At 41.8% G+C, this 72,089-nt stretch overlaps 1 protein-coding gene across 1 annotated transcript; it reads left to right on the top strand.

Annotated features, from left to right (window-relative positions):
• Positions 1 to 34,350: 34,350 nt before the first annotated feature.
• riok1 (RIO kinase 1 (yeast)) lies at positions 34,351 to 67,918 on the top strand. The gene is made up of 17 exons (XM_041190496.1): positions 34,351 to 34,471; positions 38,764 to 38,944; positions 39,582 to 39,669; positions 40,281 to 40,350; positions 43,024 to 43,066; positions 43,913 to 44,005; positions 45,793 to 45,905; positions 47,300 to 47,380; positions 50,168 to 50,254; positions 53,279 to 53,416; positions 55,979 to 56,082; positions 57,003 to 57,109; positions 60,228 to 60,293; positions 61,796 to 61,915; positions 63,628 to 63,681; positions 64,178 to 64,324; positions 65,280 to 67,918. The coding sequence occupies exons 1-17, from the start codon at positions 34,362 to 34,364 to the stop codon at positions 65,391 to 65,393; spliced, it is 1,716 nt and encodes a 571-aa protein (XP_041046430.1). The 5' UTR covers positions 34,351 to 34,361; the 3' UTR covers positions 65,394 to 67,918.
• The last annotated feature ends 4,171 nt before the right edge of the window (positions 67,919 to 72,089 follow it).

The following is a 72,089-nucleotide window of genomic DNA, read 5'->3' as shown; positions in this document are numbered from 1 at the left end:
ATCTTAGTCCTTTCTGCGCTAATATAAAAACCAGGGTTCCTCTCATTTCTCTTTATAACTCTCATCTCTGATGTGATCTTAGTTAATTTCTTCTGTACCTCCAACTAGGCCATCAGACCCTACTTAAAGTAAAGCACCGAGAATAGGACACAATATTCTAACTGCGGGCTAACCAGCTAATCATTGGAAAATATGTGGCACTATCTTTTTGCCTTTAAACCCAACATCTCTATTCCTGAAACCTAGGATCCCGCACACTTTTATTCATTAAATTCAACATGTTGTCTCCCCCTTATACAGATGTATATCTGAACCACTAAGTCTACATTCTCCTGAACTACTTCTAAAGTTTTACAATTTTATGTAATTGCCCAGTCTTTGACATTATGAAGGGCTTCAATAGGGTAGATTTCCAAGGGTAGTGAAAATGGGCAGAACTTAATGCTCTCCCCCGAGGAGAATTTTGAGGCGGGGGGCACAATCAGGCTAGGGGGTGCGAGGTGGGGTCCCTGCCACCTTCCTGGCTTTGCCTCGATTAAGTTCAGGGCTGGAAGATTTGTAGATGGCCTTCTTGCCTCACTGCCAATGGAGATTGCAGGCAGCTGGCCTCTGTTTAACCAGCAGCTCCCCGGGGTGGGGGTGGGATTATCCGCCCTGGGGTACTTGATCCTGGGGAAGGCTGCTGCTGCTTGCCACTTAAGTGCCTGATTGGCTCTTAGTACAGTGGGCCTTCCCCAACAGAGGCAACGTGGAGCTGTCTCCAGTTAGTGGGCAAGACCCCCGTCATCTGGATTAAATTTCGCCTAATGTTTTCACCTGTAGGAGAGTTCAAAGCTAAGGGCCATCTATATAAGATAGTCATTAATAAATCCAATAAAGAATTCAGGAGAAATTTCTTTACTCAGAGGGTGGTGAGAATGTGGAAATTGCTACAAGGATCGGCTGAGGAGAATATCATAGTCACCTTTTAAGGGGAAGCTAGATAAGTCAACGAGGGAGAAAGAAATTGAAAGAGTTGGTGATAAATTGAGGTAAAATTAGGTGAAATAGGCTCATGTGGAGCATAAACACTAGCATAGGCCAGTTGGGCTGAATGGCCTGTTTCTGTGATGCAAATCCTACCGGTACATAATTCTATATGATGTAGAAGGGATTTTATGTATATTGTATTTTGTTCTGGGAACAAAATATACACCGAGAAAACGAATGGTGAACTGAATATTCATACTTTTTTGTTCATTGTTGCCACAATTACTTTGAAGTAAAATAAGGAAAAACAATTTTAATGAACCTCTTACTTCATTTTTAGGCATGTGACACCATATCTGAAGCAACTTGGTTCGAAGTCCCTCTGTCAATAATTGGTTTGCCTGCATTAAAGCTTTAACATGATCAAGCTGTTTTGCCACAGTATCATGTTGCTGCTGAATCTGTGAATTTTCAGTGACCGTTGTATTAAGCTCCTGTAGTCCTTTATTCGGCTCATCTTCTTTGGGATTATTTGCCTTCTAAAAAATAAATCATATTTTAAAATGATCAGTACTGCTGTCAGATTACAGAGGATTGCTTAATTGAGGACTGAAAGTTACAAGGCACAAGAGATTGAGCTCTGTAGTGTCAATTTTTGGGCCCGTTGATTGTCCTTAAGAGTCCCAAAATGGCATCTATGGCACGCGCACACACTTGTGATGAGAGAAGAGCACCGGACACTAAGCTGGTATAGGTATTAGTTCATGATGTCAATTAGCATACAATGCTGATTTGATATCAGCCTTGCAGCTCAAAGGTTCAACTGCCCTCCCTTAAGCTTGCATGGCTAAACACGTTTTGAGCTGCAGGGAGGACTGCCCCATCACCAACCACCCCCTCCCCAACAGCACCATTTAAAGGCCTCATCAACTTCTTACAGGTTACAGGTTAATTATTGGTTGATTTCTTCTGTCTGTTGCTACAACATTACACATTTTTGGGTGTTTTCTATAGTTGTTTTAAGTTTTAAAGTAAAAGGGAGTTGGTGTGGCAGGGAGTGAAGAACGTTCTTGTTGATATCAAGGCTTCCGCACAAACCAGGTACGCCCAGACATGGGTGCACTAATAGGTCTTCCTCTTGGAATAGAGAATATCAGGGAGAATGAGCAGAGGTCATGCAGAGTGCGACAAGCTGCTGAAAGAGGAAGGAGAAGGAAAAGGAGGTGGTAGAAAAGGAGAGGGCGGAAGAGGAAGGTAGGCAGCAACCTAAGAACCCCTTTCTGGCCAGGCAGTATGTGAAAAACTAATTCAAGTGAGATACCAATAACCACAACCCCAATTCCTCATTCACCAACAGTCTCATGCATTTTACCTTCTCTTAGTCACTGACCTTTACAGCATCCACTTGGCCACAACAGAAAAATAATAGCCACCTGTAAATAACCATTCCAAACCAAATTTATAAATGAAATCATTTCATATTGCATACAACTGTTAACTAATCACACTTATACACTCCCTTCGTCTCTGTTTACCTTGCCTGTCCTGGTACACTATTATTCAGTGGCTGAAGCATGGCTGGTGGGAGGCTGCTGACTTTCAGATGGCCTTAGAATACAACCTTGTGTAGCTCTTAGCCGAGAGGGTCTGGTTTCAGACTGGACCCTCTCGGCATGGCAGGCAGCAATCTGGGTGGCTGGATGATAGGCAACAGCAAGGGAATTGGCAGGGATGGGAGGATGAATGCCATCACCTCAAGAGAGAACAGCTGGTTCATGTTCCATGAAGTTAGTGACACTGCCACAGGGCAGCACCTCAGCAATCCTAGTAGTCTGCTAGAGGACAGATTGCTAAATTGACAGATTGTTGTGACACCCTGAAAAACCCTCTGCACACTGCAAACCACAGCCACAATGAGGGCAGCATGGGTTTGCACGGCAGCAAGCTGATAGCAGTGTGAACTTCCACTACAACACTCAGATACTGGGCGGCTGCTGCTTGCGTTGCAATGAAACCTGCAACATCAACCATCAATAAATACATCATAGTTGGGTCCAAAAGTGTGCGAATGGAATTGACCCCCACTTATATGCTGGAAAAGATTGGCACCAAGCTACAGGCAAGCCCTGTGCCATGTTGAAACTGGACACCTCTATGTTCCTTGACATTCTCTGCAACAGAACTCATGTGCTCCCTCCAGTGTCTCATTAAGTACAAATCCTGCCTCTACTCTCTCCCCTAAAGTAAGCACATGAGCTGATGGTTGTGAGTGTGAAATCAAGTAATGGTGCTGTGTCTTCATCATCACTCTCTTCTTGGTCTTCTACCATTGTCTGGCCAAGTTGTACTTGGATATCTTAAAGGACAAAGTCACAAAGAGAGGGTTGTTGTTGGGGATGGGGGGTGGGGTGTTGGCTCTAAGAGGTGCTAGCTTACACCATCAGCAAATTGTAAATCAGAAGAGATTGTGGGATGAGTTAGAAATGGGATGTGAGGAGAATTAGAAATGAGGAACCATCATCTTTAATGGTTTCAGCCCTGCTGCTGGCCACAACCTCAGAAAGGCCACTTCCGCTAATGGCCAGTACCATGTCCATGGGGTTTAACGCATGCAGCCATGCCTCTCCCCCTCTGATTATGTCCTGCTGCCTTCAGTTGTGCGTCATCTACTCCTGTAACAGACAAGGGTGTCAGTGAGTATGGTGGAATCTGCTTGGGGATGTGGCTGTCATGGTTGAATGGTAGTGTGTGCAAGTTGTGAGATGCAGTAGTGGGGTTTGCAACTGTGCTAAGTGGGTGAGGCTGAGACAAAGTAAATAAATGTTAGGTATGAGTCCTGATTACTAGAGGTTGTTGGTAGGTGATTATTGAGGGTGGGATACAATGAGCATCATGTGAGGCTTGTGGTGCAGTTGGGGGGATACAAAATTTGAAGATGCATTCACTAACCTTGACCACTTGTGAGGTCATTAAACGTCTTGTAGCACTCCATCCAGGTTCTGGGCGCCAGACTCCTGGAATTGACCTCCCACTGTGGGTCTGAAAGGACTTTTGGTCTCCTGCAGGCACAGGACATCTTTCTTTGTTTACAAGCAAGACTTCAAGTCCATGCCCTCTCCCATGGTCAGTGAATGTAGTACCATTCTGAATGATCTCAGCATCTGCAGCAACCACAATGCACCTTCCCTTTAGGGGGTGAAGGCTAGCTTTTAGTAATGCTAGCAAATAATCGATTTAGGACGCTCCAATGCAGCCAATTTAGTTATTGTTGACTGAATGCAGAAATCGTATACAGTAAATGAACAGGCAGCACAACGATATCATGCTGCCTGCATTGCATTAAACATATGCAAATTAATAGCACCTCACAATTCCCGCATAGCTATACAATTTAGCTTTAATCCCCGGCACCTGGGAATGTAGCAGGTCCACACAGACTTTTCTTATCTCTATCAGCTGTAAGCTTCCTGCGTGAAGATACAGACCAGTTCCCACTGGGCAAAAGACAAAAGCACAAAACTGTATGTAATTCAGCACTAAATTGGCAATGAGGTGGTAATCTTACTCATTATTTTTTTAATTAGTTTTACTAATTGGGATTGGTCAATTTTGATAAAACCCAATGGTGAGGAGCTATGGGACTCGAGGTGATTCTACTTAATGAAAGCTTAGGAACTGATGCATTGACTTTTCTGAAAAGTGCATTCAGAATGAGTAAAAATATCAGCATATCAGCACTGATTGGGTTTCTCAGTTCTCTGTGTATGACTGCACTCGAAGGATTTTGATTTCTCTGTAGGACAGCTGCCAACAGTAACTCCTCCACCCAACCCCACCTTCAGTTTTACTCAAGTAATTATTGGTTGATTATTCATAGATTTAATGGTAAACACCACAGAGATGGGATTGCAACCTACTTTTGTTTCACTCATTGCAGTGAGTAATAACAGATCTTGGTAGTGATAACATGGGGTAGCAGTAGTTTGAACAATGAGTCACGAGTAATGAAATAGCTGATTAAACAAAAATGATCTGAATACAAACGGTTATGTCCAGTAGCCTGCAGTTGTCAAAGATAATGTACTCTAACAAGCTGATTCAGCCCCACTCATCTTAATTAGCATTGTAATGTACAGCAGTTTTGGCTCCAAATATTTATAGATAATTCCTGTTGACTTTATCTGCACATTTTTAAAACTGAAAAACCCATAGAATGGCTGCAATTAGAAAGCTTTCTTTAAAAAGGGGACGTTGCCAGCTTGACATAAAGGAATCCTCCAGGAGGGAGAAAAAAAGTACGTTGTTACACTCATGACCGTGTCTTCTAATTGATGGAACAATACAACATGTACAATTTGGTAAAGAGCCCTCTATCCAGCTCTACTTGTCCCACCACCCCCACCCCCCCCCTTAAACCAGCTTATATTTCACCTCTTCTATTTTTCCTTAGTTCTGTTGAAGAGACATACAGACTTGAAACGTTAACTGTGTTCCTCTCCGCAGATGCTGTCAGACCTGCTGAGTTTTTCCAGGTATTTTTATTTTTGCTTTGGTAAAGAGCCTAACTGAGTAACAGTGATGATTAATATAGACAGCATTAATATAGACAGCAGGAGTTTCCGATTCTGACCTCAGGGTATCCCAGAGCAGCTCATTGCTAATGAAGTACGCACAAAACAATAGTGGAAGTCTAAATGTTATGATAAAACAAATTCCCGTGTCTCCAACAGATACATTTTTCTTTCTGGGATAACTTTAACAGAAAAGAAGGTAGTTCTTTCACTATTAACCAAAAGCTACAGCTTTTCCTCCGATGCCAAAGAAATTAAACTGAATCTCCCCTCATCTCATTAGTTGTTTTGGGTGGGATCTTCAGAAAAAAATGCAGAACTTTCCTCACAGTCACCTAAGAAACAAAATTTAACAGGTCTGTGATAAGTAAAGTGGAGGGTGAGCTGAATGATGAAGTTTTTCCACATTACTGCTGGAACTGAACACAGCAGCACACTTTCAAATCATTACAGCAATGACTCATCATCTGGCTCCACTAGCAACACAATCTAAGCATTCTCAGAGGCTCGGGTGGATATTAAACCCCCTCACTGGGTGCAGGAGATGGGATGAAATTTAACTTGTCAGCCCTAGGTTGCTCGGCTTCTACCCAGCAGCAATTACAGGCTATATGGCCTACTTTTTTTCCTAAAAGGATGAAAGATCTCACCCATGCCGCCAGGATAAGTCAACCTTCTCATCAATCTCACCCACTCACAAGCCCATCACACATTCACTGGCATCTCACTCACTGCCAGCTCAGGGGATATCACCACTCACTCTCTTGCACTCACATCTCCATCTGGCTTCATCTCCTCTAGAGACTGCCTCCTCATCCTGTCCATGGCCTCACTCAGCACACATGCATGCCTGGCATCCTTCTCATTTGGCCTGGCAATGTGCCTTGCTCACACTCTCTCCATCTGCCTTTATGCAGGACAAGATGGTACACAATCACCGGGAGAGGTCCCAGACTGAGGTGGAGTGCTAAGCATCAAGATTCTCACTCCATTCGAGAGTTGCGCATTGGAGCTGGCTGCAGATTGTCGTGGGTAGGTGTCACGGAGTTCTGTCATGTGCACACTCAGCACCTTTGAGGTGGCTCGCGCCATCTCTTCAGCGTCTGTGACCAGTGACGGTGTGTTCCTGAAGAGGACAGATGTTGAAGGTTGACAAAGGATCAGTTGCATTTAAAATTTCACGGCTGTGTCTCCATGATACGACCCTGATCACACAGTGCAAGTGAGCTGCCCTCAGCCAGACAGCAGTCAGACATTCACAGAAGCTATGTGAAGATCTATGGAGTGTCTTCACTGCAGGTCATCATCATTCTCCTGGAATCTGACGAGTATAAGGGCCTCCGCTGCATCTCTATGACATAAGCCTGAACACTGAGGGTATGTGTGCTGCTGTCAGCCACACAGAAGTCAACTGTTCACAGATGCAAGGTGAGGATGTCAGGACTGTCCTCACTGCATCTCAGCCAGGTCCTCCCCCATTGCAGCACCAGGTTCTGTAGTGCACAGCCAGCTACGATGATGTGCAACTCCCTCGGGGGACTGTATTGCAGTGTTCTACCGGACCTGTTGAGGCACTGGAACCTCATTTTCAACATGCCTACTGTTTGCTCCACCAAAGAATGGGTTGTGACATGAGCCTTGTTATACCATTGTTCTGCTGTAGTCTGAGGCCACCGCACGGCCGTCATCAGACACGTCCTCTGTGGGAAGCCCTTATCCTCGAGGAGCCAACCCTGCAGCCTCTGTGGACCCTGCAGGATGTCAGGGATCTGAGATTTGCTGCGATGTAGGAGTCATGGACGGTCCATGGGAATTGTTCGCAGACCTGTAGGATGTGTTTGTGGTGTTTGCAGACCAGCTGAATATTCAGAGAGTGGAAGTCCTTGCAGTTGATGTAGTTGACTGCTCGTGCTATGGAGATCTAAGCACCACGAGAGTGCAATCGATGGCGCCTTGCACCAGCGGGAAACCTGAGATCTGCGCAAATCCCAGCTCTCTCGTTTCCTGGCTTTCCTGATCCCGGTCAAAATGCACAAAGTTCTGTGCCTTCACAAAAATGGCATCCTAGACTTGTGCATGGAGGTTTGTGAGATCCCACATAGGTCACCTATGGAGCTCTGGAAGGAACTACTGGTGTAAAAATTGAGCCACGGTCTCTTCCATGGCCACTGACAATGGATGTCCTCCATGTCTGTGTGGCAACAAATCCTGTAGCAGGTGGCATATATAACTGACCAGTTCCCTAGACATGCGTATTCTTCGGTGACACTGGTTTTCAGTCACCTGCAGGAATGACAAGTGCTGTCTACGGACCCTGGCTCTAGCAATGCGCTATAAGCAATGGTTCGCTGTGGATCCTCAGCTGCGTGCACAGCAGACCCTGCCACCCCTTCATCTTGAGGGAGGTGCTCCTCCCTTTGCCGAGCTTGGTGCCTCCACCACAGTCTTCTTCTTCTTCTCTGCTCCCTGTAAGCCATGAGACATACCACTAAATCACCAGGCTCCATGATCCCAATGTTTTCCTCTTGCAGAATCAACGAGAGAGAATCGTGGGTTAGCATATGTGTCCTAAGAACCTCTCTTGGTTATGTCTGAAGGCCCGTTCACACATGCAGAAGAGTGCTGGCCACCACTAGGATGGCCACCACTCGGATGGCCAGTGTGTAGTGCACTCATTGGCTGTCCAAAACTCCACAAACCTCTGCTCCAGCCACTGGACTTCATGCTGTGCTCTCAGCTCAGGTGCAGGCATTCTCCTAACCCACACTGCAAGGCTGCGTTGTTAGCTTGAACCATGAGGGATACTGGTCCACGCCTTAATAAAGACAATGCAAGGGGCTGTGAGCACCTCCACCAGTGACTGTGCCATGGCCAACTTTCGCATGGGGTTACTACAACTTGCCCAGTCGGCCAATTGTTCTGCTGGCCCTAAAACTCACATTAATTTTCATTCTGCACCCGAGGGATGAAAAGTTCTGGAGCATTTGGTAGCACATTCATACTTTCGCATTGCTTGAGTGGGCAGAAAAGCTGCAGAGGCCCGACTCCAAGCATCTCAATGGAGCTGCAGCTCAACGGTCTCAGCTGCAGAAGAATGCTCACCTTTGACAAGCTTATCCAAGTGTGTGGCCGCTTCCCTCATTCTCCCTCCCCGCCCGGCATGTGCTTGTGTACTTCCTTCCGTCTGTGCTGCCTTGCCGCCGCCGGCCCCACCCCCAGCCTCACCCGCATTAGAGCCCTTACCCTTGCCTCGGCACTGCACTGAAAAAGCGACATGTCTGTGCTTCCCCCCCACTCCCAAATGCATGGTGCCTCTTCCTTGATGTCCTTCCAGCAATGCTCGCGAGCGCTGCATAAGGTTGTGTGCACTCACCTCCGAGTTCCCCTTGAAGTTCAGCTGCCCGGGTGCTCGCCTTTTAAAGGCAGTCGTGAAGCACACCGTTCTGAAGTCACACCAACGTGGGCGGTAAATTTGATATGGCGGGATTGTTTCCGGCGAGCAGGGCTTATAATGAGATGCTAAAGTATAGAAGTTAGGTTCACGATGTGCGGCAGCGGGAAACGTGGCCCGCCGTTGACGGGTAGAGCAGTCAGTCATGAAACTGATTTTTGCCCTTCTCGTCATATTGTCTGCTCACGCTGGTCATGACCCCCGGCGCCAACGGGACTGGGTGATTCTGCTCTGAGTCCCTATTTTCCAACTTTCAAGCAAACTGAGGGGCTAACTGCAATGTAGAAATTGTCACCTGATGGCACACAGCAAGGCTATTTTTATTAGAGCATTTGCAGGGGGGGTTGATGGGGAATGAGAAGCTTGCCTGATAGCAAAGCTCCAGAGAAACTTGACAAGATGTAGCAGAATAACCAAAAAAGGCTGTGTGAAGTTCACAATTTTTCAGGACTTCTCCCAATTTCTGCACTGAACCAAGCCCCAAGTGTCGGTATATTTTGTTGTAATGGGATTCGTTGCCTCCTAGAGACGGTACTTCTGCACTTCTCAGAGCTTCTCATATTCTGATTAGGCTTAGCCACTAGCTGCCACAAAGTTCCTGGTCAGTCGTTGTGGTATCTTCAAATTATGGGAGCGAAATTGAGATTTATCAGTGAAGCAGACCAATGTATGATGATCGCAAAGCTATAGTTAGCTCTGATGATTGAGATGGTTGGATCAACGGGATTTGAGTGCCAAGGGAGATGAAGGTGCACTTTAATATTGCAGGTCTTTCATCATTGGTTGGTTATTTGAAGGAGTCATGTAGATTTTGCAACCTTGTTTTTAGTGATCTACTGGCATTCTATTATATGGAATTTACAAGTATCATTTTTGGAATAAGTCAAATCTAAGTAATACTTTCAACTGACCTCTTCTCCAACAGCATCATCAGTCTGCTTATCTGAGCTAAAAACCTCATCCTTCATTATGGATTCTTCACTATCACTATCTAAGAAAAAAGCAAAAATAGACAGGCATGTTACATACTACACTTCGCTTGTCTTGTAAAAGGCACAGAATTCCATTAGGAAGCCTGGCCACCTTAAAATCCCATCATGACTAATTCTTCACAACAGAAGGCAAATATCTTACTCTAATAAGATAACTTTACTTCTGGTCAGACTTAACGGCTGACAATTAAAATTGTGCGGGGTGCCATTTTTTGCAGTCAATTTGTGAAACACAATTTTATTTGTGACAGATAAATGGGGGCGGAAATTTGTTCGTGTTTTTCTAGTTAATTAACAGGGACCCATGACTATTTTGAAACAATGGAATTTATCCTACGCCTTCGAAGAATGTGTGCAGGCCATGTGGGTAGTGACATGCAACACTGCCTTCCCCCAAGGGAATCGAGGTCGATGTCGGTCTACGTGGTGCCGAGTTTCTTCCCCCTCCACCCACCTCCATCTTACCTTTAAAAATATTCCTTCCACGCTTTTCAAGACACTAATAAACAATATTAGGTTGTGGGAGCTTATTCAGCCAGCTGTGCATTACAGTATGGAAAGCCTAATCTACTAAGCATTATGTGGAGGTGCTGATTGATGCAACAGAGCAAGGCAACATATTACAGACTGGAACCAGAGTTTCCAACTAGCAACCTACTCTCACCAGCACAGAAGGTGCATGCAAGAAATTGTGAAAAAAGGGGTGGCAATTCGTTCTGCTGGATACCTGCCCAAAAAAATATAATTTCTTATCTGTTGAGAATCTGCTTGCTAATGCTGAAAATGAAAGCTCTTAAAGGTGTTGTTACTCCTTTTGTCCCATTATTTTTGTTAGTTTTCAGTGACTTTGTAGGCATATTTTTTGGAATGATTTATCAGTGTGTTTTTCTTCCACGGGTATTCTGTTGTTTTTTTTAGCCATCAAATTAGAAAGGCAATGTGATGGAGACAGGAAAAACAATTGGATGTTGCCTGAAATTGTTCATTGCAATAGAAGCATATGCAAGAATTTAAAACAGGGCTTATGAAAAGCGGCTCAAATAACACATAAGTGCACACAGCTTGGGAAGTTGTTGAAAAAACTATTCATTCATTTCACAGTTGAACCTCAGTACCTTGTGAGATTGTCTACCTCAATCACTGAATCCCCCACTATCAACATCCTGGGGGTTACCATTGACCAGAAATTGAACTACACTAGCCACATAAATACTGTGGCTACAACAGCAGGTCAGAGGCTAGGAATCCTGAGGCAAGTAATTCACCTCCTGATGCCCCAAAGCCTGTCCACCATCTACAAGGCACAAGTCAGGAGTGTGATGGAATACTCCTCACTTGTCTGGATGAATACAGTTCCAACAACACACAAGAAGCTCGACAACATCTAGGACAACACAGCCCGCTTGATTGGTACCATATCCACAAACATTCACTCCCTGCACCACCAACGCACAGTGGCAGCAGTGTGCACAATCAATAAGATGCACTGCAGGAACTCACCAAGCCTCTTCAGGCAGCACCTTCCAAACCTACAACTGCTACCACCTAGAAGGACAAGAGTAGCAAATACATGGGAACACCGCCAGCTGGAAGTTCCCCTCCAAGCCATTCAGCATCTTGACTTCGAAATATACCGCCGTTCCTTTACTGTTGCTGGTCAAAATCCTGTAACTCCCTCCCTAACAGCTCTGTGGGTGTACCTACACCACATGGACTGCAACAGTTCAAGAAGACAGCTCACTACCACCTTCTCAGGGGCAATTAGGGATGGGCAATAAATGCTGGCCTAGCCAGCATTGCTCACATCCCATAACTGAATTTTAAAAGATCCCAAAATCTAGATAACTAACAGTGACCCATGACATGTATTTATTCTGCAATTTATCCTATGCCTTTGAAGGATCTTTCTCCCGACAGTGGTAGAGCCATAACATCAGATCTCATTCTCAGTTTAAAAATTAAGCGAATTTATTGAACAATGAACAAGTCAATAACCTGATGGTGATAAAATACAATCATATATTTATGGAAAAGTAAAAAGAGGAGAGGCACAATTTAGTGTAGATTCCAAAAGGTTTGGGTATAGTACACGAAATAATAATAGCTTAATAAACAGATCCACCCACCATAACTTTTTCACCAGTTGCTATGGCTGCTATGGTTTCATAGCTGACATCTGGTGCTGAATTTTCCAGGAGAGAAGGACTTCTGCCCGCTGCTTCAACCCCACTGTAACCCCGACACATTTAGAACCATAGAAAATGGATCTTTGTTGGGGGATAATTGAGCATATAGGGAAATTGCTGTGGCACCTTGCTACTGTTTAAGTGAGATCTCCATTATCCAATCAATCGCTTTAGAAAAATGGACCCAAACATCTTCTTTCACTGTCCACCATGCCCAAGTCCCTCTCCTCCTGGGCTGAGCCCCATCACATGCTCCAGCAATACTGGACACATGGGTACCTCTTCAACACCTTTTGTCTCAAGGAAGCAAACAGTAAGAAATGTGTCATACAACGTACTTCCACTATTTGTTTCTCACTGTAATATGCCCAGCTATGTCCGAGTGCACAGATGCACAAGAGAAATCCCAGGAGTGCTGCTTTACTGCAGTGACGAAATATGGACCTTTATGTTTTGTAAGGTACCTATTAAGTCAAATGTAGATAAAAATCATTCATTTTTGTCACAATCACTAATGGTCAGAGGGAAAGAAGATTCCCACACTGCTTTGATCCTATTTCTGTAAAAGAATTAACTTAGCTCAAAGAACCATATAATTGACCATATTAATTATTTGTTCACTGTATTCCTAATGACTGGAAGAATGAGCATTTTTCCACTTTGTAAGCTACAAATCAGTTATCAGCAGTGATCATGACCAACATGACTAAATTCGTCACAATTAAAAAACATGGCAAATGCTGGAAATTTAAATTAAAAATAAAAATAGTGAAAATACACATCAGTATTTGTAAAGAGTAAATGGTAAGTTAGTAGTTTTGGTGGTACATATGACAAAATCAATCTTTTCCCTTTTTAGATGTTGATAGACCTGCTGGGGTATTTTCAGCATTTTGGGCTGATTTAGAATTCTACATCCATTGATTATGAGGTAAAAAGATTAACATTTACGTTAGAGATGTTAGTTTCCATAAGATCCAATAAGTAGCAATCTGACGAAGCTGCATCATAAACTGTGGTATCTGCAAACTTCCCTCACCAAACAGCCACTAATATCTGATTGACTTCAGTGTTTGCTTGTATCAATTAGACAGAGTGGGCTGAGAAGGGCAGACTACTTAAACACAATGCCACTTTCATTGTAAAATAAGGGATTGGGTGTTGCATGATTCATTCATCCAATCGTTATGAAACAACATGCCTTGATCAATGCCAGAGGAGATTCACCGGTAACTAAATATTTCTTTAAAAATACCCAATCCTTCTCTCAGATGTTTTGGGCATACTAATTTCTGGTTTGATCTTCATCCTCCAAATTTTCTTCCATTTTTCTCTCTTTACCCCAACTATCCTGAAGACAGTGACTCATTTCATCAGATGACAGCAGTGACCTTCCTCCCAGTACTTTGGTCAAGTTGCCAATATTCATTTGTGAGTTTGGAAAGTGGATGTTGTTAAGCAATTCGGCAATAATCGCCATCACAACTCAGTCTAATACTGTGCTTTATGTGCATGCATGCACTTTCCTTAGGAATCACTTGTAACCTGATGAAGAATGGAAAGCCCCAGGCAATCTTTTCCTTCCTTAGCTGACATGCTAGGACCAGTATTCTCTCATCTCCACCAGATGGAGACTAGTTAATACTCTAGGGATCAAACCTAGGGACCTGTCAAGTCTACGTGGCTCAGTTCCACTATGGTGTGCATTCGCATAATTTTTTTTTCTTTATTCTTTCATGGGATGTGGGCATTGCTGGCCACATTTGTTGCCCATCCCTAACTGCCCTTGAACTGAGTGCCTTATTGTGCTATTTCAGAGGGCAATTAAGAGTCAACAACATGGCTGCAGATCTGGAATCCTTACCCAGACCCAATAAGGATGGCAGATTTCCTCCCCTAAAGGACGTTAGTGAACCAGATTCAGTAATAAAAACAGAATTACCTGGAAAAACTCAGCAGATCTGGCAGCATCGGCGGAGAAGAAAAGAGTTGACGTTTCGAGTCCTCATGACCCTTCGACAGAACTTGCGTTCGAGTCCAAGAAAGAGTTGAAATATAAGCTGGTTTAAGGTGTGTGTGTTGGGGGCGGAGAGATAGAGAGACAAAGAGGTGGAGGGGGGGTGGTGGGGGTGTGTGGTTGTAGGGACAAACAAGCAGTGATAGAAGCAGATCATCAAAAGATGTCAACGACAATAGTACAATAGAACACATAGGTGTTAAAATTAAAGTTGGTGATATTATCTAAACGAATGTGCTAATTAGGAATGGATGGTAGGGCACTCAAGGTATAGCTCTAGTGGGTTTTTTTTTAATATATAATGGAAATAGGTGGGAAAAGGAAAATCTTTATAATTTATTGGATATATTAATTTTGCTTCCAATCTCCACCCCTCCATCATTTTCACGTGGTCCATCTCTGACACTTCCCTTCCCTTCCTTGACCTCTCTGTCTCAATCTCTGGTGGTAGACTGTCCACCAATATCCATTACAAACCCACCGACTCCCACAGCTATCTCGACTACAGCTCCTCACACCCTGCTTCCTGTAAGGACTCCATCCCATTCTCTCAATTCCTTCGCCTCCGTCGCATCTGTTCCGATGATGCTACATTCAAGAACAGTTCCTCTGACATGTCCTCCTTCTTCCTTAACCGAGGTTTTCCACCCACGGTCGTTGACAGGGCCCTCAACCGTGTCTGGCCCATCTCCCGCACATCCGCCCTCACGCCTTCTCCTCCCTCCCAGAAACATGATAGGGTCCCCCTTGTCCTCACTTATCACCCCACCAGCCTCTGCATTCAAAGGATCATCCTCCGCCATTTCCGCCAACTCCAGCATGATGCCACCACCAAACACATCTTCCCTTCACCCCCCTTATCGGCATTCCGTAGGGATCGCTCCCTCCGGGACACCCTGGTCCACTCCTCCATCACCCCCTACTCCTCAACCTCCTCCTATGGCACCACCCCATGCCCACGCAAAAAATGCAATACCTGCCCCTTCACTTCCTCTCTCCTCACCGTCCAAGGACCCAAACACTCCTTTCAAGTGAAGCAGCATTTCACTTGCATTTCCCCCAACTTAGTCTACTGCATCCGTTGCTCCCAATGTGGTCTCCTCTACATTGGAGAGACCAAACGTAAACTGGGCGACCGCTTTGCAGAACACCTGCGGTCTGTCCGCAAGAATGACCCAAACCTCCCTGTCGTTTGCCATTTCAACACTCCACCCTGCTCTCTTGCCCACATTTCTGTCCTTGGCTTGCTGCATTGTTCCAGTGAAGCCCAACGCAAACTGGAGGAACAACACCTCATCTTCCGACTAGGGACTTTACAGCCTTCTGGACTGAATATTGAATTCAACAACTTTAGGTCGTAAGCTCCCTCCCCCATCCCCACCCCCTTTCTGTTTCCCCCTTCCCTTTTTTTTCCAATAAATTATAAAGATTTTCCTTTTCCCACCTATTTCCATTATATATTAAAAAAAACCCACTAGAGCTATATCTTGAGTGCCCTACCATCCATTCCTAATTAGCACATTCGTTTAGATAATATCACCAACTTTAATTTTAACACCTATGTGTTCTATTGTACTATTGTCGTTGACATCTTTTGATGATCTGCTTCTATCACTGCTTGTTTGTCCCTACAACCACACACCCCCACCCCCCCCCTCCACCTCTTTGTCTCTCTATCTCTCCGCCCCCAACACACACACCTTAAACCAGCTTATATTTCAACTCTTTCTTGGACTCGAACGCAAGTTCTGTCGAAGGGTCATGAGGACTCGAAACGTCAACTCTTTTCTTCTCCGCCGATGCTGCCAGACCTGCTGAGTTTTTCCAGGTAATTCTGTTTTTGTTTTGGATTTCCAGCATCCGCAGTTTTTTTGTTTTTAGATTCAGTAATAGTTGTCATGGTCACCATTACTGAGACTAGTTTTCAATTCCAAATTCATTAATTGAATTTGAATTCTATCAGCTGCTTGGGAGAATTTGAACCCGTGTCCCCAGAGGGATTAGACTGGGTCTCTGAATTACTAGATAAAAACAAAAAAACTGCGGATGCTGAAAATCCAAAACAAAAACAGAATTACCTGGAAAAACTCAGCAGGTCTGGCAGCATCGGCGGAGAAGAAAAGAGTTGACGTTTCGAGTCCTCATGACCCTTCGACAGAACTTGCGTTCGAGTCCAAGAAAGAGTTGAAATATAAGCTGGTTTAAGGTGTGTGTGTGTGGGGGGGCGGAGAGATAGAGAGACAAAGAGGTGGAGCGGGGGGGCGGGGGTGTGGTTGTAGGGACAAACAAGCAGTGATAGAAGCAGCTCATCAAAAGATGTCAACGACAATAGTACAATAGAACACATAGGTGTTAAAATTAAAGTTGGTGATATTATCTAAACGAATGTGCTAATTAAGAATGGATGGTAGGGCACTCAAGGTATAGCTCTAGTGGGGTTTTTTTTTATTTATATAATGGAAATAGGTGGGAAAAGGAAAATCTTTATAATTTATTGGGAAAAAAAAAGGGAAGGGGGAAACAGAAAGGGGGTGGGGATGGGGGAGGGAGCTTACGACCTAAAGTTGTTGAATTCAATATTCAGTCCGGAAGGCTGTAAAGTCCCTAGTCGGAAGATGAGGTGTTGTTCCTCCAGTTTGCGTTGGGCTTCACTGGAACAATGCAGCAAGCCAAGGACAGACATGTGGGCAAGAGAGCAGGGTGGAGTGTTGAAATGGCAAGCGACAGGGAGGTTTGGGTCATTCTTGCGGACAGACCGCAGGTGTTCTGCAAAGCGGTCGCCCAGTTTACGTTTGGTCTCTCCAATGTAGAGGAGACCACATTGGGAGCAACGAATGCAGTAGACTAAGTTGGGGGAAATGCAAGTGAAATGCTGCTTCACTTGAAAGGAGTGTTTGGGTCCTTGGACGGTGAGGAGAGAGGAAGTGAAGGGGCAGGTGTTGCATCTTTTGCGTGGGCATGGGGTGGTGCCATAGGAGGGGGTTGAGGAGTAGGGGGTGATGGAGGAGTGGACCAGGGTGTCCCGGAGGGAGCGATCCCTACGGAATGCCGATAAGGGGGGTGAAGGGAAGATGTGTTTGGTGGTGGCATCATGCTGGAGTTGGCAGAAATGGCGGAGGATGATCCTTTGAATGCGGAGGCTGGTGGGGTGATAAGTGAGGACAAGGGGGACCCTATCATGTTTCTGGGAGGGAGGAGAAGGCGTGAGGGCGGATGCGCGGGAGATGGGCCGGACACGGTTGAGGGCCCTGTCAACGACCGTGGGTGGAAAACCTCGGTTAAGGAAGAAGGAGGACATGTCAGAGGAACTGTTTTTGAATGTAGCATCATCGGAACAGATGCGACGGAGGCGAAGGAACTGAGAGAATGGGATGGAGTCCTTACAGGAAGCGGGGTGTGAGGAGCTGTAGTCGAGATAGCTGTGGGAGTCGGTGGGTTTGTAATGGATATTGGTGGACAGTCTATCACCAGAGATTGAGACAGAGAGGTCAAGGAAGGGAAGGGAAGTGTCAGAGATGGACCACGTGAAAATGATGGAGGGGTGGAGATTGGAAGCAAAAGTAATAAATTTTTCCAAGTCCTGACGAGAGCATGAAGCGGCACCGAAGTAATCATCGATGTACCGGAGAAAGAGTTGTGGAAGGGGGCCGGAGTAGGACTGCAACAAGGAATGTTCCACATACCCCATAAAGAGACAGGCATAGCTGGGGCCCATGCAGGTACCCATAGCCACACCCTTTATTTGGAGGAAGTGAGAGGAGTTGAAGGAGAAGTTGTTCAGTGTGAGAACAAGTTCAGCCAGACGGAGGAGAGTAGTGGTGGATGGGGATTGTTCGGGCCTCTGTTCAAGGAAGAAGCTAAGGGCCCTCAGACCATCCTGGTGGGGGATGGAGGTGTAGAGGGATTGGACGTCCATGGTGAAGAGGAAGCGGTTGGGGCCAGGGAACTGGAAATCGTTGATGTGACGTAAGGTGTCAGAGGAATCACGGATGTAGGTGGGAAGGGACTGGACAAGGGGAGAGAGAAGGGAGTCAAGATAACGAGAAATGAGTTCTGTGGGGCAGGAACAAGCTGAGACGATCGGTCTACCGGGGCAGTTCTGTTTGTGGAAGTTCTGTCGAAGGGTCATGAGGACTCGAAACGTCAACTCTTTTCTTCTCCGCCGATGCTGCCAGACCTGCTGAGTTTTTCCAGGTAATTCTGTTTTTGTTTCTCTGAATTACTAGTTCAGTAACATTACCACTAAGCCACCATCACCACATGAAACTTACCACAGGAAAATGTCTCAGAAAAAGACGACAAATCCAGATTTCGTGAAAATTCTTCCAAAGCATCCAAGCAAAGAAGACTGCTACTACAATCTGCTTTCCTCATTTCCCCTGGGTAGTCATTACTGTTCATTTCATCCTGGTTTAAAATGCAAACAGAAACAGAGAAGTGGTACATGCACCAGATCTGCAAATAATATCTTCAAACATAAAGGCACCAATTCATGCACAAAACTTCCTGCACGCTCCACCACAGGCGCTGCAGAGTCAGGTTCTGGTTCTACAGTTGGAAGAAACATTTCACATGAAAACATCTGTCAGAAAACTTGGTCTCACAATTGCCACTATTTTGACCATGAAGCATAACCATGATGTTGATTGTTTCGCTAAATATACAGATGAATCATGTTGTTACCAAGCCAGTATATTTAACTGATAAATGAATATTTATTGTATGTTAATTAAACAGAAATTTACAAGGGTTTTTTCGTTCTACCTGTACCGTAGCATTCACTTTTGTCAATTAAATATAATAGTTAACTTTTGTTTATTTAGCAAGTAACTCAGCTACAAACCAAGAAAGTTCCTTGTTGAATCCCCAGCCTAATCTAAGCTGATTTTAGGTGTTATTGTTGACTGGGTTAGGAGTGCAAAGATCAGCAAGGGTTCCCAATCCTGATTGTTTGGGGAGTTCACTGAGCACAGCTTTGGTTTTACCTGCAGACAAACAGTTTACTGATTGACACTCAGCATTATGGAAATTAAGGAAGGCTCAGCTAAAGATTCAGTGGGTGACTGGCAATATTCAATCATGTCCCAGTAAGAGTTAATGACCCAGGAATTCCGGCATGCTGGTTTTTGGGCCAGCAAGAGGCACAATGTGCATTCCCTTTGCATGAAGGGTGAGGCCCAAGGTTCCCAAGATGTTGCACCTTGGCCTCATTATATTGGGACTAGCAAAGAGCAGCGCAAAATCATGCCACTACTAGGGGAGGCAGCGGTGATGATTGTGGAGGTGGGGAGGGGTGAGGGGGCAGGGTCGATCAGTTTCTTTAATTTGGGATCTGGAGGATCAGGCAAGTTTCAGGCGAAGGATGTATTTTTTTTGTCTGTAGGGCAACAGTGCATTTTTGGCTGTAAATGTGCACATGCATTCAGCTCCCCAAAATGGGGCCTTAATAAGGTGTAATCTGAAAGAAGTGGGGCTGGATTTTTCACTTGCCGGTGGGGGCAGGACCTCATGCGGGTGTGACTTTAAAATAATAAAAACAAAAAAACTGCGGATGCTGGAAATCCAAAACAAAAACAGAATTACCTGGAAAAACTCAGCAGGTCTGGCAGCATTGGCGGAGAAGAAAAGAGTTGACATTTCAAGTCCTCATGATCCTTCAACCCATCTGTTGAAGGGTCATGAGGACTTGAAACGGCAACTCTTTTCTTCTCCGCCGATGCTGCCAGACCTGCTGAGTTTTTCCAGGTAATTCTGTTTTTGTCTTGTGACTTTAAAATGATGGTTCCAGAGGTTGTCTTTGGATCCTGGTGCATCCAGGACAGTCTGCAATTTTCAAAGTGAGGGTGGGACAGGGTGAACAAGGACCCCACTCACCTGAAATTAACAGCTCATTAAGCTTCTTTAGGGACCTATTGATAGGTCAGGCAGGTTGGAACTCGCATTTTCAATGGGGATTTAGGCAAACCTGAACAGTCACAGCTGTCAGGTTCACTGCGGGGAAAAGGGAAAGTATTTTTTAATGATGTTTAAAATTATCGGACCCTCAGGTATCTTCTGCGCATTTCTTCAGATTTGCTGATTCATGCTCCAGCTCATGCCTTTATGCTGCTGGCACTCTGAGGAAGTAGCTGCTCTCTTCGGCAGACCCCATCATGGCTGCGTTTGTCTTTGCTGCTGGTGCCCAGGCAGGCAGCTCCTGCTTCCTGGAGATGCTCGGTGTCTCTAATTGGACGCCAAGCTCACCTCCTGCCCAATTAGGGCATTTACAGTTAAGGCATGGGGTCAGGAACCGGAATTCATTCGAAAGTCAGGTTCCCAACCCACTGTGAAAATCCGGTCAGTGGTATAAGTGGCCCAGATTTTCGTTCCCGGGTTGGGTTCGCCGAGTCCGGTGATTTCCCAGCTCAGCGAACCCAATCTTTAAAAATTTCTACCCACAGGTTGGATTTTCAGTCGGGGGCTGGTGAGCTGAAACAGAAGATGAGATGGCGACCCTGGAACAAATGCGCAGGCTGCTGGGTGCAGAGGCGGGCTGGGTGCAAATTCTGCCTCTATGGCCTGGCACTGTGTTTAAATAAATAAAAAACAAAGAATATTGCTCCACCCATCACACCCCACCCACTCCCTATGCCCCATCCATGCCAACCCATGTCCCCGCCCACCCCCATAACCACCATGCCAACTTAGTGCCCCTCTACCCACCAATCCATGCCAACTTTGTGTCCTTACCCCCTTTATGCCAACTTACCTAGTATCCTTGGACAGTTCCTTGACAGATTTAACATTTCCTGGATAGATTTGACAGGTTTGACGGGTTTCACACTTCCTTGACAGCTTTGACACTTCCTGGATGGATTTGACAGGTTTCACACTTCCTGGATGGCTTGCCGCTTGCTGGATAGCTCTGACAGCTTTTACAGGTTTGACACTTCCTGGACAGCTTTGACACTTATTGGATAGCTTTGACAGGTTAGCCACTTGCTGGATAGCTTTGACAACTTTGACCCTTCCTGGATAGCTTTGACACTTCCTGGATAGCTTTGACAGCTTTGACAGGTTGTCAGCTGGACAGTTCCTTGACAGCTGGAGAGCTCTTTGACAGCTTGACAGTTCCAATGAGTTTGTGCATTAAAAAGTGCATAATCATGTTCACGTTTAACAATCCCAAAATGTGCCTTACCTCTCCCAAAAAGTGCCTTAACTCTGCAAAAGGGTTCCTTACATCTCTCAAAGGTGTCCCAGGACTCTATCCAAAGGAGTACCTTACCTCTCCAAAGTGATACCCTAGCTATCCAAACACATTCACCAAGTTCAGACCTCCTTTTACCTATTCTATTCTGCACACGGATTCCACAATCCTATTCTTCCAAAATCCCACTTCAGTGGAGGCAGCTGGTGATTTAAATGGCTAGCCATCTCCACGATTTTGTGCAGGTGCAAACCCCAGCCCAACTCCGATCCCACCCCCGTGAAGAGGAGAAATATCAGGTTTGGGGATGGGACTTAGAACTTACAGCCATTTCTGGGATTTTTGTCACAAGGGAGAGCTTCTTTGTCATGGCAAAAATCTGGGCTAATGTATCTCACTATAGGAACTGTGAAATAGAATCCACACTCTATTTGCAAAACTTGCCATAATTTTTATACATTCACATTCATGAATCCAGTCTGGTCCATAGAATATGAGCAATATATTAAATATTATATATATATATCATGTGTGCTGCCTTCATTCAGGTCTGAGATAAACCTAAGTGCTCTTACCTGTGATAGCTCTGAACATGCACTGACAGTTTCAGTTGCAAATGACAGTTCATCTTTTGTGTTGCTTATTGAGCTAGTATCCAGTGGAGAAATACTGTCAAACTGATGTTGGTTGTGGCTACCTTCCTTTGCCTCTAAGTTATCCATATTATGATTCCACTTTTGAACCTTTTCATCACTCATTCCCAACTGCAGGAAAATTTCTACAAAAATATCAAATGTACAATTTAACATATTAAATTTGCACGTTTTTTTCCAAAATATTTTACACACACTCACTATTTTAAACAAATGCCTAACTATATGTACAGTATAGAGTTATATCAATGACTTGATTCCCCCCTACAATTCCCAGCCTAAAGCCACCCAAAAATCTACGTCGCACATATCAAATACAACTACAGTATGGGCCTTACTAGTGCATCTCCCAGTCGGCTACTCACTCCTAAGGACTCCAATTTTATTGTTCCTCTCCCTCTAATATATGGGTATATTTAAAATACCATGGCCTAGATTTTCCACTTGAGTTGTGTCAGGTTCCAGGTGTTACACAATTGGACTTGGGCAGGAATTGCTTCAGGAACCACTCCACTAACTCCCCACTCTCCTCCGTCACTTCTAGGATCTCGCACCAGAAGTGATGGGGATATACATTTTACCTAAAACATACACGAGCAGTTGTATTGTAAAGTTATGCAAATTAAAGATAAAGGCTACCCATTGTATTTTCTATTAAGCTCCAAAGCAACTCTAAATAGGTTTTTCATGCCTTCTATCCAGCGTTGTTTTTGGCTGGTAGACAGGTCATTTAAATTTTAAAAGGGCAAAAAAGTCTATGGCTCAGATTTCATACAACGTACTGACAAGGAGCTGGAGTAGGCCATTCGGCCCCTCAAGCCTTCTCCGGCATTTAATAAGATTATGGCTGATTTCGTGGTTGTAACGCTGGCAAAACTGTCAGCATTCATGGTCGTTAAAACTCTGAAATGGACGACTACTTTTGGCAGAAATCTAGAAGTTGCTGTCAGTTTGATTCTTGTGCAATTGATTATATAAGAATTTAAAAGGGTAAACATAGAGATCTTTCCAATAACAGGTGAGACCCGAATAGGGGATCATAAATATAAGATTCTTCATCTTGAGTACTCTGCTTGAAGGTAGGTCCTTGGCAATTATTCACCAAACCATGGCAAAGTGCCTTGATTTTTAACTGTGGGTAGGGCCAGCAGGCAGCCCTGACTCTACCTCAGGCAGAACAGGGATTGAACCCCATGCTGTTGGTATTAATCTGATCCATAAGATAGCTGTCTAGCCAACTGAGGTAGCTAGCCCCCACATAATATAAGATTGCCACCAATAAATCCAATAGGGAATTCAGGAGAAACTTCTTTTAGCCTGAATGTGGTTGGAAAATGGAACTTGATATCACAAGGAGTGGTTGAGACAACCAAAACAGATACATTTAAGGGGAACATCGAAGGGGAATCTAGATGAGGAAGAAAGGAATAGAGGGTTATGTTGATAGCATTAGTTGAAGAGGGGGAGAGAAAGCTCCTGTGGAACATAAACACCAGCCTGGATGTGTTGGGGGAAATAGCCTCATGCTGTGCTGTAGACACTATGTAGTGCAGTGGGAACTCTCGATTGAGCTGGGGAATAAGCAGTATTGTGTAGGCAGAATAGATGGGAATTTACTCTGTATCTGGTCTGTTCCATATCTAATCTGGGAGCACGACGCTGAGGCTGAAGACATAAAATGCAATACAGTACAAAAAATGGCAAGACCAGAGGTTGAAGTGGGATGCTGGCGCAACCGAATGGGGAGTGGACGATAATCTTCCACTCAATAAAATAATTAAGTTCTAAGCATATGCCATCATTGAACAACTGATGACTGCACTCCCAGGTTTCCAGAAGGACTTGTAGCCTTCTTACCTTAGCTATGCAATTGTAGAGGTTGCGTCATATAGCATGGAAATGATGTACATTATTATCTAAGGTTAAGGCAACAAAAATTCAGTGCTTGAAGGACAATCTGGGGAAATTTCCCTGCCTGGGGAAATTGGAAATCACACATCTACAGAACCAGATACTTCTCAACATTCCACATATAATATACTCTACCTACAGTCTGCCTCCTCGACCCCCTCGAAGCTCCACATGCTGCTCCCTCAATGTTCTGTGCACTGCGCCCCAGGCACTCCACACTGCTCTTTACCAAACACATACCTCTTCCCAACTCGCCTCCCTCAACAGACTCACTCATTCAGCAGTCCCTCTTCCCAAGACCCCTCCCCATCTCACAGCAGTCCTTCTACCCAAAACTCCTCCACCCACTCATTCACTCAGCAGCCCTTCTCCCTTTCCACCCCAGGCCAGACAGACCCCTGCCCGAGACTCAGGGGATGATTTTCCCCTCGCCAGGTGGGCCCAGGAGCGACCGCGATCAGGCCCCGATCGCGATTTCACGTTGGCTGCCCAGTTAACGGCCAGCCAGCATGAAACGTGCGCTGATAATCTCAGCGCTGCCGGGGGGTTGGGGTGGGGGGAGGGGGTGGCGCGGGAGGAGCGCGAGTGCTAAAGTGTGTACATGCGCGCAGATGCGCTCAGTGAAAGCTTCCAGAAGGCACAGAACTGCCTCAGGGAGCTGAATATTTCTAACATTAAAAATAAAGATTTCAAAAATAAGGTAGACATGTCCCCTCATGTGATACTGTCACATGAGCAGGGACATGTTGAAAATGAGTTTTAAAAATTTTAACTTTATTTTTAACATTGGAAACTTCATACTGCCCGTGGGTGATGTTTCCTCAAAAATCCAAAGGCTGCTTGGCCTATTCGGCCGTCTGCCAACCGTAAGGTTGGACAGGCAGGGAAAAACTCACTTCAATTAATGGATTAATGGCTCAATAGCCTTCTTAATTGTCGGCAGGCGCGAGTGTGCGATGGTGTCAGGATGCTCGTCCGATGTCATTGCGCACTATTTTACACTCGTGCGTGTCGGGTGTGCGCCCGCACACTGAGCTGAAAATCCTGCCCTCAGACTCTGGACACCCACCAAGATCTGAGTTCTGTTTTCTCCTCCCACCCCTGCTAGACGCCTGCCCCGAGACACGGGTTGTGCTACTCTGTCTCCCTACCCCCAACTCCCACCCCTGGGCCTTCTAAACCTGGACCCTCCCCTCCCCGACCCCGAGACTCAGGCACCACTACTCTGCACGCTCCCCTACCCTCCCGCACACCCCCCAATTAACAAATCCCGTGGCTCCAATAAGCTTTGACAACTCAACTTTCTTTCAGCGCACTGGCCTTAAGTGGGTCCTCCTTGGATCCTGACCTCCTCATGGCCGAGTGGGCTGATTGATGGCAGGACCACAATGCGCATGCACGAGCACCAAAGATACAAGAGTTCCAGCAAGAGGACATTCCCCAGCAGTCTCCCAGTCCTGCCCGAGAAATACGGGACAAATGGCAATCCAGGGAGCCAACCAATGCAACCCGGGACAAACCATAAAATTATGGGACAATCCTGTAAAGTACAGGATGGTTGGTCATCCTGTTCACTGTAGTTTGTTACCAAAAGTTAACTGAATTCACACTTATGCTCTCCTAGAAATAGTGGTTTATTAAAAACCCATAAAAGCTAGGAAAATACTGACTGCACCATACAGCAATAAAAGAAACATGGATAATATATACCATGGGCCAATTAAGGCCAGCCCAGCGTGACATCCGCATGGGAGCGCTATGCGCTCCCTGTGCAAGTGGGAGGGGGGGGGGGAATCCCAAAATTGAGTGTGCTCTTTCGTGCATGCGCACGATAGAACGCACTCAGCTCTCTGAGGCTAAGTGCAGCCTCAGGGAGATCGGCTGTAAATGTAAAAAAGATAAAAATAGAAAAATAAAATTTCCCTTACATGTCCCCTCGTGTGACAATGTCACATGAGTTGGGACATGTCCATAATTTTTACAAAACCTTTATTAAAATTTTTTAAAGCCTAAATGAAACCTCATCCCACCTGTGGATGAGGTGCATGCTTTTTCTAGTTCCCGCTGTGGCTCCTGGCCTGCCTGCCAACCTTAAGGTTGGACGGGCAGGTCCTTTAATTACTTATTTGACCCTGTCAATGGCCTCAATTGGCCATTGACAGGTCGGTGGGCGAGCAGCTGATTTTGCTGCGCTCCCGCCTTCCTGAAAATTTAAATGGGGCGTGGTGATGTTGGGAGTTCCCCCCGACGTTACCGCGTGTCACTTTACGCGTCAGTGAATGGGCCCTGCCCCCGCTCACCAATTCGTAAAATTTTGCCCTATACTTCTGCATTATGTTTTTGTAACACAGTCAAATTGATTCAAATTTATTAATCTTTGTTACTAATGCCTTGCAATCGTTTGACATTGAAATTTAATCTATTGATTATATTTGATATCCAAAAAGTTGCCTTGTGCATGTTTAAGTATAGCTTCATTAATAACCTCAGCCTCTGTTAAAAGCCTGTAGTTAGAATTTTATATTTTGACTTTGAGCTCTCTCAATCTGTTAGTTCCAAGGAGAATCCAGACTCCAAGTATATGCAGTATATACATAGCCCTACCATTAAGCAAGAGGATTTTCTCATTACTGTTTGCCCTCTGATTACATTTCTTTTTTTCTTCCAAATAATCCCAAAAGACACGGATAATAAGTATTCATTTTTTTCTCTTCACATAATATTTGCACTACCTCAAATTCCTAATGTTCTTCTGATTTCCCACTGCAACTTTGGCAGGAAATTAGCAGAGCTACTCCCCTGCCCTCAAATAAACCTTCCCTTAAAAGACAAATGGTACGGCTGGGCTGTGGGGGGGTGGAGACAGGAGGCGGCTAGAGCTATTATTGAGTACTCCCTAAATTAGAATTCTCACTCCTGACATTCATTCCATAGTGGAAGCTGGCATTCTGAGATTGCTGAGGCGTAATGGTTTCCTTGAGGGTGCACGTGGCCCCACCTGTAGGGTCTATGCCTGGCAAATTTACTTTGGATCAGTCACTGAGCAAATGGGCCAACCGGAGCATTAGGGTGGGGGATTGGTTGGCAGAGGCCCACGCAACACCAATTTCCACTGCATGGGGCAGGCAGGTGCCAAAAATGTAACACAAGTGACATTTGCACGTGTCTGCTCCTCTGACTACATAAATTCTGAAAAAGGTCAGCGTAGGAGGGGACTTGGCAGGTGTGATCTCAGCCCAACCACTGGGATTGCCATCTGTAGAGTTCCAGGGCTATTGTAACTACTAGCAACTGCTGAATTAAACTGCTTAAATTTTACCTCCAAGAGAGAGGGGGATAAACAACAGCTGCCCTTTTCTGTTATGTCTACTATCAAAGCCAAATAATTAATTCATTTCTCTCAGTAGAAAGCAACCTAAGGTTTTTTTTTCCCTTTTCACTGGAAGGAACGTCAAGGGAGTTGAGGTAAAACATTGCCCCAGATCTTCCTCTGAGCTGCGAACCTTCCTTTGCCCCTGTAGCATAAATCCGATTTACACAAGTTATTTTTTCCGTCACATTAGCCAGCAAAGTTCTGGTGGTAGATCTGGAGCAGCTCTGAGGGAATTCCAGGTCACTGTTTCTGATATCTTAGACAGTGGAACTGATTTGAAAGTGTGTTAGAGAGAAATAGTGAAAGAGAGAGAGAGAGTGAGCAAGAAAGGAGGTAGAGTCATGAAGTGAACAGAAGGAAGGGACAAAAGAAAGAATCCTAATGACATTCTAGAATATGTTTCCTTTTCCAGGCTGCTGCATCTATGAGCTGGCATGTTTTAAGATGCCATTAAAAAATACAATATCAATGTGAGGTGCTATAAAATACTGGGAATGGGCTTAAATACACCAAATATTTCATTGCTAAGGTTGCAATCTGAACTACACTACAGCAGGAAAATTAGAAACTAAGGACAGATGTTTCTCCAGAACAAGTACAAGTCATCACCAGGCCACTTTCTTATAGTTTCTAGAAATTGGCTCTTAGTTGTTTGGTATCAGACTATGCGCAACCCTTTTGGTCCCCATTCTGTCCAAGGCATGTGCAGTCCATGGAAATATGAGAAAAGAAGTGCTCAAACCCACAACATAAGCTGATTGAGAGGGTTGTTTCACAGCCAAATTGCAAAGCAAGGAAGTGATTCCTGGTGCTTGAAGAGGTTTCCCTCCGTCGTCTTCCACTAGGGGATTTTCACAAGAAGTGCATAATGGTCACATTAGTTTAAAAAAATGTTCACAAGATTTTTCTTAAATGAATCCTTAGAGTCGGCTTGACCAACCGGCGGTGAAGTGCGGCCTGCAAAGCCCTTGATGTGGCCCGCGGAACCACTGTTCAAAAGCTGGTAAGACTGGCCTGAAAGTTCAAAATGCAGTTAAATGAATTTCAAGATTTTGCAAAGGGGCTGCTTCTCCAATCACAGGCTGTTCCTTTCCCTCGTTTGCTGTTGATAGGCACATTACTGAGCCTATCAGCAGCAAATGAAGAGATATAGTCTCTGACCGGAGAAGCAGCAAACACTGGCAGCCATGAGTGTGCTTTGGACTGCTCTGCACAAGGGAAGCGAAGGTACGGCAAGGCTGGAGCCCAGGATGCTAAAGCATGGTGGGGCTGGAGTCCCGGGAACTAAGTCACTGTGGGGCTGGAGCCCAGGTGGGTCCAGGCAGGGCAAAGTTGCACCAGTCACCAGGCAGGGAAAATGTTATAGCGAGCCCTGGGTACAGCGAAGTTGCAGCAGGCCCTGGGCAGGGCAAAGTTGCGGTGGACCCTGGGCAGTGCTAGGTTGTGGGGGTTCCAGGCACGGCCAAGTTGTGACAGGCCTGGGAAGGAGACAGTGCCATGGTGAGTGTGTGTTTGGAAGTGAGAGAGTGAATACGTCTGGGAGTGAAGAGAATGAGCGAGTGTGTGTGGGGGGTGAGAGAGCGAACGAGTTTGTTTAGGTGGGTGGGGTGGAGGGTGAGAGCATGAGCAAGTGTATGGGAGTGAGAGTGCGAGCAAATGTGTGTGGGTGGGTGAGAGAGCGAGTGAGTGTGTGTAGGTGAGGTGTGAGAGAGTGAGCCAGTGTGTGTGTGGATGGGGTGAGAGAGCAAGCGACTCTGTGTGTTGGAGAGAGAGCGAGCGGATGTGTGTGGGTGGGGGGGTGGAGAGCGAGCCAGCAGATGTGTGTGAGTGGGGGTGAGAGAGGGAGTGAGTGCGTGTATGGGTTGGGCGGGGGGGCAGCGGCGAGAACATGATTGTGTGTAGGGGTGGGGGGGTGAGAGAGCGAGTGAGTGTGTGTATGGGTGGGGGGGTGGTGAGAGCGCGAGTGTGTCTGGGTGGAGGGGTAAGAGGGTGTGTGTGTGTGGGTATGTGTTTGTGGGCAGAAGCTGAGAGGGCGTGTGTGTGTGTCTGGCTTACTCCCAGTCTCAGGTTTCTCACTCACTGTCACCATCACACACCAACACACGCACACACACACACACTCAGCCACTCACATTGGGTGAGGTTGAGTGAGCAAGCACCCTAAGACTGGCAGTGAACCAGACACAAACACACTGACCCTTAATAACTCAACATTTTTTTTTGAAATTCAGTTTATTTTTGTGCCAAACCATATCTTTCCAAAATTTGCTCATCAGCCTCTTGAGTGAGAAAATAATGCAAATGTGGCCCCCTTAAGCAAAAAGGTTAGACAAGCCTGCCTTAGAGGGTCAACTGAATCCTGAGAAAGACTTACCCTCAGCAAAGCCAATATTCATCCCATGCGGCTTGTTTTGTTCTGCATTGCTATTGGTGGTCTCCCCAGTCAGCATATCATTGGCACTGAGGAAAAAAGGTCATTTTCAAGACGATAGCACAGGCAAGGATGACCAAGTTGACAAGGGTCGTAGGGCTTTTCAAAGTTTCAGGAAGTTCTGCACTGTAATTGGGCTAGTAAATAAGGTGTAAACTGCCTTTCAATATTTGTGGTTTTATTCAAACCAGCATTAAGTTTCAAAGCACATTTCATATAGTTGCCAATTTGTTTGTAGCCCACTGGTCTCTGGGCCAGGAGGTGATGGATTCTCGCCCATTATGTACTTCCAATTCAGTCTGACACTTGCAATGCTGAGGAAAGCTACAGTGTCAGAGGTGGCACCATTTACGGGGTGAGATCTCAAACGGTGCAGCCTCATCTGCCTGCTTAGGTTAGCCAGAGAGGACCTCACAACAGCGCAGGTAGGATATTTATTGTTGAGCGATGTGGGCATCACTGGCAAAGCCAGCATTTGTTGCCCATCCCTAATTGTCCTTGAGCTGAGTGACTTACTAGGACATTTTGAGACATTTAAGAGTGCTCCAGGTAAGGATCGCAGATTTCCTTCCCTAAAGGACATTCTTGAACCAGATGGGTTTTTAGGACAATCAACAATAGTTTCATGGTCACCATTACATTACTGAGACTAGCTTTTATTTGAATTTAAATTTCACTAGCTGCCATAGTGGGATTTGAACCCATGTCCCGAGAACATTAGCTTGGGCCTCTGGACTACTAATCTGATCACCACTATGCCACCCATACAAAATAGGGTTGCCATTCCTTCAGGAGTGGCCTGGAATCTCCAGGAATTGAAGATGAATCTCCAGGATACTGCTGTGAGCAAACCTAGAGAAAAGTTATTGGGACATTTAAAATTGATTTTTTAAATCATTTTCTTTGAATGTTTCACTTTACCAGACATAAAAATATTGAAAATGGGGGGAAAAGGGCTGCTTGGCTGACAGCAAACATCATCCAATTGGGTCCAAAACAAAAACAAAAATACCTGGAAAAACTCAGCAGATCTGACAGCATCTGTGGAGAGGAATACAGTTAACGTTTCAAATCCGTATGACTCTTCAACAGAACTAAGGAAAAATAGGAAAGAGGTGAAATATAAGCTGGTTTAAGAGGGGGGTGGGACAGGTAGAGCTGGATAGAGGGCCAGTGATAGGTGGAGATATCTAAAAGATGTCATAGACAAAAGGACAAAGAGGTGTTGAAGATGGTGATATTAGCTAAGAAATGTGCTAATGGTGACATTAAGGGTAGAAAGCAAGACGAGCAAGTTACAGATAGCTCTAGTGGGGGTGGGGTGGGGGGGGAAACGATCGAAATAGGCTAAAAGGTAGATATAAAACAATGGATGGAAATACATTTTAAAAATAATGGAAACAGGTAGGAAAAGAAAAATATATATAAATTATTGGAAAAGGGGGGATCAGAAAGGGGGTGGGAATGGAGGAGAAAGTTCATGATCTAAAGTTGTTGAACTCAATATACAGTCCAGAAGGCTGTAAAGTGCCTAATCTGAAGATGAGGTGCTGTTCCTCCAGTTTGCATTGAGCTTCACTGGAACATTGCAGCAGGCCAAGGACGGACATGTGGGCATGAGAGCAGGGTGGTGTGTTGAAATGGCAAGCGACAGGGAGGTCTGGGTCATGCTTGCGGACAGACCAAAGGTGTTCCGCAAAGCAGTCACTCAGTCTACGTTTGGTCTCTCCAATGTAGAGGAAACCACATTGGGAGCAGCGAATGTAGTAGACTAAATTGAGGGAAGTGCAAGTAAAATGCTGCTTCACTTGAAAGGAGTGTTTGGGCCCTTGGACGGTGAGGAGAGGGGAGGTAAAGGGGCAGGTGTTGCACCTTCTGCGGTTGCATGGGAAGGTGCTGTGGGAGGGGGTTGAGGTGTAGGGGGTGATGGAGGAGTGGACCAGGGTGTCCAGGAGGGAACAATCCCTGCGAAATGCCACCGGGGTGGGGAGGGGGTGAAGGGATGATGTGTTTGGTGGTGACATCATGGAGTTGGCGGAAATGGCGGAGGATGATCCTTTGAATGCAGAGGCTGGTGGGGTGATAAGTGAGGACAAGGAGGACCCAATCATGGTTCTGGGAGGGAGAGGAAGGTGTGAGGGCAGATGCACGGGGGATGGGCTGGACACGGTTGAGGACCCTGGAAAACCTCAGTTAAGGAAGAAGGAGGACATGTCAGAGGAACTGTTTTTGAAAGTGGCATCATCAGAACAGACGCGACAGAGGCAAAGGAACCGAGGGAATGGGATGGACCCCTTACAGGAAGCAGGGTGTGAGGAGCTGTAGTCAAGGTTGCTGTGGGAGTCGATAGGCTTGTAATGAATATTGGTGGACAGTCTATCACCAGAAATTGAGAGAGGTCAAGGAAGGGATGAGAAATGTCAGAGATGAACCATGTGAAAATGATGGAGGGGTGGAAATTGGAAGCAAAATTAATAAATTTTTCCAGGTCCAGACGAGACCATGAAGCAGCACTGAAGCAGTCATCGATGTACTGGAGAAACAGTTGTGGGAGGGGCCAGAGTAGGACTGGAACAAGGAATGTTCCACATACCCCATAAATAGACATGCATAATTGGGGCCCATGTGGTTACCCTTTTATTTGGAGGAAGTGAGAGGAGTTTAAGGAGAAATTGTTCAGTGTGAGAACAAGTTCAGCGAGACAGTGGAGAGTAGTGGTGGATGGGGATTGCTTGGGCCTCTGTTTGAGGAAGAAGCTAATGAGACTTTTTGCCTTCCAATTGGCGTAGCAAGGTAATACGTCACATGGAAGGGTATTTTGGCCGCGTTATTGGCTGGAGCATGGAAGGCAAGTCAAGTGGTGAAACTTCCAGGAATAAGTCTAAACACAGCTGGCAACCCGAATAGAAAAGCAAATAATAAACAATAAAATAAACACTAAAACGGTCGCATGAAACCGTTCCCACTCAAGAGAGCATCAAGAACCAGAGGGCACAGATTCAAAATAATCGGCAAAAGGAGTAACAGTGAGGTGAGGAATTTTTTTTTTCACCCAGAGGGCGGTGGGAGTCCGGAATGAACTTCCTGAGGCAGGTGGTGGAGGCAGGTTCGATCGAGGTATTCAAAAGGGAATTGGATTGCTACCTGAAGAGAGAGAATGTGCAAGGTTAAGGGGATGAGGCAGGGGATTGGGAGGTAGAGTGCTCTTTGGGAGAGCCAGTGCAGGCTCGATGGGCTGAATGGCCGCCTTCTGCACTGCCAAGTTCCTGTGAATCATCAGTCCTGCTTTGCCGCGGGGTGGGGAGGGGGGGGGGGCGCGGTGGCTGGCTGGTTTTTTTTTAACTTTTGCCTGGCACTTTAAATCAAAATGCTCACCATTTGTTGTTACCTTTCCCTGTGCCACATTCAGTGGGACAGAAGGCAATGGGGCAGGTATTCTTGTCCATCCGCACTCTCTCCGCTGGTTTTACCTCCCCCCCGCCCCCGCGTCCCGCCTCATCTATTCACACCTGAGATCGGGCCGCCTCGCACGCGCGCCACGCGGGGCTCAGGCCACGCTAACGTCCCTCATCCCACCCACCATCCCCCCCACCCCGTTTGTGACGTCACAGTGGCCCAATTTCGTCACGCCGTTTGAGTTCCATGACGTCAACCAGTGGCAACATTGTGCGTGGAGGGGTAGGGCAAGCAAGTCACCTGTATTTCTGTGATCTTAGCTGTATACTTTGATACACACATACATACGTATATAAAAAAAGCACACAGGCTACTTCAATGTCACCATCTAAAAACATTTTTATTACTTTTATTAGCTGTATTTCTATAATCTTAGCTGTATTCTTTAAAATATCTGTAAAACGACACAGGATGTCACCATCCAAAAAAACAATATTTTTATTACTTTAGTTACTTATCACATTACCTGTATTTCTATAATCTTAGCTGTATTCTTTAAAGCACACACACACATATATATACATATATATAAAACCACACAGACTACTTCAATGTCACCATCCAAAAAACAATATTTTTATTACTTTTGTTAATTAACACAGTATTTTGTTACCTCTATCTATAATTTTAGCTGCATTCTTCTCTAAAATTATATATTTATAAACATTATTTATATATACTATATATATATAACGACAAAGTCGTAACTAATTTAAAGAAAACAACTCAACTGTATGTGCATAAATGGTCGCAATAACGCTGTTCGGGAGATATGAAATATAATCTTTTGGTTTGTTTTCCGAACTTTTTAGGTCGAGTTGAGGTATTTACTGGTAGAAGATTTAAATTGTTGATGGCGTATGAAATAAGAAAAAATAAGTCAAATGAAACGGAAATGTTATGAGGGCGGATTTTTCTAACTTTGTGAGATCTTAGTCGTTTTTAAAATAGTCTGTCAACACCTTCCCTGTGAATTGGGAAATATTTTATTTTAAAAAGAAACAAGAAATGTCATTCCTCTTTGTTATGAGTGGTGAGGGTGGATGACCGGTAATTCTCAGGGTCTGTTCAGTTGATGCACCTTTGGTCGGCATTTCGAAAACGCGTTAGTTTGGGCGCTGCTGGGTCCGGTGCTATTTGGAGCGGGGCGGCTGCCGTCGCCATGGCCATGGCCGCCTCGAGCGCTGACGGTTACTGGGCGATGAGCTCGAGCGCTTCCCGGGGCATCTCCCCGCTCCCCGGACAGTTTGACGATGCCGAGTCCGATCAGAGGTAAACAAGGAGCCCGGGGGGGGGGGGGGGGGGGGGGGGGGGCGTGGATCTTTCATTAATACCGGTTGTTGTTCACCGTTCCCGGGGGCGAGGGGTATCCTGATCCGTCCGTCGCCAACACCCCCCCCACCAATGCCCAAGGCGTGTAGTTCCCCCAAACCCCCGGGAGCCCATCGGGGTCCAGTCCCACCCCCTTCTCCCCCCCAGTGCCCATCGGGGTCCAGTCCCACCCCCCTCTCCCCCGGGTGCCCATCGGGGTCCAGTCGCACACCCCCTCTCCCCCGGGTGCCCATTGGGATCCAGTCCCACTCCCCCTCTCCCCCAGGTGCCCATCAGGATCCAATCCCACCCCCCCTCTCCCCCGGGTGCCCATCGGGGTCCAGTCCCACCCCCCTCTCCCCCCCGGTGCCCATCGGGGTCCAGTCCCACCCCCCTCTCCCCCCCGGTGCCCATCGGGGTCCAGTCCCACCCCCCTCTCCCCCCCGGTGCCCATCGGGGTCCAGTCCCACCCCCCTCTCCCCCCCGGTGCCCATCGGGGTCCACTCCCACCCCCCCCCCCCCTCCCCCGGGTGCCCATCGGGGTCCAGTCGCACACCCCCTCTCCCCCGGGTGCCCATTGGGATCCAGTCCCACCCCCCCTCTCCCCCAGGTGCCCATCAGGATCCAATCCCACACCCCCTCTCCCCCGGGTGCCCATCGGGGTCCAGTCCCACACCCCTCTCGCCCCAGTGATCATCAAGGTCTGTTCCCACCCCCCACCTCCCCCCCCCTCCCCCGGGTGCCCATCGGGGTCCAGTCCCACCCCCTCTCCCCTGGGTGCCCATCGGGGTCCAGTCCCACACTCCTCTCCCCCAGGAGATCATCGGGGTCCAGTCCCTCACCACCCTACCCCATCCCACCCCACAGGTGCCCATCGGGGTCTAGTTGTCCCCTCCCCTGGGTGCCCATCAGGGTCCCCAACCCTGGGTGCCCATTAGGGTCTGGTCCCTTCCAGTCACTTGCCATTTTAATTCACTACCTTGCTTTCATGCTCACAATTCTGTCTTCGGCCTGCTGCAGTGTTTCAGTGGAGCTCAAGGCATGCTGGAGGAGCAGCACCTCATCTTCCAACCTGGCATTTTACAGCTAAACATTGAATTCAACAATCTGAGACCATGAACTTTACTCCCATTTTGATTCTGATAATTTGCCATGTGCCGGTCTGATTCTTGTTTCTCATATTTTTACTTTCGGACAGTACTATTCATTATTCTGCCATGCACACTCACAAATACTTTGTTTCTTTACTGCAATCATTACCACTCCCTTTACCTTTTGTTTCATGACATCTTTGTCATTTAATCTCTCCAGCCCTCTATCCTATCCCAGACCTTCCCTTTTGTTCTTCCTTCACCTTTCCCCTTTGAATGGCATAAAACCCATCACTGTTCTAAGGTAAAAGCAAAATATTGCGGATGCTGGAAATCTGAAACAAAAACAGAAAATGCTGGAAAAATCCAGAAAGTCTGACAGCATCCGTGGAGAGAGAAACAGAGTTAACATTTCGAGTCCATTTGACTCTTCAGCTCTGAAACGCTAACTCTGTTTCTCTTTCCACAGCTGCTGTTAGACCTGCTTGGTTTTTCCATCACTATTCTACCTTCCTTCAGTTCTGAAAAAAGTCATATTTGACTCAAAACATTAGCTCTGTTTCTCTCCACACACTTGCTGCCAGAGTTGCTGAGTATTCCCAGCACGCTCTTTATTTCAGATTTCCAGCATCCACTGTAGTTTGCTTTTAGCATTCTGTCTTCATTGTAACATTGATTTTATTTTCTCCGCTCTATTCCTCTAATTTAGTATTTTCCAAAACCAGTTAAGCCAGGAGACAATAGGGATTGAATCAGGGTCCTGACTGGCTTGGATGTCTGTCTTCCACTGTGTAATACATTTGTGTGCTGAGCCATCTCCAAACTGAAATTCATGATCATAAAAGATGGCATTTAAACCAAAGGGCTGTAATTCAAAGGCAAAATGCATTATAACTGCTTTCATTTTTAAACCAAAATGAGTGGCTTGCTTGCAATGAGTGGCACTTGGCAAGTTTATAGAAAGGCTTTGTGAGGCCACACCTGGAGTACTTTGTATATTTTTTGTCTGCTTGCCTAAGGAAAGATATTCTTGCCTTAGATGGATTGCAACAAAGGTTTACAAGACTGATTCCTGGGATGAGATTGACCTGTGAGGAAAAATTGAGTAGATTAGGCCTACATTCCTTGGAATTTAGAAGAATGAGAGGTGATATAATTGAAACATAGAAAATTCTTAAGGGGCTCAACAGGGTAGAGGCTGAGAAGATGTTTCCCCTGGGCTGGGGAGTCTAGAACTCAGGACCACAATCTTAGAATAAGAGTCAATAATTCAGTCTGAGATGAGGAGAAATTTCTTCACTCAGAGGATTGTGAATCTTTGGAATTCCCAACCCCAGGGGGCTCTGAATGCTCAGTCATTGAATATATTCAAGAAAGAGATGACAATAGATTTGGGGATGGGCAAGATGGACTCCAACAACTCACCAAGCTCCATGATAACAAATTCCAAACCCATGACCCATACCCCCCAGAAGAACAAGGCAGCAGGCATGTTGAACACCACAAGTGCAAGTTCCACTCCATGTTACACACTATCCTGACTCAGAAATATACCACTGTTCCTTCGCTATCGCTGGATCAAAATCCTAGAACTCCCTTCTGAACAGCACTGTGGGTGTATGTACAGCACGCTGACTGCATCAGTTCAAGAAGGAAGCTGACCATCATCTCAAGGGCAATTATGGATGGACAATAAATTAATTTAAAAAGTGCAAGAAGATTGAAGTAGAAGATGCTCAGCAATGGTTGGATTGAATGGCGAAGCAGGCTCAAGGGACCAAATGGTCCACTCCCGTCCCTATTTCTTATGTTATTGTGTCTTTTGTACCAAATCAAAACCCTAAACATATTTTTATTTGACTACATTACATTACCAGACCAAGATCATCTATGTCCAGTTAACATCAGTGTTGATGAGAACTATCTTGGTGCCAATTTGGATTCCTGACAATATTTAAGTCAACCAGATTCATCTACCTATATCCTCTTGCCTTGGCTTTTCTTTCTGTCTTAATGCAGTTTTTAAAAGATGTACATGTAGATTCCTTAGTATGTTTCTTTTAGTAATTATATCTATTAGCAGAGCTGTCGGGCAGTGTTAAGCAGGGCAACTTCATGATATGTTACATTTAAATGCTGAGTAAAAAAAATATTCTTACTATAACAGCTTGTTCAAGTGGAAGGCCAAACTTCAGAATTCAATCACAATCCAAAGAGTTTACAAACCACTAATCAATAGACTTGTAGAAATAGTTGGTTCTAGTTCTTTAATTTGATACTTTAGTTTTATCAGAGTGATATGTTTGGGATAGGAGCTTAGCCATGTAAGGAATTTCCTGTAGCAAATTCTGATCTCCCTTTAATATTTGTATGCTTACCTGTATCTGGCGTTATGATCCTGACTACTATACTATAGTCTCATGAGAATCTATTAGGGTGTACTGAACTTTTCTTTGAAAATTCTTAATGTTTTTATCACCTTGATTTGAGTTGAGCTTCCGACCACATATATGTGCCATCACAAAGACCACCTACTTCTGCCTCTGTAACATCGCTCAGTGTGCCCCCCTGCCTCAGCCTATCTGCTTCTGAAACCTTCACCCATGCCTTTGTTACCTCAAGCCTTGACTATTCCAGTGCTCTCCTAGCCATACTCCCAGCTTCCACCCTCCATAAACTGGAGCTTATACAAAACTCTGCTGCCTGTATCCTAAATCGCAGCATCCTCTCCATTCACCACCCCTGTGCCCACTGACCTACAATGGCACCCCATCAGGCAAGACTCCAGTTTTAAAATTCTCAATCTTGTTTTTACATCCCTCCATGGCCTCATCTCTCCCTGTCACTGTAGACATCTCTAGCCTGACAACCCTTCGAGAGGTCTGCACGCCTCCAATTCTGCCATCTTGCATATCCCTTCACCTATGGCTCCATGCTTTCAACTGTCTAGTCTGTAAACTCTAGCATTCTCTCCCTACACCTAGCCACCTTGTTTTATGATGCTCCATAAAACTTACCTCTTTGACCAAGCTTTGAGCCTTTTGTTCCAATGTCTCCTTATCTGGCATGGTGTTAAATTTTGATTGGTAACACTCTTATCAGCAAGTTGTAATGTTCTACTGCGTTAAAGGTGCTGTATAAATGCATGTTTTTGTTGTTTAGTGATGGTAGTTGCCCTGAGCAAACAAAAGAGGCAGCGAAAAAAGTCAAGAGTCTGTATCTGAACAACTTGGATGAAGAGGAAACTTATATTGAGAGTGATGATGGTGAAGACTGGGACTGGGATGATTGTGATGGAGACCTCACCAAGCGCTACACTGCTTCCAGAGGTTACAACCAACAGGTAGTCCAATGATTTGAAGTTTCATTCCATTTGAATTCATTTATTTGGTTGCTTAAAGTGGAAAGTAGAAGTCAAAATTGGTCCCAAGACTTATATTTATAACAGCCAACACATGTGATTCTGCTGCTAATTGAAGAAATTTGAAGAATTCTGAGTAAATGCACTTTTCTGAGGCGTTCACTATATTCATTGATTAAATTAACTGGAAATAAAATAACAGGACAATTTTGCCAAGAGTACTTTGTACTATTGAATGCTTCTAGGCAAGTTCCAAATACAGAATTCATCATTAATGAGAAATTTTGTGTAAATTTAAGTAAACCACGGTGTTAAAGCACATTGCGTTTGCTAGCTATTTAAATAAAGCAATATATATTTGAGTTTTAATTGTCAGTAATGTTCACCTAGACATTTCACTTGTTTTAAAGTCTCTTTTAATAGTGGATGCTGTAGTATTTTTCTTGTATTAATTTTGTATCTTAAAACTTTATTAACAGGCAATTTTTTCACTGTAGTTGTTTCTTAATTGTTAACTTTTATGCACGTTTATTACTAAAGTCTATTCTTTTCTTGCTTAATTTTAAGTCCGTGACAAAACGTGATTCATAATTTATTCTGCAATGTTGTGTCCTTTCAGGCAAATAGGCAGACTCCCTGTAATTCAGCAAAGATGTCCACTCCTACAGACAAGGTTCTGAGAAAGTTTGAGCATAAAATTAATCTTGGTAAGTTTGTTGGGACAGAGTCTGTTCCAATAACATAAAGCAGCAAGCTTTTTTTGTAATGCTACCTATATTGTATAGTTCATTTTGCACAAAATGAACATTTGACCTATGGTATCCAATTGAGCTCAAATTCAGCAAAGTCATCGTAACATTTAAATTTGAGTTTTTAACCTTTTGTTAATTTATTATGTATTAAAAATAACCCTTTATAAAATAGCAATTTGGAATGCCAATGCACCAACTTACAGAATGATGAGATCTGAGTTCATGTATACTTTTACCTGAGAAGTTGAATTTCAAATCTCAGCACACTGAATGATGCCAAAATGCATCTTTCCAGGGAGAGCTGGAGGGTTATTAGAGACAAATTAAACTGGGTCAGTATCATGCGCATCCTAGTGGCCAATTGCAAAGTAGTATTATCAGAAGTCGAGGCAACTTTCCTGCCCATTCAGTTTTGCAGTGATAATGTTGTAAGGTGAGGAAGAAGCATCTAAAAGCTCTAATGCAGCCTGCACTTCACCATCATTGCAAGAAGATAGATCTTGGTGGTGGGAACAGAATTGTCTTATCTAAAGAATAATTTCTAATCTTTCAACTTTTTTTGTTAGATAAACTAAATTTTGATGACTCTGTGATAAACAGGGTAACAGAAAAGTCAAGGCAGAAACATACAGACATGTAAGTAAAAGTTGGAGTGGTAGAAATTTCAAACTTGAGTATCACATTGAGCAGTTTTTATACATGCAAATAATATGATGTGTATTATTATTTTAAAAAATACAAATTTCTACTGCATTACAGTTATGGATAGCTGAAGAAAGATAGTTGCACTACTGGCTGAACTAGTTTATCCAATGAGTAACTGAGCCATTTTATCCGGTTTAATGTTTAATCCTGACTCTGCGATGAGTTAGGATATATCAACTAGAACAGCAATCAGGATGCTATAATTGATCTCCAAGCCAAGTGGTTAAGGATAAGTGAATCAGCTAGAGTTCCTACTTCTATTTGCTGTTCATTGACTCCTGCTGGAAGTGCAAATGTTAGACTTGGCTGGAATACTCATTATCCATGAAAAGAAGAAAAATCACAGGGGAAAATAGAGGAAAAACAAGACATCTAAGTTGAGTTTTTTTATTTTAATTTGTTCTCTGGATTCTGTGAATTGCTGGCATGACCATGTTATTTGTCATCAGTAGTTCCCTCGAGATAGTTACTGTGGGGTTCACAATTGAACTGCTGTAGTCCTTATGGTGATGGTGAAAAGGTTAGCTTTAGGAATCCCAGCATTTTGTTCAGTTTCCAGGTAATGCCTAAAACCTCTACTTTAATTGAGATCAGATTAGAGCCAAATTATTGCTGTAAAAATAATTATGGCATCTGAATGATGCAACCTGTCTCTAATGCACAAATTGGCCAGCAGTGTGTGGCAAGAAAGAGATACCATGTGAATTGTAAATTTGCGACATATTTCCCACCCCAGGTTAGCTTTGCGAAGATGGTTTCTCACCCACACAGCAGTATTCATGAAATTGCTGCATTTACACATTAATTGTCCATTAAATTTACCACAGAAATTTGTCTAGTAATTAATAATGTATAGACCCTTTTAACAATCTGTTACTTGTTAACGTTTGCCAATCAATCGCCCTGACCTAAAAAGTGAACAATTATAAGTGTGGCGTCTCATTCCTTCAAGTAGTGAACTGTTGGAAATTTTAAAAATGTCAAATTTTAAGTTTACATTTTTTCTGTCTTTTCCTTTGTCTTCTTTCACTCTTTTAATTCAATCTTCCCTCTCTTTATTTCTATTCCTTTCTGTGTACCTGATTTGATGTGAAGTTCATTCACTTTAATTCACCCTTCTCAGATCTTCCTCTATTTCTCAATCCCTTAATCTCATTGTTTAAGGAAGTATACAATTTATCCTGTTATTCACCTATGTGCCAGATGCCCTGTTGTCCCGCTACACCATTATAAACTTGTATTTCCAGCAGTTTTGTGGGAAATTTTTAATTTGCACATGCACTACAAAGTTTAATTAATAAGGCAGGCCATAAGTTTCCCTGCTCCAAGAGAACCCAGGCCAATGTTTTAATAGCTGACTGTTATGAATGGTCGATAGGTGTTTTTCTGACTGGAAGGGTATCTCCGAGGGCTTTGTACTAGCTCCCTTGCTTCTGTGGTATGTACCAAGATTTAGACTTAGATGGCATGATAGTACAGAAATTAGCTGTGTGGTTGACAGTGAAGAAGAAAGCTGGAGATATCTGTGGACTGGTCAAGTGGGCAGAAAAACGACAAATGGAATTCAATCCTGAGCTATGTGAGGTAGTGGCCCAAATCTTCCACGAAATGGCAATCACCGTCGGATTGCCACTCCACTTCTACTTCACTGTGCCACGATGAAGCCACGCATTTCTGGTCAGGTCTTCTGATCCTGACTTCTTCAGAAATGCGGAGCGATGTTCCATCCAACTTGCTTCCTCGTAGCGCTGGATCATCAGGGAGGAGACAGACCATGCCCACTTTTGCGGCACTAGCTGCCATATTCTGGTAAGTGTTCACTAGCACACTGGAAAGCTTTGGGACATAAACAACTTTTCAGTGAGTTAGTGAGTGGATGAATGTGTAGGTGGGTAGGGTGGGTGAAGTAAATGGGTAGGGTAGCAAGTGGGTCAGGGTAGTTGGGTTGGGTTGGGAGGTGTTATCAGGTTAGGGGCTAGTCAAGTTGGATTTGGGGGGGAGTTGGTGGTTTGGGGGGGTTGGTAGTCGGTGTGTTAGACATGGTCAGGTCAGGTGATGAGTGGGTGGAGTTTGGATCAGGGGGAGTAGTCGGTGGGGATTTCAGTTGTTTAGTTACCTAGGAGTTAGATTAGGATTTTTCCACCGGTAACATTTCTTGGGTAACTATCCAGATGAGCGTCGGATCTATGCAAAGTCCCTGACTTTAACTCAGAGCAGGGGAATTGCCCATCAAAGTTCCCTGGCAATTCCCACAGAGTCAGTGTGTTAGGACTTTCACGGGGTCCTGAAGCACATCTTGGAAGTCACGTCCGGAGACTGGAAGATCTGGGCCATTGGGGAGGCCAACAAGGCAAGGGAATATACAATAAATGGTAGGATGCTTGAGAAGTATAGGAGAACCATGAAGTGCATGTCCACAGATCCCTGAAGGACAGGATAAGGCAATTAAGGTAAATGGAATATTTTCCTTTTTACAGGTTTTTAAATGTGTTGTTTGCCACAGTTAGGTTATATTTTGGATGTAGCATAGCACTCTGCATAACCTGAAATATAGTCCTTTTGAGCTGGTTCATCTTTCTTCTTTTTTGACCATTTGTTTTTTAGGTTTCGAGTTAAAGATAAATCTGACCGAGCCACTGTGGAGCAGGTAATGATCAGCTATGCTATTGAAAGTAGTAGCTTGAGTAGCTCAGTGAAATTCTGTATATTTTAAGCAGGATGCGCATGACATTGGTAAGTTGTTTTAGTAAATCAAAAAATGTTTAAAAGAGACTTGTACTCATAAGAAGTATAAAAACAACTTGTATTTATATAACACCTTTAATGTAATAAACATCCAAAGGCACGTAGTATATTGCATATTTATAAAAGTTTGAATTTTTAAATTGGCACTTTAGTATCATGTATAATTTATAGTTTCTAAGCTCCAGTGCAAAAATGTGAACATACTTAGGTATCTAATATTGTGGCAGAAAAATTGCCTTCATGATTAATTTATCTGACAATTTTAATTTGCCACATACAGTTTTTTTTGTTAAAACAGAAATGTCTGGTCATTTTTAAGCAGCAGTAGAAATGAAAGGAGTAAATTTTCTTTTTAATTTGGTATAAAACATATTCATTATGTAGCCAGAATTAGGTTACTGACAAATGTTAAATAATTTATTTTTTAAAAATGAGTACTAAAGCTAATGGAAAGTTGGGGGGATTATTATCTGTGCGAAAAAAATCTCTAAAATAAAATTAGATAAAATATTTCTTTTGTGGTGTTTTGTCTGTTGTGACATATAATGGACTTTTCTGGCCTTGTAAAGACCCAATATTTTGAGGATCCATTTCCCTCCTCAGTTACTCCATGATGAATGTTACATGTGTGTCTCTTTGGAGAGATTGCATTTAATGTACCCTTGGTGTGCCTTCTGCATTGTGCAAGCATCTGATCAGTTTATACAAACTAACTTTTTTTTAAACTCAAGTTTTTATTAATTTTTAGGTACTAGATCCAAGAACTCGAATGATTCTATTTAAAATGCTGAGCAGAGGAGTGATCTCACAAATTCATGGATGTATCAGTACAGGCAAGGAGGTAAATCCTTTGAGGAGCGTGATAAAAATCACTTTGCAATGATAAATATATACTGTGATTATATGTATTATTATATACATATATCTTTATCATTAGATCATTGACTGGATCAGTTGAATTTTAAAAATGTGCCAGCTTGGTGCATAAATAATATTGCAAGAGTGTACAGTGAAATTACAAAAATATATAACATATGCTCATCTATCTAGCCTACGAATATCTACTAAAGTAAAGTACTGCAGATGCTGGAGACCTGAAATAAAAACAGAAAATTTTCAACGCTCAGCTGATCAGGCTGCATTTGTGAAGAAGGAAACAGAGGCAATGAATTTTTCAGAGTTGTATGAAAGGTCAGCAACCTGAAACATTAACTTTGTTTCTCTCTCCACCAGTGCTGCTTGATCTTCTGTGTGCTTCCAGCATTTTCTTTCTCCATCTCTGAATGTGAGTTTTCTCAACGTTCCAAAGCCAGTATGCCTCTAGATGGCATGGTAACCCTAGTTATGGAATGGGGCCACCTCACGGAAAAGTTATTCTCACCTTTGGAATGACACAGGATAAACTGAAATCCAAAGCGCTTTCTGTAATTTCACAAAGGATAAGAAAATATAAAGCAAGCTTTTGGAACTGATGAAGAAGTGATGAAATGAATTTTGGGAGTCGCCATGGCCAAATGCCAATTCAGGAAAGATGCAAATGTCAGTAACACTGAGCACCACAGTCCTAAGGCTGAAATGAAATCTCTCAATTCACAATCTGTTGATATCGAAGGCCAAAAATATTGACGGCAAACACAACGTAATGTGCTAATGAGAATCCTAAAGATAGAGCAGAAGATAGTGGGGGGAAGAAAATAAATTGATCCATTGAATGGGAAATGAACCAATATAATTATAATAATACTTCAACAGAAAATTAGAATACAACTGGAATGTTTCACCCTATGACAAGCCAACAGCCTGATTTCCCCTCGCACCCCCAAAATGAAATTGACTGCTGCTCAGATTGGAGCCTTTCTCTCAACTTCAACACTTCTCCATTTGCACTTGAAGCAAAATTAGTTTAGACCCCCATTGAGGGAGAGGCAGAATTTGCTTTCAGAAACACCATCTTACCACCCCCAAGCTCACTTAAGCTCCACTCCCTCATTCATCTCCCCCTGCTGTTTTCCTGTTTTCTCCTCTGCCAGCCCCCTTTTTCTCTCTCTCACTTCTGCGGTTCTCAATCCTCCATATCTCTACTCCTCCCACTTCCAACACATAAGGTTGTTTCTTTGACTTTCAGCTCATCGTTTCCCAGCTGTCAGCTGGAGCCTTTCACTATTTTCCTATTTTATTTACCAATCTCCTCCCAGCCCATTTCCTACTCCCACCTCGCCCTTGCAGGAGTGCCAGAGCCAATTGTAGTAAGCATGTTTGAAACACCCCGGTAAGATCAGTTAGGTCTGCACAAACTGGGAAATAAACCTCAAACCTTTTAGTTTGCAAAGTTTAGTACTAGTAATTAGCCTGTCCATTTCAAATTTGTTACCGAAGGCAAACAATTTTTAAAACTTTTCAGGTTTGTAAGAATAAACTAACTCCCTTTATAAATGGACACTAATACAAAAAGGGCCTGCCTTTACTCTGAAGCATCAGCATTTAGCTAAAATATAGGAAACTATAATCCCAAGGCATTAAAAGCTTAAAAGAATGCAGGTTTGTAACCCTTTTTAAACTCAGTTATTATCTACATTATTTTTTCAAGCCTCCTTCAGCAGTTCAATTTTTGTCTCTGTTTACTAACAGGCTAATGTATATCATGCAACTACGAACACTGGAGAAAGCAGAGCAATTAAGATCTACAAAACTTCAATCTTAATCTTTAAAGACCGTGATAAATATGTTAGTGGTGAATTCAGGTAAAGTTTTCTGAAATGCACTACTTTTTTCTATATTAAATTTCTTGATTAAAGGCACAGTATCTTAAATGTGATTTGTAAACTGTGGAAACAGGAGGAATGTTTATTGTCTTTTAGTCATATACAAAAATTCATGAGCTGCATATATTCATGCATATCCAAATTTACATTTATTTTGCATGTTGTTACCATTCAATTATTGTAGCCACACCCCACCCCATCCCCGACAAAAGTTTCCAAAGTAAAAGCTGCATGCCATACACAAATACCTAAGCGGAAGCTACTAGTTAGGAACCTAAAAATGGAGAAACCAGCCTTCGTTGAACTACATAAGTGTATCATATGAATTAAAGCTGTAGAACTGCAGGCGGTAACAACAACTTATATTTATATAGCACCCTTAACATGATAAAACATCCCAAGGTCTTTACAGGAACATTATAAACAAAGTATGACATCAAGCCACATAAGGCGATATTAGGTCAGATGACCAAAAAGCTTGGTCAAAGAGGTAGGTTTTAAGAAAGGGGAGAGCAAGGTAGAGAGGTATGGGGAGAGAATTCCAGAGCTTGGGGTCAGGGCAACTGAAGGCATGTCCACCAATGGCAGAACAATTATAATTGGGAATGCACAACAAGCCAGAATTAGAGGAATGCAGATATCGCGGAGAGCTGTGGGTTGGAGGAGATGACAGAGATTAGGGAAATGCCATGGAGGGATTTGAAAACAAGGATAAGAACTTTAAACTCAAGATGTTGCTTGATCGGGAGCCATTGTAGGTCAACAACCATAGGACAGTTGAGGTTTGATGTATCTCAAGCTTCTGGAGGGTAGAATATGGGAGACCAGCAGCAGTGTGTTGAAATAATTGAGTTTAGAGGTAATAAAGGCATGGATGACGTAACACAAAAAAAATGGCACAAATTTATTGACAATAGTATAAAAACTTTGGAACACTGCAAATTCATAGTTATCACCAGACTTTTGAATAGAATCTGCACATTGATATTGTCTATAATGCTCAGGGGCCACATAGTATTATCGTCTTTGATGTCTTCTACCTGACGAAGGTAAGTCTTCTGCCTTTCCCAAATCATCTTCAGTGCCATCCATGTGGTTAGACATGCAGTTTTCGCAAAGCGACTTAAATAATCTATGGATCCAATGCATTTTTGCTTTTGAATTTCATACTAGTGTTCACGTTTTAAAATCTGCAAATGGACTGCCATGATTTGTGGAAAATTTAAAAGAGATTTGTTTGACAAATAGTTGAAGTAACGAGATTAACTTTTTTTTGAAACAAAGTATCTTTTCTGTTAACAGACTTGTTGAACTTAACATGCTTTTTAAACATGTATTCTAAAAAATTGAAAGAAGCAGTAACTGTTTTCTAGATTCCGCCATGGATATTGTAAGGGAAATCCGAGAAAAATGGTGAGGACATGGGCAGAGAAGGAAATGCGGAATTTAATCAGGTACCACAAGTAACTTGTTAGAACTTTTTGGTTCACTTTGGTATCTATGTAGAGCTGAACCTTAGTCATGTATAAGATAACAAGTATAATTTTTTTAATAACTAAATTGTAAGGTTTTGAAGTCAGAACAGCTTTGAAAATGTTCTTAAAATACCCTCTGTGCTGTGAATTTAGCAGACTGGAAATTGGACTGTCCTCCTTCACCTCATGCTGTGCCTTGGTGCTCCAACATGCAGTGTCACTATGGTATAATATGCATCTGTCTGTCCAAGGAGTGCTTGATTATCACAGTGGCAAAGGAAATATTCCATTCTGCAAATTGCTAATCGTTTACTTATTTAGAAAACATATCCTCTTACTCACCACTATGACCCAGATTTTGCTTTGGTAATGATGGCAAAACTGTTAGCATTCACTCTCATTACTTGTTTGAATCTAACAGCAACTTCTAGAGTGTGTGCATTTGCAGCTAACTGCAGAAACCCAAAAGTAGATGTCAGTGATTCTATGCTTCTCCATAGGTTGCATTGTTGAAGTCCACAAAGACTGCAATCAATTAGAAAATAATGAGAACTTCCACTTTTACGTTATTCATTCATTTATTAGTGTCATCTTCTTCCAAGCAGGTTGTCTGCCATTCATCACCACTTCTGTCCTGTGCTGCCCTTACAGATTCCACATAAGTCAGCTGCATCCAGTCCATTATATCCTCTGCTTTCCTCTCCTATGTTATCCATCAATCTTTCCTTCCAATAATTAATCTCTGTCTACCGTCTGCTCTAATGATGTGACCAAAATGTTGTATCTTCCTCCCTTTGATGTTATGCACTAATTTCCTTTCTTTTCCAGTCATCTCCAGCGCTTCCATATGAGACTTTGTCTGTATAGCATATGCAGAACATCCTAAATGTCTACATCTCAATTGTATTCAGCTTATCAGTAGTCCCTTTATTTATTGCCCATGTCTCCAAGGCATACAACATAGATGCCAAAATGTAGCATCTCAACATTCTTTTCCTATGGTTCAGCTTCAGTTTCTTTGATAATACACCCTTCATTCTGACAAAGCTGATGTTAATTATCTCAATTCTCCCTCGGATCTCTCAAATCACATCCTCTTTTACATTATTAGTTTCGCTGTAAAAACCCTTGAAAATGTTACATCTCATAACTGGGTATTTAACGGCATACTAAGTTTATACTGACTGCTGAACAACTTCTCTGGCTCTGAAAAACTCATTTTATATTTGTGGAATGTCAAATTTAGCCATTGTGGAAAAAATAAAGTTTGTTTATGATATTTCAACTTCCACCTTAATCTTGTGTGCACATCCCAATCTTTATTTCACCCCTTGGAAAAGTGATGTCAAAAGTGAAGGATCACCAATATTTGCAACTTCCTGGTTTGCTGTCTTTGGGAATTCTTCAGTGTGATTGGCTTGATGATATCGTTGTCTTGGGTGCCTGGAGATCCCCTTGACTTGCTGGCAGATTCAAAATAATGTCAGGAAAGGCATGATCCTCACATCAGAGATCGCTAGATCTTTGCGGGTGGCTTTCTTTCAAGGCCAATTTTAATACAGCATGGTCTCGCACCCAACAGTAAGATAAATGTGATTAAGGGATGAATGTTGACCAGGACACCAGTGGAACCTCCTTGCATTTTTAAATAGTGAAATAGGACCTTTTTTAAGAGTCTTAGTGGTATTCACATTATAACATTAGTTAATCATACAGGCAGTTTATCCCCAATTACTATTTTAAGATACAAGATTTAAATCCTATATGATTGTTTTCCTCTCATGAAACACTTTTTAAAGTGATAGTTTGGAACCATATGTTTAATTTTGAGGTTTTTCTTTTCAACCTTAAGTTTTGTTTTGGCTTCCTTGTCTCAGCCCAGGTATTGAGCCGAATTTGTAGCATGCTCGTGATTGAAACTCAAAAGATTCCAATTTATTTTAGCTATTACTTTTATCACATCTCCCTTTGGTGATCAGAAGGTGGCAAGAAATATTAGACTTGACATGGGCCAAATCAATTTAAAATAAATGAATTAAAATGATTACATGATGTTTATTTTTTAATTGGTTGTTTAAGCTTAGCTAGCTCCTCAAGCGGTTTGCAGTTGTTGTGATAAAATGATCATCTAAGTAATGTTGAAGTTCTTTTACTGTCACCTGGAGAAGCTATCTGGTTTGACTAACACTTTTCACGCTATAGGTTCTGTTGATTTGGAACAATTCCATGAAATAACTTCAGTGGAACTGGAACCAAATAAATGTCAATCAAAACATATTTGAAAAAAATTCCAAAAGGTGCTTGAATTGAATGTTTTGACCCCCTTCTTTAGACACTGGTTTCAGACAGTGATCATTCCAAAAGTTGTATATTGTTAAAATGGCATATGATTTGGCTGATTGAAACTAAGAAACCAATGTAATTCTCAACCTTAAAGGAAATAGTTATTTGTTACACCACCAATGTTCTGTTGGATGTCAAAACGAATGATTTATAGTCTGAATTACAAGGAAATGATTGCATATGCATTTATTGGCACTTCAATTATATATTCTCTTGAACTGCTAAGCTGTGGGACATTAGTATTTGAATACTTGAATCATCTCCATAAAACTTACATAAAATAAATAGATTTAATATCTCTTAAAATAGCAGATGATGGTATCCTATGGAAGCATGCTAATTGTTTGTGTGATAGCAAAATGGAACTGCCAGGTTCTTTATTTTACAATGATAAAAATATAATTCTGTTTATTTTGGACATAGGTTGCAAACAGCAGAAATACCCTGTCCAGAGCCGATCATGCTTAGGAGCCACGTGCTTGTTATGGGTTTTATTGGTAAAGATGATATGTGAGTTTTTTTTTCCTTTTGTGGAATTCAAACCAATACTTCTATTTAAGAAACATTCTGTAAGGAATAATTTAGCTAACAAAGCTATATGTCATGCATGTATTGTACTGTTCATCTAAGATTGGAAGAAGATAGAACGGTTAAAAGGGAAAGAAAGCCTGGAAGTGATTTTCTATATTTAAGCTGGATTATGGTGGCAATTGTGTGTGTATCCTGGAGAAAACCCTTAGTTTTTATGGAGTTATTAATTTTTACCTTCAATGGTAGTGCTTGCAAATATATGTTAGGCGCACTTTGGACCGAATTGAACTTGGCAAGGTTATGAAAGGATATACCAAAATGATTCATAAACATTGTGTTGTAAAGGATTCAAGGAACAGGGGACACTAGTTTAGGCAACAGCCTGCACTTATATAGAGACCTTAATGTAGGAAAATGTCCCAGGACACTTTATAGGAGCGTAATTGAACAAAACTGACACCAAGCAAAGGAGATATTGGACAGATACTTAAAAGCTAGGTGAAAGAGATTGGCTTTAATCGTTTTGAAGGAGGAGAGACAGAGGTGGAGAAGCAAAGGAATAAAGGCAGGAAATTCTGCACCTTGGTGCCTAGACAGCTGAAGGTGTGACCACCAAAGATGGGTGTAGGAAGTAGGGAATGCACTAGAGACCAGAATTAGAAAAATGCAGTTTTTGGAGATGTAGGGCTGGAGGCGGTTTGGGAAGTAGGTAGGGGTGATGCCATGGAGGGATTTGAACAGATGGATGCAAATTTTAAAATTGAGGTGTTGATGAATCAGGAGCCAATGTAGGTCAGTGATGCATGGGTGGTGAGTGAGTGGAACATGGGCCTGAATTTTACGGCCTCCTGCCGACAGGTTTGTAGGTGGGGGTGAGCATAAAATGGCATGGATGGGCTTCCCACTGGGTTCCCGCCTATCCTGATGTCTTGGCAATTTTACGCCGGGGCAGGTTACACCCGCCCTTGGCCTGAATTTTAAGCTCCCCTGCCAGTTGTAGGCAAGGTGAGTGTGAAAAATAGCACAAATGGGCTTCACACTGGGTTCCCACCACCCTGACCTCTCGGCATTGGATGGGTCGCTTGCCCTTGCCCCAATTAAGGCCTTTAAGTGGCCAATTATTGATCACTTAAAGGCCATTTCCTGCACAGGCTCAACTTTTAGGTTGTGGGCGGAGTTCCCGGGGAAGCCCGAAAATAAGGCTCCGATTTAACTACGGGCCCCCTGTTAAGGCCTGGTAACTGCTCGGCCTCCCTCCCCCACTAACCTCTCCTCTGACACCTCAATCCCTCACTGTCTGCTCCCCCAAGCCGCCGCCAAACCCGCCCCGGAATCCTGGGACTTAAACCTCTGGGGACTAGGGGCAGTCCCAGTCCCGTCTGCTGCAGGGATTGGAGAGCTGCCAGCCAGTCAGATTAGCTGGCAGCTCTCTAAGGCAGGATTCTGGGGCGGCCTGCAGCTAATTAACACTCTTTGGAGTGTGAAATGGCTGCAGGGCAGGCAGTGTCAGTAGGGATGTGTTCCTGTCCAACTCTTTGAATGGCGGGACAGGAAACACCACCATCCAAAAAATCCTGGCCAAGGTGTCAGTTAGGTTACTGGCAGTAGTGTTTTGGATGAGCTCAGGTTTATGGAGGATGGAAGCTGGGTGTCCGGCTCAGCCTGTAGCAGGTAAGCTGATTTCAGCTAGGAAAGCAACAGTGTGCTATAATTAGCCTCAGCCTTTGAGTCATTAATGAGGGGGAAATCATCACAAGATGCTTGTACTTGTTGAACAATGGTAATAGTGATCAAGAAAAGAGTTGACGTTTCGAGTCCTCATGACCCTTCGACAGAACTTGAGTGAGTCCAAGAAAGGGGTGAAATATAAGCTGGTTTAAGGGGTGGGGGGAGAGAGAAAGAAGTGGAGGGGGTTGGTGTGGTTGTAGGGACAAACAAGCTGCTTGTTTGTCCCTACAACCACACCAACCCCCTCCACTTCTCTCTCTCTCCCCCCACCCAAACCCCCCCCCACCTTAAACCAGCTTATATTTCATCCCTTTCTTGGACTCACTCAAGTTCTGTCGAAGGGTCATGAGGACTCGAAACGTCAACTCTTTTCTTCTCCGCCGATGCTGCCAGACCTGCTGAGTTTTTCCAGGTAATTCTGTTTTTGTTTTGGATTTCCAGCATCCGCAGTTTTTTTGTTTTTATATATGTAATAGTGATCAAGTTTGGTCTAGGTGAGATTTAGACTGAACTAATTTGTGCTGCCCCTATTTGTTAAAGGGCTTCCTAGCCCACTGTCAAAGCTCAGATACTTGAACAAAGTAGCAAAGAATGTCTGGCACCCTGGAACAACTCCAGAAGGGAGTCAGTGCCTTGGAGAATATTTTTTCTGTAAATTAAACATTAACTGACTTTACTTCAACTCATGTCATAACCTTCTTTAAAAGTGTAAAATAAATATTTTGTAGAATTGCAGTATAAACTTCGCAGTATTGAAAGACATACTGAAACATAATCAAAATGTTCATGAATGAAGACTAATTAAAAACATTGCATATTAAGGAACATAATTCAAAAATTCAAATATCTTTGAGCTCTTAGTCTAATTTTTTCCTGTTGATCATGCCATTTAGACTCGTTTAATGCACAACCAGACATTCTTTTATTCTCTGTATGAGAAAATGATATACATTTTTGTTTCATTTCTTGTAAGCAACTTATTTTTAAAGAAGGATTTTTCAGAAATTACTCATATAAATAATTGCACAGATATATATCTAGATTTAAATAGCTATATTGAAGTAACAGTAGACATGTAGGTTCACTGCAATCTGTACACCAAGATCTCACTTTAAAACTTCAAAATTTCTTTGTATAGTTTAGAAAGAAATTGTCAAAGACTTGAATTCTTTCAGCTCCAATTTTTCTGCAGAAAACCATTGCAAGTACACAAATGTTTTGAAGTTAAGGGAATTAATAGCCAGTGCTTTAACTGCCTTCCCTTTTATTCTCTAGGCCAGCACCACTATTGAAGAATGCTCACTTGTCTGAATCCAAGGCCCGTGAACTATACCTATTTGTTATTCAGTACATGCGAAGAATGTACAAAGATGCCAGACTGGTTCATGCTGATCTCAGTGAATTTAACTTGCTGTATGTTGCCCTGGTCTCTTTCAGTTTATTGCATCTTGATAGCGGTTAGCATTTCTAATGTATTTGTTCCTTTATAACTTCTCCTCTCAACTTTACCATATGCAAAGCATTTTGGGCCGTTTTGTATGTTAAGAACATTTTATAAATGCGCATAGTTATCAGTTTACCTATTTATCATAACATTTACCTATCCTGAAATGACCAATACTAGTATGTAATTCTGCAAGTGTTAAACTTTTAGCTGTAAACTTTTACACCAAAAGTTACAGAAATGTTTTGACATGACAATGAATTAATCAGCAAGTACTTGCATTTATATTGCTGTTTTAACATGGGAAAATGTAGCCAGGTATTTCACAAGAGTGTAATCAGTCAAACATTGAACCAGAACTAAAGGAAGTGTAAATGTGGGTCACCAAAAACTTTGTCAGGTACGTTTTAAGGAGGATGTTAATGGTGGATAGTGAGATATGACCATAATAATTGCTACATAATAATCCAATATCCATTGTTATTACAAACCAATATAGTAGAAATGGAAGACCTTGAAGCAGTGAAACTTGGGGAAATAATTCACAATGAGCTATGTAAATTTCTTTCCTGCCTCAGGCTGTTTATGGCCTGTAATTCCATACATTTGTTTCTGTGTCTCACTTAGCTGTATTGCATGCATGTTTTACGCAGAAAAATTACCATTTTTGTAAGGGGTAAGACACTATTCTCGTGTTTTAGTACGAGATTGAAAGAAAATTTAGTCAAACTTCATTGCAGTAGATGGACTAAACTATGATGAGGGAAATCACATATAACTTAGAGCCAAAGGAATGGCTGGAGATAGAGCCAGGCCTAGGAGAGGATCTATGGGAGAATCAGGACCTTCAAAATTCAAGGAGTGGCATCACAGGACAAGCAGATAGTTGAGTATTACAGTTGTATTTTTGCTCTTTAAGCTAGGGAAGTATATCAAGCTCAGAACAAAGAATCTGTAATTTACTATTACTTGTTTTTAAAAGAACTAGTTTATTACTTTAATAAGCCTTTAGCCTTTAGTTTCTTTCTGTTAAGTTTATATGGTCTAATAAATAGAGGCATGGTAGGGTACCTCAGTCCCATTCGTTGCACATTCTGTTCCGTATGGGAACTTCAGGATGGTGCAGGAAGTGTTTTCAGCTGCATGATCTTGAGCAGCAGCCAAAGTCACTGTAATGCATCCATGCAACTGAGTTTCGTGGAAAGCACATTTTTAGAGGTGGTCACCCTGCAGCCTACAAATGTGCAGACAGATACAGAATGGGTGACTGGAATCCTGGGTTTATAGATGTAGGCATTGAGTACAAAAGCAAGGTAGTTATAATGAACCTTTATAAAATTCTAGTTCAGCCTTAACTAGAGAATTGGGCATTACATTTTAGAAAGGTTGTGAAGGCTTTAGAGAAGGTGAAGAAAAGGTTTTAGAGAATGGTTCCAGGGATGAGGGAGCTTTGTTATGTGGATGGATTGGTGAAGCTGGGGTTGTTCTCCTTAGAGAAGAGCAGGTTGGGAGGAGATTTGATGGAGATGCTCAAAATCATGAGCAGTCTGAACAGAGAAGATAAAGCGGAAGGCTGAGAACCAAAGGACACTGATTTAAAGGCAATTAGCAATAGAGCAAATGGTGACATGAGGGAAAACCCTTTTACTTGATGAGTGGCTAGAGTCTGGAATGTACTACCTGAGAGCGTGGTGTATGCAGATACAATCAGGGCTTTCAAAAGCTAATTGGATAAGCACTTGAAAAAAATCACAGGGCCATGTAGAAAGGGTGAAGGTGGGACTAGCAGAGTTGCTCTTGTAGAGGGCTAACGTGGACCATGGCAGGCTGAGTAACTTCCTTCTGTGCTGTAACCATTCTATGAATTTACAGTACAGGCCAGTCAGCTCAGCTGGTCTGTGGTGGTCTTTATACTCCACACAGGTCTACTCTATCCTTATTTCAACCAACTTATCTGCATTTCACATTCTAACCACTCTCTGGGTAAGGAGGTTTTTTCTGAATTCTTATTTTACTTATAGTTATGACCCCTAGTTTTGGAATCCCCACAAATAGAAACATTACCTCTGCATCCACCCAGTCAAGCCTTTTCATAAAGTCCTCCATTAAGTCACCTCTGAAACTTCTCTTTTCAAAGGAAAGAGCCCCAACTGCCCGGTTCATGATTGTTGTAACTTCAGTTCTAGTATAATCCTTCTAAATCTTTTTGCACCTTCACAAGTGTCTCCAGATCCTTGTTATAATATGTACACCATACTCTAAATGTGATATGTTGATAGGTTTCACACCATTATTAAATAAGCAGTCAAACTAAGTACGATTTATCACTGTATGTATATGTTTATAGAATGATTTTACAAGAGACTAATGGGATTATTTTTGCATTGTTTGCTGTATGTATGCTAAAATTCATTTTCAGGATGACTCATTTTCATGACTTTGTTTAGCTTGTCCAAAAAAGTCTTGGTATAGAAATCAAGACTTTGAGGAAGGAGATAATTTGTTTGCACTTTTGTTCTGGTATCCTGCAGGTACCACAATGGGGGAATTTATATAATTGATGTATCGCAGTCAGTGGAACATGATCATCCATGTGCCTTAGAGTTTCTCCGAAAAGACTGTCTCAACATTAATGGTGAGTCAAAAACTGCAATTATTTTTGTTTTTGCTCTGGTCTTTTCCTTGCTAAGTCAGTGAAAATGCTTAATAGTTGTATAGTAAATCTGTCATATTTAAACATTGAATGTACACAAAATAACTAATGTACCCAGCTAAAGTTTTGAGTGTAAGAACAAGCAAACTACCACCCATATATTGAGAATGCAGTATAAGTTGACCCCTGGTACCTTGTCCCTCGTGCCAAATAGTAAATTCATCTGTTATTTAATTGTGTATATAGAATTAAAAATGTTGTCTACTATGCAGCCATCGTCTTGCTCAATGGTCTCACGTTAAAACTGTCCCTTCCTCAAAATCATTTTTGAGATTTAAAAATTGCGATTTGCTCAAAATAGTGGTTATTTTAAACAAAGGCTGTGCAATTAATTGGTAATTTTATTTTCATAACCAGGTAGTCTTTAAAAAAAAGAGCATAATGATGCAATTTTCATGCTCACATTGTTTTGTTATTCTCTATTTATATTGGTTTCACTAGGCTGAAATTTGACGTACTTTTTAACTCTTCCATTTCACTTTTACAGCAAATAAAAATATAAAGCGTGTGCTCAATGGACAAGGTGTTCACATTGTTACTGATTTGGTAATACTTAAGTGGGTAGTTTTGAGGTATTCTTTATTATTCCATAACATTCTTGTTCTGTATTTCCACAGTCTTCATCTAATAGCTCCCTAAAAACAGTGAACATTATTGTCAGATATGCAGGGAAAGAGCATTTCTTATGTGAAATTTAAAGCAGACCTCCTAGATGTGTAGAATTTTCTGGATTTACATGTTTAAACTTTACAGCTGATCATGGCCTATAACAATTTAAAGAATTTTGCATGTTTTCCATTAATATTGAAATGTAGTTCATCATTGCATCCTTTATTTGACAGAATTTTTCCGTAAACATGGTGTTGCTGTGATGACTGTCCGAGAACTTTTTGAATTTGTCACAGACCCTTCAATTATAGAAGATAATCTTGATGCTTACCTTCAGAAGGTAGGACTTTATACTCTGTACTTTCATAAAATGAAATATTATTTCTTTAAGCAGCAAGATCCAGAAAGGAAAACTGATCTTCAGTCAAACCTCAATGTGGTATAATTAATGGTGACATTGGGTCACAGTAAATTTAGTTTTAATCACACTTCTGGGGTTAATTTATATTTGTGTTGTTTTGTGGTTATAACATATTTCAGTGTGTGGATTAATTTCAAAGGAACACAAGGAATGGAAGGAGCAGTAGACCATATGGCCTGACAAGCCTACTTCACCATTCAATACGATCATGACTGATCTTTTCTTGCCTGCTCCATATGTCCCTTGATTCTCTGAAAGACTAAAAATCTGTCTATCCCAGCCTTAAATGCTTCCACATCCTCCTGGATTAGAGAATTCCAAAGATTCACAACCCTTTGAATGAAGTCATTTTTCCTTATCTCGGTCCTAAATGATTGGCCTCTCATCCTGAGACTGAGCCCTTGTATTTTAGGTACCCTGACCAGCGGAAACCATCTCTGTTTTCACACCCCTTCCGTATCTTGTGTGTTTCAATGAGATCACCTATTCATTGCTTCTCTAGAAATGACTCACCAAATGTTCAAAACCACTGTGTATATGTTTGTATATAACCTTATGTCTGCACACATCCTGCCACATTTTCCCATATTGAATTCTTATCTATATATAGAGGATTGAAATTGCCAACATAGGCTTATCATACATCCTCCTGCCTGTGGTAGTGTTGTAGCATGTTTCTTCTGTTTCTCACCTCCTCTCAATTTAGTATGTATCAGAGAAATCCTTATTTTCCAGCCAGCTCCAATTCTCTCCCTCCAAAATTGCTGTACATTTTTCTAAATTATAACTAGTATAAAATCAAAATATAAAAACAAGACCAAATGAACAACTGTAAAATGGTGACCAAATTATCTCTGTGTGCCATATTCCAATTATCCCCTGCCTTCTAACTCTACTTCACCAAAGGACTACACTGGATCTGACTTCCCATTTGAAACATCCATGTATCCAATGAATTTTCTTTTGTGTCTTTAAATAACCTAAATATCTTCATTTGAATGACCAGTCTTTCCCAAAAAACTTGACCTTGTTTTTTTTTTCCATCAATTTAAATCTGAGCTGAAGACTGGCCCTATATCATGCATATAATACCCCAGCTGTATCAGTAGCATCAGATAAGGTGTCAAAAAAGGGAAAACCGTTTTGGGATATCAACATCTTTCTCATAACCATATATGGGAGTGAAAGACAAAATGATGCTGTTCTTAGTTTATTTTATTAAAGGGCCTGGAATGTTTTATTGAGAAGCCTAGTTTTAGGTTTTTTAAATAGGCCAAATAACACAGTCACTGCGATGAATTAAAATTTTTACTTGTTACAACATAGAATGTGAAGCTTGATATTAACAAAATACCGGTGGATAAATTTACCCTTCAATTTACTTGTGCTCAAATGACTCTTGTAGCCAAATTTGAACCTTTGAAGTACAAATCACAGTGCCATTTATTTGTATATTGAACTGTTTTCTAATGTTGTAAAAGGAATGGAGACCTAACCACATAATTTGCCACATATTGAATTTTTACATTGCAATCTGAATACATTAATTTACATTCTGAGCTTGAACATTTATTCCTCAGTAATTTCCCTTTGAATGCCATGATCAATAAAATAAAGTTTAAGTTGATTTAAAGTATTTTAATACTTAGAGATTTGTGGGAATTTCAAAATTACATGCCTAAAATTACAGTAACGGACAGTGAAACAGAGGCAGTGATAACTTCAGTACTGATTGTTGCCCATTGAGTAATGACCTCTTTATGCACTAAACGCAAATAATGCAACAGTGTCTAAAGTGTCATAACCTAAAGTGTCAATACCTATAGAGGTATTGAGCCCAGCGGCTACTTGAATCCTATCAAATATTGATAGCAGAAAAGTTAATATGTACATGGAACACTGCAAGGAGAAAGTACTTAAAATTTGTGTCATTTTGCATCTAGGGTTAGAATCATGTAGCACAGAAGGAGGCATCATCTGGAGCATCATGCTCTCTGAAAAAGCTTTCCAATTAGTTCCACTATTTTCATATTTGCCCATAACCCTGTAAATCCTTGTTTCTAAGTGATCCATTTCCCTTTTGAAAGTCAATATTCCACCATCCTTCATCCTTTTAGACAATGCATACCAGATCATCATAACTCACTGAGAAAAATTTCTTATCTCCTCTCTGGTATTTTTGCCAATTATTTTAAATTTGTGTCTCATTACTGACCCTCCTACCAGTGGAAGTAGTTTATCTCCTAGCTACCCTATCAAAACCCCTCAATTTTGAACATCTGCATTAAATTTCCCCATAACCTACTCTGCTCTCTAAAGAGAAAAATCTCAACTTCTCTAATTGCTCTAGATATCTGAAATCCCTCATGCCTAGTACCGTTCTAATAAATCTTCTCTGCATCCTCTCCAAGGCCCTTGATGTCCTTTCTAAAGTGTGACACCCAGAATTGGATACACTAATGTAACTATTGATTACTAAAGTGATTAACTGTGATTTAACAAAACTTCTTTGCTTTTGTACATTATGCCTCTATTTATAGAGCCAAGAATCCACTGTACTTTTTCAACATTGCACTTTGTTCTGCCACCTTGACTTTCTGTTGCTCTATCCCTTTAATAGCCATTTTGCCTTTCAGAATGCATCACTTCACACTTCTCTGCATTAAATTTCATCCCCCACTTGAATGCCTATTTGACCAGTCCTTCTATGCCCTCCTCGCTATTTAATACATTTCACTGTGTTGTATCTTTGAATTATTTGTCATCTCTTGTGACTACTGACTTTTTTCTCTTCATCTTTTCAAAGAAGTATAACTGATTACAAATTTTGGACTTTTGAATAATTCTTGGTGCAAAATCCTTCCAGCCTTGAATAACTTTATTGAACAGAAGGATGTGTTGTAAAAAAATCTTTATTCCAAGTTTTCCAAGATTAAAAATGAAATCTTACTGCATAAATAGTTGACCAGTAAAAAGATCCCTTATTGATTGTGCACACAATTGTTAACCACATCACTGTTGAACTTCTGTTAATTAGGCAATGGAAATAGCTGCAGAAAGAACAGAAGAAGAACGATCCAACCAGGACAAAGTAGATGAAGAGGTGTGTATCTTCTATTGGAATGTTGTTGCCTATATTTTGTCTTTTTCTTGCTCAGATTTTCTAATGTACTTCCAGTGCCACTATAGTTTCCTCTTGGGCACATCATGACACCAAAATGCAGAATAAATTGGACAAATGCACATTACTGTGCTGTTAAAATGAATATCTGGATAAGTTGATTTAACACAAGTAAGGGTATACTTCGGTGCAAAAATAGTCATTGTGTTTAACAGCTAATAGATTTCAGTTGAAAAATTCTAGTAACCCTTATTTCTGTTTTAGGGTGCATTCACCCTACAATTGCAGCGCAATGCACCAATACTGCAGTTATAGTTAAGTGCCACCTGAATCCTATAACAGCTCTAGCATTTTGAACGAAGTGGAGCAAGAGTTCTTGGAGGAAATAATCATATTCCTCTGCGCCTCAGACAGTTCAGATCTTCATCCCAGGAAATCTCAAAGAACTTCATGTTCAGTGAATTAATGTTGAAGTGAAGCAACTGTTATCACATAATGGGGTAGACGGTGATGTAATGGTACTAGTGGGCTAGTAATCCAGAGACCCGGCAATGCCCTGAGGTCATGAGTTCAAATCCTACCACAGCAGCTGATGGAATTCAAATTCAATTAATAATAATCTAGTCTATGCTAGTATCAGTAATAATGACCATGAAACTGTTGTTAATTGTTGTAAAAAAAAAACCTATCTGGTTCACTAATATCCTTTTGGGAAGGAAATCTGCCGTCTTTACTTGGTTGGGCCTACATGTGACTCCAGACTTTCAGCAATGTGGTTGACTCTTAACTGCGCTCTGAGATGCCTAGCAAGCCACTCAGTTCAAGGGCCTAGGATTGAGCAACAAATGTCGGCCTTGCCAGAGATGCCCACATCCCATAAAAGAATAAATAAAATAAATAGCAGTCAGTTTGCACGCAGCAAGATCTCATGAACTGCAATTGATGCAAAATACCAATTTCTCATGGTGTTGATCAGAACAGTAGGAAACTCCCTTTTTTTTTTACTGTGCTTGGGAACTTTTACCTTTGAAGTGATGCCTTAGTTTAACATCTTATTGAAAGACTTGGCATCTAATATTGCAGCAGTCAACAATACTGTACCTTTGTGCTCAAGACCTGAAGTGAGCCTTGAACCTGCAACTTTCTGACTCCGAGCTGAAAGTACTATCTGCTGACTAAACTGCACTGTAATTAATTATTTTGTATAAAATAAAATTCAGAAGATGTTGCATATATAATCAATAAAATGAACATGCTCTAAAAAAAAATTGAATATAATCCTCATTTTGTTTTCTAGATTAAGTATTCTGTCTAACAATTACAGTCTTGAGTAGTGGAATGAGGAGAAGTAGAAGAATGTACCTTGACACCAAAAAAGTGTTAATTTGATATTGAATTATATTGGATAATTCCTGTCCATTCTAATCAGTGATTAAAGTTATTCTTAAATGCATTTTTAAATGCATTTATCAATCTCTGTGTAGGTGTTCAAAAATGCCTACATTCCTAGGACGCTGAATGAAGTAGAACATTATGAACGAGATGTCGAAATAATGATGAAGCTGAAGAAAGAAGACGTGACTACAGATAAGCAGGAAGACAATGTAAGTGGCTGTCCATGCAATCTGCTTTAGGGACAAAAGATTGAGTTTTGTATGAAAATATTCCAATGTTTTGCTGCAAATTAAAATAATGCTCCAGGGAAAGAAATTGGGCTTGTCCTTGTTCACTAATGAAAATCTTCCCTTTTTTTAAATGAGTTAGCCAAGTTCCTAACCTCAAGAAACTGTTCTAACAAATTGTCACTTTTTACTCTTCCAGTTGACCACTGAAAGTTTTTCTTTGCTCGGTTGTGGGTGTCATTGCATTGGCCCGGCTTTTGCTGTAATAATAACAGCGAGGTTATCTGCCAATTAATTAAATGCAGATATCAAGAAGTTGCTGTTAGAAATACCCTGCTCCTCCACAGGAGCACTGTTACACTACTTGCCAAAAGACTTGGCATTGAAGTCACTGCAATTGCATGAACTTGTGTTACTAACCCACTAATTCCACACGAAAGGTGGATTAAAAAATAGAGCTTGTATATTCAGGAGTAATTACATTTTTCACAGAGCAGTGAGCAATAAATACTGCCGAACAACCTGTGTGGCACTGGTAAATATTTACAAATATGGAGTCTCATTCCCTCAGAAGAAAACTAATGTTGCAGCTTTTTTTTTAAAATTGTGCTTTTCTCTTATCTCTCACCCTTAATCCCATCTACATGTCCCAATCTTTTGTTTCAGGCCCTGTACAATAATTTAAATATAAATTTACTATATATTTCCTTTTTTATTTCCTGACCTGCAGCCTGTATCTCAATGAGGATTACGGGCTTCTCAGCAACAACTTCTATTAATCCAGCACCTGATTCAATGAAACACACTCTACTGAAAATCTGTGGCATCTGAGCACAATCAAACACCTTGCTTTTTCTGATGAGGTGCCACAGATTCCCAGTAGAGTATGTTACATTGAATCAGGTGCTGGATTAATAGAAGTTGCTGCTGAGAAGCCCGCAAAAAGTCTGTACTTGAGGTGAACGGTAGTTGCTCTTCCTTTGCCACTGAGAGGAAAATTGGGCCATTGTGTGTCTCAGCATTGAGTTATAGAGATTAATCGATTAAGTGCGAGAAATTCAACGAAGAAAATTATGATTTTACACCCGACCTTAGAAACAATGGTACAGTAGCCATCAGTAAACCATTCAATATGTGGCAAAAGGAACCTTTTAAATATAGGTTTTTTAAAAAATGTTTATTTTCTTATATATAGTCTAATTGATGGATCGTGATGCTTTGTATAGGACACCTTCCTACTTCAGAACCCCCCTGTCAACATCAAGCAGAATTAGAGTATCAGCTGAAGAGTGAAATTTCCTCCACTCCGACCTAACAAAATGCAACAGTGTAAAATTTCCATGTCCCATTGAAACAGCCTTTGTGGCTTTCGAGTTATTCTCAAAATGATCCAAACTAATCGTGTATTGTGCAAATTTTTCCTTAACGGCTGATTATAAACATTTTAAATTTATTGGTGTTATAAAATACGTTTGTTTATAAATGCCAGGTGCATCTATTCTTTGAGAAGTTTGGCGTTCTTAATAGATTAAAAAGGTTTGTTCAGAAAATACTGCATATGAAAAAGTGCTTTATGTATATGTTTATATCCATTGTTTATTTTATCATATACCGTCATAAAAGCAGAATATTTACAAATGTTTTACATTAATATATTTAAAACCACCAGAAACTGAACTTTTGCTTTTGCTTAGATTCTGTACCAGATAGTGACAGGAATGAAGAAAGATTTGACTGGTGTACAACAGGTAAGATCTATGCTCATTATGCCAAATATATTCAGAAGTAAAGAATCTTGTACCTCCAGCAGTTCTTTGAGACAACCCCAGGATCTCGTTTAAATCACAAGGGAAGGTTAAGGAAGTTGGGCTTATTTTATCTAAAAACAGGAAGATCAAGTTGCCAAGGTTATGAAAGAGATTGACAAAGTTAATCTGGGTAAAATGTTCCTTTTGGGGAAGGACTAACAACAGAAAAGTCATTAAATAAGTACCAGTGGATTTGAACTAATCGAATCTGTTTCTAGAGACATGATATTTGGGCTTTTTAAGCTACTTACCCCTTACCCTGTTGTTTAAAAAAAAAACTCATCAAAAAAATGGATAATTATTGTATACTCAACTGAATCAATAATGAATTTCAATAAATTGGGGCCTATGCTGTTAATTTATCATACAGATTCTGAATGGCAGATTATTTTCTATTAATCCAAAATGTTAATTCATTTTTATTTATTTATACCAGGTACCTGCTCTTCTTGAGAATTCAGAAGAAACTGGAGCAAAATCTAATTCTGATAACGATAGCTCTGACTCAGAGCTTGGTTCTGAAGAAGAAGGAGAAAGGATCCATACGAAAGAACATGAGCAGGAAGACAAAACGAACAAAAAGGTTAGTTTTCATTTGATAGTCAGATTCCTTTACAAATCATTCATTGACGGGGTGCTTGGTAGGTTTATTGGTGTCCTAGCATTTAAGATGCAGTCAGTGATTTAACATTAAAGTTTTCAACTGATGATTAATTTTGCTGTGCTTGATTATTTTGGTAAATGCAGCAAATTAAATTGTAGTGCTGTTGTGCACTTTTCAGTGTAACAATGCAAAGTAAAGTTGTGCTAACTAGTATTTAGGAATCTTGAACAATTCATTACTCGGCTATTTATTATTTATCATTAATACTAATTGATAACCGTGGGGAGTAAAGAAGAAATCTAGACTTCAATCCAAGTGTTAGAGGCAGGGTATAATTTAACCAGGGCTGAGCAAGAACTGCAGTGATGGAGACCAGACAGCATTAGAGGGATATTCAAAGCGAACACTAAAAAGTGACTTAAAACAACTGAATTCTACCCAATTTTCTCCTTATCCATCAAGAAAAAAGTGGTTTTGTGCCCTCAATTTCAAGGTTGGTGGAGGGGGTGCGGGTTTGAGTTTGTTGATGTTGCTAGGAATGAGTGGGTGGTGTGTGAGATTGCACCATTGACTGGTTGGGGTGGGCTAGATGGGCCTGATTCTTTCCCTTTACATCTGTTCAGAAGTTTTGAAGCTAGGCCCCCAATCACCAGCAATATATGACACAGAGGTTTACTTGGTTGTGATGAATACTGGACGTGGTGGAGTGTTAGCTTTTATAACTAGTAAAATATTTTTTTGGCAGTAAACCTGTATTCCTCAAAATATAACTTGAATAGATGAAATGATCAGTTTCATTATTTGTGCTGTTCAACGAGTTAATATAATAAAATGATTAAGTTGCCTAGAAGGGAATAAATGGAAATAAGTAAAATTAGTATTGATTATTCTATGTTAATTATACATACCTGAACAATGTTATTTCTTTTTATAGGACAGGAAAAGAATAGTTAAAGAAGCCCAGCGAGAAAAACGAAAAAACAAAGTACCTAAACATATCAAAAAAAGGAAAGAGAAGGTTGCAAAAATGAAGAAAGGGAAAGCATAGAAATTTGAATAGCACTTTGTATTAAAGCAGTTGGTGCCCCCAGAGTTTATTGGTTGACAACCACTTGCAAGATTATTAAATGAGGAAGGCCATTTGACGCATCTTAAGTAGAATTTTTGTTCCCGGGTCCTGATAATGTGACAAATGTTGGTGGCGTGACCCAGAGGGAGATTTTGGAGAAGGGGCAAATTAAGTGGCCACCTTTCGGGGGCTCCATTCAAATAAAGATGGTGGGCGGGCTCCCAAGGCCAGAGGGCCAGTAGGAGGCCAGCACTTGAAGATCAGCAGCCCCATCATCAGAGGTGGGTGCTGCTGGTGTGGGTAAGCATTCTTCAACTGCTCTTTGATTGGAATGTTAAAAATTCTAATGGGGAATAGCCTTTTGAAATTGAGATTAAAGTATGTTATTCGGTCAAAGTAGAGGGAGTTCTTTCCTCTGCCATTGACTCTGTTGTTTTTGCTCTAGGAATGTCTAGTGCTTTAATGATGTTTCCAAAGTGAAAGCATGTCTTTCCAAATCACTGACATCTCTTTCCTTGGTGCACTTTTGAAAGAAATAGAGAACATGTCTGGATCACAACATGAATGCAAGTGTATGTGCAACAACTCAGGAGTGTGCATCCCATTTCCATTATAAAGTACGGTTTCCATGGAGACCAATAACCCAACTAAAGCATTCGGCACCATGTAAAATACACCATAAACATTGACCATAATGGTATGAAATTCCCCGAGATAACTAACAGATGGAGGTGCCCTCTAGTTTAAAAATAATAAGTGGCCACAGCTGACAGATTGTAATTGTGGAAGGGAAAGCCTTCCCCAGCATGCAGCTGTGAATGTATGCATGCATACAGCTGTGACCCTCTGGCAATCACAGGGCTACGGTAGGTTTAAATTCAGTGAGGCATTGGTGGCTGCTGGGCAGGCCCCTTAATTCATTGGCCAGGTTTCAACCTTAGCAAAGGGCACAGATACTGTCTAGGAAATTCCAAAAAGTTGCTGTTCAGGGCTCTCAGTGGGCAGTTTAATTGGCTACCTGCTGGCAGGCAGGTGGCCTTACCCCTCACGGTGCAGCCTCCTTCGCAATAGCTCAGAGGCAGGACCATGGTGGCAGACTGCCATGTTGGCCGGTAGTAGGAAGTTGCCGGCAACCTGCTCTCCAGTCCTGCCTCAGCATCGCCCAAAAATTCAGCCCCTTGCTTCATCCATTCAGGAAGACCCTACAGCTCCCCATATTGTAGTGCCTAATTTTTTCTTGAACAGCTCCTGGGTTTCCTTGTCCACCACTCTATCTGGAAGTCCATTCCACAAATTGATTACACTTGATGTGAGGAAGAATATTCTGACAGCTGTCCTAAATTTACCTTTTGCCAGTTTGAACCTATGCTCACTTATCTTAATCTAGCAATTTAAAGTAATACATATCCTTGATATATGACCAAACGAGAGAGTTTATATTTTATCTATGAATTAATGAATGAGCAGCACATAGTGTCAGTATTATGCATGTATAAATAGAGGGAATATGAAACTAAACAAACATTGGGAAATATTCATGAAAAGTACCTATCAGAATTTAGCAACAAATATTTTATGATTGGCATTTCTAGATAGTGGTGTTGACCCTAAACAGTAGATGTCTGTTGAATATATTTTCCCCAAAATTTAAATTTCCTTCATTTTTAATGTAGTAATGTATTGGAAAACATGTTCAATCAAAAAATAAATGCAATAAAGATTGCAGGAAACAATGTTTAGGAGCATTGTTATTGGGGGGGAGAGTTGAGTTCACATTAAGCCCAAGCTGAGAGGATGGCTGACTTTATCCTAAATCAAATTAATTTAATGAGTTTACACTCCATTTTTTAAGGATGCTGGTCAATGGCACTGAATTTCCTAAAATGCAGCACAAATTGACAGCTACATTCAGAGAGTTTGAAGGATAGATGATTGGAATGTATAAAAATTCTAATGGAAAATCACCTTTTGAAATTGAAATTAAAGTATATTATTCAGAAAACATAGGGGGACTTCTTTACTCTGCCTTTGACTATGTTGCACTTGCCCTAGTGCTTTAATGATGTTTCCAAAGTAAAAGCATGTCTTTCCAAATCACTGACATCTTTTTCCTTGGTGCACCTTTAAAACATATAGAGAATACGTTGTTCCAAATTGTTTTGAATAATCAAGACTCATTATTAATATTTAATATTATGTATTCAGTTTTTTCTCCCATTGTTAAAGATGTCTTATGGTGTCATTGCCATTATGGTGCCTGGCCCTACAGTAAGTCTGTTAATCACTTTCGCAAGATTTCCAGCCACTATAACTAGGGAAGAATTTTTGAAGGATGCTGGTCAATGGCACTGAATTTCCTGAAATGCAACACAAATTGACAGCCATATTCAGTGAGCTTAAAGGATAGATGATTGGAAAGTTTAATTTTTTCAAAATGGCTTGGTAAATCTTGTGATAAAAACAAAAAACTGCGGATGCTGGAAATCCAAAACAAAAACAGAATTACCTGGAAAAACTCAGCAGGTCTGGCAGCATCGGCGGAGAGGAACAAAGTTGACGTTTCGAGTCCTCATGATCCTTCAACAGAAAAGTCAACTTTGTTCTTCTCTGCCGATGCTGCCAGACCTACTGAGTTTTTCCAGGTAATTCTGTTTTTGTTTTGGTAAATCTTGTGCCGTTCTAAATATAGAAACAAGTGATTTACTTTTTCAATTTGAAATATATTCTGCAGTTCAAATATTTATAAAATATGATTTAATGGACTATATGCTGTGTTTTTTATGCAGAACATAGGAAAGTTAATTCTCGCTTTATGTGCATTTCCAATTGAGCTTTTTATTTGTTTACACTGGTAAACCAATGCTTGTGCAAAATAAAACTTAATACCATGGTTTCTGTGTCTCTTTTATTTGAATGGGAGATCATTTGTAAACTGCCTCATTGTCTCAGCTATATAACAAACAATACTGAATGTGCCAAGTGAGGTATAAAATTGTAATTAACTGTCCAGATCTAGATAGTATTCACAAACTTTGTTTTCACAGTCCATAACATCCTCTTTAACTCTTCATTTGAATTAGTTTGATGATGCACCCCACCCCCAATTTTTCTCAATTTTTTGCAAAGTTACCTGTGAAGATAGTATAATTATGGCAACTGTATCATGTAGGAGAATGCCAACTAAAATTAAGGTAAGAGTTTCCAACTTCCGATTTTACAGGATGTGTTTGAACCATAACTATACAAAGCTGGCTACTGCAAGCCATAGAAATGCCATAATGAATGAGGCTAGTCCTCCAGGACATTATTGTTAGTTTTCACTTGTGCGCTGACTACTCACAGCACTATTTTACCACCACCTCTCTCAGCTCTACTGTTGCTAAATTATCAGGCTGCTTGTCTGACATCCAGTACTAGATTAGCGGAAATTTCCCCCAATTTCATTCCCCAGCTACCAACTCCATCCCTCTCCCCAGCAACCGTCTCCATTTGAAACTCTATTTGACCCTGAGATGAGCTTTCAACCACACGTTTGTGCTGTCACTAAGAGTACCTATTTCTATCTCCATATCATCACACAGCTTTGCCCCTACATCACATCTGTTGAAAGGCTTCTTCATGCTATTGCTACTTTAAGACTTCTGTTTGGCTGCTCTCCCACACTATACCCTCCATAAACATGAGGTTATATAAAACTCTTTGCTGTTTCCTAACTAGCACCAAGCCCCATTATCCTAACACCATTGTGTTCGTTGACCTACATTGGCTCTCAGTCAAGAAATGTCCTAAATTTAAAATTTGCAACACTGTTTTCAAATTCCTCCATTACCTCGCGGCCCCCTAGCTTAGTAATCTCCAGCCCCGCAACCCTTCAAGATATTTGCAGTCCTCTAATTGAACCACTTTCTTGATCATTCCCAGTTTTAATTGTTCCATGTATGGTGGCCATGCCTTCAGTTGTCTGGACCCTAAGATCTGGAATTCCACCCCTACACCTATCTGGCTCAACTTCACTTTCCTCCTTTAAGACACTCCTTAAAATCTACCTCTTTTACCAAGCTTTTGGTTATCAGACATAATACCTCATTGCCCAATGTCACCATTTTTATAATGCCCCTGTGAGGTGCCTTGATGTTTTGTCCAGGCCCATGTTTTTAAGGATATTGGTTGATAGACAACAATTCTACAGGCATCAGGGAAGCTTCTTTGCTCTAATTTGTATAGTGCCATGGGATCTTTTACACCCAACTGAGAGTAATTAGGACCTTGGTTTAACACCTCATCCAAAAGATTATATCTCCAACAGTGCAGTGCTCCCTCCCTCCCAACTGCATCGGGAGTGATAACTTGGATTATGTGCTCAGGTCTGTGCAGTTGGTGCTTAAACCAACAATAGGGGCAAGTATTAGACCACTGAAATATGGCTGACACCTAGAAATAGGCTCAATCTGAGCAAAGCTTTTGTAGATTGGGAGCTGCTTATGAAACCTCAGCTTCTGCCCTTGGGAAGAAACCAATTTGTTAAGATAGAAAAAGCAAAAGAAAGTGAATTGCTTTTTATAATCCTCATCTGACACACTGAAAGAGTGGAACTGAAATGTGAAAGATGTGTACTATATCAATTTTTTTTAAATCCAAAATCTAATCAGGTCATCTACCAATTGCCGCTCAGATTGGAAGAAGCTGATTTGCTCTGTGAGTCAATCTTTCAGTGACACACCCCTTGACTTTTCTTTCCTGCATGAGGAGACATCTAATCTTTTCTCAGCCTCTCCCTACGCAGGTGCGGTTCAGATTGCAAACTCAGCCAAATGAGACAATGAAACCTGCATGTCTCAACATTAGACTCTAGTGCAATCATGTTCGAGTATTCAGCACCGACTATGATTCAGTCTATGGTTTAAAAAAAAGAGGAATGATGCAACATTCTTCCAATGAGATTTTGGTTAAATGAACCAAGCCTCATATTCCTAATCTGATTGGTAATTAGGTAAATGATATGATATTTGGACACGCAGGCACCTGACAAATTCCAGGTTTGATTTTTTTTTTGTGTTAGTTGATCTTTTCTGGCTCTGGCCTCATTGACCTAAATGTAAGGAAGAAGAATTTTGATTTGGGCTCACACTTTTGAACACTGTTCAATGACCTCCCCTGTGAAATGCATGTTCAGATATCATATGGAAACTATAGCAGGTGTGGCTCTAATTCCCTCCAGCATATTTGAATATGTGCAATGTTCAGGTTTGTATGGAGAGAGTAGCCTCTTGGGAAAGATATCTGAGGGCTGCCAATACCTATTGAGCTGCGCTTATGAGTCACTGCCTTCAGGCCAAGGGGCAAAATGAGAATAAATCAGTTTATATTAAGCTGGCAAATGTTGGCTATATATGAGTATTATACATATAACTAATGTAATTAGGTGGCTTCTATTTATTTTACTAGTGCTTGCTTAAAAAAGAAATGCTTTGTAATGTAGCCTTAGTGAATCTAACTCTTGTTTCCCAGAATAAAATGGGAAATGATACTGCTTAGATATATCTATTCACAGGGAATGACTGACGACATCTGAATTACTGCTTGGATTGTTAGTGTTGGAGCTGTTTATATTTCAGCCAAAGCTGATGATTGTGGTTCAGATTATTTCAAATTAAATCATACATTTTAAAATAACAGGTCATCAATAAACAATGTTAATGTTGTAACCTAGTGTTAGACCCCTTATCTTGCTTTGTTTATCTTAGTGAAGTAGCCATGGTACCAGACACACCTGGAATACGTCAGATCTGACAATCCCTAGAGAAAGCACAACAGCTTGGCTTTCTGTGGCATTTGAAACTAGAGTAAACATAGAGATGAATCTGAGGAAACGTCTTTCAAAGCATGGAATGGTCAATGCTTAAAATTAATTAAGAGCCATTCATAATAGGACAGAATTGGCCTCTGAGATCACCCCTTGTATGGTGCCTTATCGAATGCTTTTTGAAAATCCAAATGCATCCACTTGGTTCCCCCTTTCCTACCCTACTAGTTACAACCTCAAAAAATACATCTGTCTGATCTGCAAAATACATGTTAACATTATTATTTTAATACCATGTTTATGCTACTTTTTTGAACTCCGAGGATACATAAGAATCCTAGAAACATAGAATCTTAAAGCACAGAAGGAAGCCATTCAACATCATTGCACCTGAGCTGGTTCTCTGAAAGAGTGGTCGTACTTAGTCCCACATCCCCCCTTTTTGTCCATAACCCTGTCCAAAACGGATCTGGAGCAGGACCAGGAGCCATGTGGGAGCTTGACAATCTGGCTGCATTCTGTTCAGCTTTAATCTAATAGGGAGAGGCAGTATCTATGACATTTTTGCGGGTGTGGTACATTTAATTATTGAAATAGTGCTCACTGTTAAATATTTTACTACAAGTGTTGGTAAGAATTTATTTCTAAATATCCCTCCTGCTAATTGATGGTCAAAGTCTCAATACCAGATTGTTTGTAGAGTTTGTTGGCATGGAAGTAAGTATGGTGTAACCCATAACCTGCTGTTAACAGTATGAATGAGGTAAAATCATTAATGCTAACAAGTTATGTTTTCCTAATTCAGTGCAAGGTAATGTTTAATCAACCTGTGGATGTATACATTGTATCTTGCTCTATTAGCTGACTTTTTA

This window comes from Carcharodon carcharias, chromosome 6 (assembly GCF_017639515.1).
Source record: "Carcharodon carcharias isolate sCarCar2 chromosome 6, sCarCar2.pri, whole genome shotgun sequence".
NCBI classification, from domain to species: domain Eukaryota; kingdom Metazoa; phylum Chordata; class Chondrichthyes; order Lamniformes; family Lamnidae; genus Carcharodon; species Carcharodon carcharias.
Note: the sequence above shows the minus strand (reverse complement) of the source record. Positions and strands in the feature narration are given on the sequence as shown.

Excerpts from the sequence above, each read along its gene's own strand:
- riok1 (XM_041190496.1), top strand. The coding sequence starts at position 34,362 with ATGGCCATGGCCGCCTCGAGCGCTGACGGTTACTGGGCGATGAGCTCG. Across the intron at positions 43,067-43,912 it reads ACCGAGCCACTGTGGAGCAG|GTACTAGATCCAAGAACTCG; the intron begins GTAATGATCAGC and ends ATTAATTTTTAG. Across the intron at positions 61,916-63,627 it reads CAGATAAGCAGGAAGACAAT|ATTCTGTACCAGATAGTGAC; the intron begins GTAAGTGGCTGT and ends GCTTTTGCTTAG.